We start from the raw sequence: 71,562 nt of genomic DNA, 5'->3' as shown, positions 1-71,562 counted from the left end.
AAGATGCCAGGGCCAAAAGGCATCATCACCGTCAGCACGACCAGTCAGCACGCCTATCAGTGCAACGTCGAGTGCATTGAGCAGGCCGAGGCTCTGGCTGAGTCTCTGGCCATCCTCACCGGCCTCGGCGACTGCAACCAGGACGTCCCCGACCTAAAGCGTCACGCCGGGAGCTTCAAGCCGGCAGAGGAGACCAAGCTAGTTTTCCTCGACCCCAGAACCTCTGAGGGTAGGGCGTTGAGGATCAGCTCCAGCCTCGACCCCAAATAGGAAGTGGTGCTCGTCGACTTTCTCCGCGCAAATGCCGATATATTTGCGTGGAGTCCCTCGGACATGCCTGGTATTCCGAGGGAAGTCGCCGAGCACTCCTTGGACATCCGAGCCGGCTCCAAACCCGTGAAGCAACGCCTGCGCCGATTCGACGAGGAAAAGCGTCGGGCCATCGGGGAGGAGATCCACAAGCTGCTGGCGGCCGGATTCATCAAGGAGGTATTTCATCCCGAGTGGTTAGCTAACCCTGTGCTGGTCAAAAAGAAAAATGGGAAGTGGAGGATGCGTGTAGACTATACTAGTTTAAATAAAGCATGTCCAAAGAACCCCATTCCATTACCTCGTATTGATCAGATAGTTGACTCTACTGCGGGATGTGAGATTTTATCTTTTCTTGATGCTTATTCCGGTTACCACCAAATCAAGATGAAAGAGTCTGACCAGCTCGCGACTTCTTTCATCACCCCTTTTGGAATGTATTGCTACGTAACCATGCCTTTTGGCCTCAAGAACACGGGGGCTACATATCAACGATGTATGCTCCAGGTCTTTGGGAACCTTATAGGTAAAACAGTGGAGGCTTACGTAGACGACATTGTCGTCAAGTCCAGGAAAGCAAGCGGCCTGGTTGCCGACCTGGAAGAAACGTTCCAACGCCTTAGGGCAAAGGGGATCAGACTCAACCCCAAAAAATACGTTTTTGGGGTCCCCCGAGGCATGCTCCTCGGGTTTATTATGTCTGAGCGAGGGATTGAGGCCAATCCAGAAAAGGTCTCGGCCATCGCAAACATGGGCCCGATTCGTAACCTAAAGGCAGTACAGAGGGTCATGGGATGCCTAGCCTCCCTAAGCTGTTTCATCTCTCGTCTCGGGGAAAATGGGCTACCTCTGTATAGGTTACTGAGGAAATCCGAGCATTTTTCCTGGACCCCCGAGGCCAAGGGAAGCCCTCGACAAGTTCAAGGCTCTGCTCACCAACCCTCCCATTCTGGTGCCCCCCGCTGAGAGGGAGCCACTTCTTCTCTATGTCGCAGCCACCGATCAGGTGGCCAGTGCAGCTATCGTGGTCAAAAGGAAGGAAGAGGGGCACCCCCTGCCGGTCCAAAGACCGGTATACTTCATCAACGAAGTACTGTCCGACACAAAGACCCGATACCCCCAAATCCAAAAATTACTCTACGCTGTAATTTTGGCCTGACGCAAGCTCCGCCATTACTTTGAGTCTCATCAGGTCTTGGTGGTGTCATCTTTCCCTCTGGGGGAAGTGATTCAGAACCGAGAGGCCAATGGCAGAATTGCTAAGTGGGCTATAGAGCTCATGGGTGATGGGATCACCTATGAGCCTCGGAAAGCCATAAAATCCCAAGTCCTGGTAGATTTTGTGGCAGAGTGGATAGGGGCTCAGCTCCCCCCACCACAGATCCAGCACGAGTGCTGGATCTTGTACTTTGACGGGTCTTTGATGAAAACCGGGGCCGGCGCGGGCCTCGTTTTCATCTCACCCCTCGGGGTAAGGATGCGGTATGCAATCCGACTCCATTTCCCCGCCTCAAACAATGCAGCCGAGTACGAGGCCCTTGTCAATGGTCTCCACATCGCAATCGAGCTCGGGATCAAATGGCTAGAAGTCCGAGGCGATTCTAGACTCATCATCGACCAAGTCATGAAAGAGTCTAGCTGCCGCAATCCCAAGATGGACACGTACTGCAAAGCGGTCCGACGTCTGGAAGAAAAGTTCGACAGCCTCGAACTTAACCACGTGTTAAGGAAATACAATGAGGCCGCCGACGCACTCGCCAAGATGGCATCCGAGCGGGCCCCGATCCCCCCGGATGTTTTCGTCAGCGATCTCTACAAACCTTCTATCGACTACAAGAACGACGGGGGTCGGACGAACCCCCAAGCGAACCGAGCTCCGACCCCAAAGACTCCGCCGCTCAAGAACTAGAGGCCATGGACATCGAGCCAGAGCTGCCTGCGTCCGACGACTCACCTGATTGGCGCTACCCCTTGCTTCAACGCCTCGTCGATGGCACTCTGCCCCCGGACCAGGCTGAGGCAAGGCGTGTGGCTCGTCGCGCCAAGACTTTTGTCCTCCTTGGCGGAGAAATGTATAAGCGCAGCACCTCGGGCATCCTTCTGCACTGCATCCCACGTCAGGAGGGAATCAAGCTCTTGCAGAACATACACTCGGGGGCTTGTGGCCACCACGCCGCGCCTCGGACGCTGGTAGGAAATGCCTTCCGGCAAGGCTTCTACTGGTCCACCGCCGTGGCTGACGCCACGGAGATCGTGCGAACCTGTGAGGGATGCTAGTTCTACGCTCGACAGATTCATCTCCCCGCTCAGGCTCTGCAGACGATCCCCATCACCTGGCCTTTTGCTGTCTGGAGCCTCGACCTGGTCGGGCCTTTGCAGAAAGCGCCTGGGGGCTTCACCCACTTGCTTGTCGCAATCGACAAGTTCTCCAAGTGGATCGAAGTCCGACCCATCACAAGGATCAAGGCTGAACAAGCAGTGCTGTTCTTCACAGATATCGTCCATCAATTTGGAGTGCCGAACTCCATAACCACCGATAACGGCACACAATTCACCGGACGAAAGTTCCTGCAATTCTGCGACAGACACCACATACGCGTGGACTGGGCAGCAGTGGCTCACCCTAAGACCAACAGTCAGGTGGAGCGTGCCAATGGCATGATCCTTCAGGGTCTGAAGCCCAGGATTTTCAACTGGCTGAACAAGTTTGGCAAAAGGTGGCTCAAAGAGCTACCGGCCGTGGTCTGGAGTCTGAGAACCTCCCGAAGCCGAGCCACAAGCTTCACCCCGTTCTTCATGGTCCATGGGTTGGAAGCCGTCCTCCCCACTGATCTGGAGTACGGGTCCCCAAGGGTGTAAGCCTATGATGAAAATAACTACAAAACGTTCCAAGAAGACGCGCTGGACCAGCTGGACGAAGCCAGAGACGTAGCCCTCCTACACTCCGCCAAGTACCAGCAGGCCCTCCGCCGATACCATGCGCGACGAATTCGAGGCTGAGCCTTTCAAGTCGGCGACTTAGTGCTGAGGCTCAGACAGAGCAACAAGGGTCGACACAAGTTCACACCCCCCTGGGAAGGACCCTTCGTCATCGCCGAAGTCCTCCGACCCGGCACCTACAAGCTCGCCAATGAAGCAGGGGAGGTCTTCAAAAACGCATGGAACATAGAACAGCTACGTCGCTTTTACCCTTAGAATTCTGTAAAAAAAATTTCTGTTTGCCCATCACCTTGAAAGAATAAATCAAAGTTTAAGTTATATGGCCTTTTTTCTAATCAGAGAGCCTCGGACCTACTTAGCAGAATCCGAGCCTCCCTCGGGGGCTACATGGGGGGAACCCCCTGTGGCGACTCCAAATCTTTTTTCCTTTTTTTGCACGAGTTAAAGGAACCCCGACCCAAGGTCTTGCTCCTATTTCCTAAAAAGATTTAAGAAACCGAAAATTCATCCCCTGAATCTTAAGGCATGAGCCCGAGGAGAGACCCGCGCTCACGAGCAAAGACGACCTCTACTCACCTTAGGGTCGGGGGCGGATCCGGACTTCAAAAAGCTACTAAGGGAAAAGGAAAAAGACTTAGGCTCAGGGACTCTGACCGGCGTAAAACTCTAAGTAAGCTCGCCCGACCTCACGCTGCCAAGGTCGGGTCGGCATAAGAAAAAAGAAAACAAGACACTTAGAAAAAAGCCTAAAAGGAACAGTCATATAAGTATCCATACTTGGCATTAACATTGTATATATAATACAAGGCCCACTAGCCTTAATACCTACAAAAAGAAAAAAGAAATCTAAGGGTCTTGCTGCCCTGCCTGCGCAGGTCCTCGAACCCCGAGGGGCAAAAGCTCCACCTCGTCATCGAAGAAGGCAGCCAAGGCATCTCCGGGGCCAGCCGCGGCATCCTCGAGCTTCTGCACTTCCTCCTGGGCCTCCGTCTCATCATCGGGGAGGACGTAGCCCTCACAAACCGTCGGCAAGTTAATACCGGCGTAGTGAGAGCTCACCACCGCCAGGGCTTTTTTCACCCCGGCATGGAGCGCCTCCCTCATCCTCTCCCCGGCCCGGGAGTAAAAGGCTTCGACCCGGCTCCGCAGCGACGATCCCGATGCCGGCACCCCGAGCCCCTCACACGCCGAGGTGACCACGGCTTCAAAAGCCGAGCGGTCCGAAACCTCGGCGTCAAGGGACCTCTGCAGGGCCTCGGCACTAGAGGTCACCTCGACCACCTTCCTCTCTAACTCTGTTGAAAAGCAGAACAAAAAATAAGAAGTCAGGAAAATTAACCCAAAGAACAAAAGGGGCCGAGGTAAAAAACACAAGTCTTACCCTCGGCTCGCTTCTCGTGCTCCGCCGAGCTCCGGTGCCAGTGGGCCACCTGGCTCTAAGCAGCAGCAAGGTCAGCCTGAGTTTGGTTTAGGGCAAGGTCCTTTTCGGTGAGCAAAGCCTCAAGCCGAGCAACCTCACCCTTATACCTCTCAGCCGCCACCTTCTGCTCCTTGGATTCCTGGGTAAGGTCCCCGACCCTCTTCTCTAGGGGGGCGACCTTTTCCCGGCCCTCCTAAGCCTCGGATGCAAGGGCCGAGCACTTCTGCCGAAGCTCAGCAAAGATCTCGCACTCCTTCGTGAGCTCCCCCTCAGCTGCCTCCCTAGCAGCCCTTTCGTTTTCACAGGTTGCCCAGGCATCTCTTTCCCTGCGGAGAAAAACGGACTTCTCCAGGGATGTAGACTTGAGCGCCTACAGAATCGGAAGTCGCGCAGGGAGTCAGCATTACAAAATAGAGCAAAAATACTTCAGAACCTGGGAGGAAGCCTTACCTGGGCCAAGTTGTACATGTCTCGGCTCACGAGCTGAGAAGCTCGGTTGATGGCCTCGACGCTGGCACGCCCACATGCGTCTAGACCCTGCCAGAGGTAATCCTCCGACGGGTCGTCCAGAACGAATCTGGCTCCTCCCTCTGCATCATCGAGGTTGGGCCAGAAGACGGGGCTTTTGCCCCATCAGGCATCACCCTCCCCTCCCGCCGTGGGAGCCTCGGGCGCCGTCTTGGACGCCACGATGGCTCGGCCTTCCTCAGCCTGCGCAGGTCGGACCGCGCCTCCCAAATCGGCATCCTCCGGAGGAGGCACAGCCTCGAGGGCAAGGGTCGTCTCCTCCGGACCTTGGGGCCACGACGCCCCCATGTCTTGCCCCTGACGGCGCTCCCCCTCCTCGCGGCTCAGAGGGGGTGGCGACATGGGCCTAGCCGATCCAGGAGTCGACTGCGCCCCTCTCTTTACGGCCTTCAGGGGGGCCAGCGCCGCCGGTGCCGCCTTTTGCTTACAACTGAAGGAGCAATGCCAAATTAGAAGAAAGAGAAAAATAAAAAATCAACGGAAAGGTCAGAAATCCTATATGTACCTCGCCCGAGGAGCAGCCTTCTTCTGGGAGCTTAGAGCTCCTTGGGGGTCTCCCGAGGCGCCAGAGACCACGTTGGTGGTCTCAGCCTGCGCCACCCCCACCAAGGCGCCGGCTCCCGCCCCTGGCGCTGGGCAGGGCTCGGCTACACCCTCTGGCGCTACCGCCTGGGGGGGCACCTCGGATTCGCCCCCCGACGCCTTCTCCCCCTCTTGGGGACCCACGGGGGCTGAACCCTCCCGAGGCGTGCTATCCTCGTCATCCACAATGATGTGGGGGATGGTCTGTCCGGCCCCCGGCGCCTGGGTCCCCTCGAGGGCCTCCGACCCCCCTCGGGCCTTCGACCCCTCTCGGATCTCAATCTCCCCGCCAGCGGGGGGGACTATGTCATCCTCCTCCATCAGCTCGTCAAGCCAGTCGGCGTTGCCGCCCCCGCCCTTTATCTCCGAGACCGAGGTCTCGAGAGAGGGGGGCGGGGCGACCCCCGCCTTCTCGGCTTCACGGTGATTCTTGGCGGAGATCTCCCGCCGTTGCGCTTTCCACGCTGCTTTGGCCTTCTTGTCCTCCTTGGCCTTCTTTTGTTCCTCATTCCGGGCCCGATTCTTGGCCCGGATCTCCTTGTCCTCTGGGACAGGGGGTAGGGAATCCCTGACGACCCCCATCCTCTGCAAAGAACCTGGGGTCAAGAAAAAGGCAGGAAGAAAAAAGGAGGAAGGCGCAAAAATCCGCACTTTACCAGAGAAATGTAGCCCTTTTCAGGGCACATCGGCACCACCCGGGAGTTCTTCAACTCTGAGTGCGTGGTCTTCTCAACCCGGGCGACGATATCCGACGCCGATACCGGCTCGGCTAACATCCTCGTCCCAGCCCAGGGGACGTCCCGAGTCATCTCAAACATAAATACCCGACGCTGTGCCAGCGGAAGCAGGCTCCTCTTGTGGAACGCTATTGCCACCGTGGCCGCAGTGACTCGGGCATCCCGCAGCTTCTGAAGCCCCGCAAGAAGCGGGGCGAGCTTCTTCTGCTCCTCGGACGGAGCACCCCACGCCCACTTCTGGGGGGCCTCCGTCACCATCTTCTCGGTGTACGGCGGCAGCAGACCGCCGTCATTCCGGAGGTAGAACCACCCGTTCTGCCACCCCCGGTTCGACGTGGGCATCGAGCTCCAGATATATAGCCCGACCCGTTGCTGATGAAGCTGCAGCGTGCAGCTGCCGACTCGTAGAGGGATCTTCTCTCCTCCTACGTAGCGAGCCGACATCTCTGCCTTGAAGAGGTGGAGCCAGAGGTTCCAATGGGCGGGAACCCCCAGGAACCCCTCACAGACTGTGGCGAAGACGGCGGCCTGCATCACCGAGTTGGGGTTCAAGTTGTGCAGCTCCACCTCGTAGTAGTGGAGGATCACCCTGATCAGTCGACCGGCCGGAATCCCGAACCCCCGGTCTAAGAACGACAGGAAACAAACCACATAGCCTAGGGGCGGGTTTGGCTCCCTGTCGTTTGCCGAAGGGACGATCCACTCCGGGAACTCGACGTCTTTCAGCGGACGGAGAACCCCGGCCTTCACGCGAGCCTCCAGCGCGGACTTAGTCACGTTGCAGGGGGGCCATGGCTGTGGAAGGAGAAGAGCGTCTACGCGGCAGAAACGGAGAAGACGGGGTAGGAGAAAAGGCAGGAGGCAAGAGCTTTTTTGCAGGAGCAAGAGGAAAGGAACCAAGTCCCCAGCGGCCGCTTTTATAGAAGGGGCGCACCACCGCCACAACGCCCACGACCGCGCGGAAGGCTGAGCGGGAAGGAGAACAACAGTCGCCCACTCCCCACCAGGTGAAAGACTCGAAGCGCCAACTCCCTCCGATTCCCGCGCCCGCCGCACGCGCGCATTTATTTCGCAGGCGAAACGTCCCATCTGGCCAGGGCGCAAGGGCACGACTGTTCCGAGTCCCCACGCGCCGCGCCTCAAAAGGAGCGCCCTGAAAAGTTATGTCAGGGCGGTTCCTTCCGAGGGACGCGGCGCCCGACCCCCCGCTGACCAAGCGTCGCAGGGCGGTCTCCGTCGGGCGCAGTTTTTCGTCTCGCCCGACCCCATGAAAGCCCCAAGCGAAGTTGCAAGGCGGTTTTTTGTCGGGCACAGATTCTATCTCGCTCGATCCCAATGTTATAATCAAGTTGAGACCTTTCGAGGTAAGAATCCCCAGGCCATGGCCACCTACGTTCCAGAGGTTGCGAGACTGAGCCACAAATTGGGTTCGAACAGTCGCCTCAGGATGACCGAGCGAGGGATGACTGAGGATGAGCTCAATAGAGGCCATGGTCCGACCCCACTAGAGGATCGGCGCATCTTTGCCAGTCGTGTCCGAGACCCATGTGGGTGTCGTGTGAGTGGGATCCCATCGAGGGAGGCATCGAGCCCTCGGAACCTAGCGAACGGTTCCGACATCCACCGCGACTGCCCTCGGGTATTTTGAGATGTGCCCATAGGGCCACTAGCCGACCCTTATCGAATGGGACTCGGACATCCACTTGGATCTACCTGCCTGCAGCTCCCGGGAAGCGTCGCTACTCGCCCATCAAGGGTAGTGCGGCGCGACCCACCCCTCCTCCGAGCGAAAGGAAGAATGAGGGACGTAATCACAAGATGAGAAAGAACCTGATCGACCCTTGTGGGGAAAGGGCTCGAGGGCTTCCTCGCACCATGGGAACGAGCACTACGTGTAAAGAACACGCAACCTATCCCTCAAATACTCCAAACTATAACACTTAGAGGTAAAAGCCTTTGAAGGAATAACACCATTCCTCCAAAAGGCTCGGGGGCTACACCCGGCGGGTGCGCTCGCGCGCACCCTCTGGACAAAAGTAAAAAAATTCCCGGTCAACAACAGTCCCTTAGGAAAGAACCTCTGAAGAGGTGACCTCACCCCTTCAGAGGCTCAGGGGCTACTGTTGGGTACCATAAAAAGGGATACCCAAATTAGAGCTATAAAAAATGCAAAGAACAAAGCAAATTAACCACGATCATAGGGGCGCGGGCTCAGCTCATCTGACTCCTAGCCCTCAGGTCCAACCCACAACTCGCCCGACCCCTCAGGGCCTCGGACGCAAGTTCTGACTTGCCCGACCTCTCAGGGCCTCGGACGCAAGTTCCGTCTCGCCCGACCCCTTAGGGCCTCGGACGCAGATTCTGCCTCGCCCGACCCCTCAGGGCCTCAGACGCAGACACTACCTCGCCCGATCCCCTCGGCCTCGGGCGTAAAACCCCGCCTCGCCCGACCACTTCGGGGCTCGGGCGCCAGACGACGCTCCACCGGGTCAGCAAGACTTCCAACACACGGCGCCCATACCCACGACGTGACAGGCGCGGTGACTCCCATACCGCAGCAAGGCAGGGTGACGACTGTTCCAACAACCCTAGGCACTGTGCGGCCTTACCTCTTTCACTGTGCGACCTTACCACTTTCACTGTGGTGTACCGCCTCACAGTAAAAAGGGGATGGGGGAAGTTAATCAACAACACTATTTGTTGTCTTCTTCCACTATTGACAGGATGATCGGCAGTACCACCGATCCGACCCCCATGACTCCTACAGGGCTCGGTAACCCTCCACAGAAGCAGCCATGCTGCCAGCCATCCCGCAAGGACAACATGGACAGGCTTCAACAGGGTCAGGAATATAACTCTTCCACTCGGCAGGATGAAATTTCCTCATGTAAATCCCTATCTCCCCTTGAGGCTATAAAAGGAGAGCCAGGGCTCACCACTAGACACACACACACGACCACCGCGCTCATTTACAGAGCAGCAACCAGCACTCTGTCCACCACGAAGTCGAGACCTGGGACTTAGCCCTCTCTCGCAACCAACTTGTACCCCCCTACTACAAGCACTTTTGGGTGCAAGGCTATACAGACCTCCGATCTCACTGGACGTAGGGCATTCCAGGCCCGAACCAGTATAAACCCTCTGTGTCTCACTTGCATCACCATCCAGGCTTGGGTAGTCACGCAAACGTAAACTCGTTTGTGTCTAGACCGCGAATCCAGACGCCGACACTATTAATAATACATAAATATTAGATTAATTTTAGTATTTTTCTATTTTAATTTAAACCTAATATATTTGTTTTGTAAATTATTTAACATAGAATTAGCGTGTCATACCAGCTTATAGAGTGGGTTAGACCACAGGTGGACCGGGATGACACTGTCGGTCAAATTTAGGGACCTGGATGACACCTTCTACCGAGTTTAGGGACCTGCGTTGATCCACTTAAAAGTTTAGGGACGTGAATGACACCCTTTGTCAAAATATCACTTTAAAAGTTTAGAGACCTAGATGATACTTGGAGCCAAGTCAAGGAACCATGTGTGAATTTTTCTCCACACAAAACTTGTGATACAGTACCGAACCGCTCTTTTCTCTATCTATATTTGTTTCATCTTCTCTCTCGGTCGAAAACCATAAGCACATCAAAGAGGTCAAAGATCCATGAAAGGCCCGCTAAACAGTTACCATGGTGAATGCATACGACTTGGACATAGTCTGTGCATAGTACTCAAAGCAGCCATGCATGTCACCACGTGGCAACGCGTGACCGTCACCACAGGAAAATCCTACTTTGTCGAGAGCCAGAATCTTTGCCTAGAGCCGTGGAAAAGGCGCTCGGCAAAGACGGACCTTTGCCGAGGGCCAGGTACGACGTTCGCCAAAGGCCTCTTTGCCGAGGGCCAAAAGCTGGCTGTCGGCAAAGGCCTCCTTTGCCGAGAGTAGTGCGCTCGGCAAAGGAGAGTTCTCGGCAAAGTCTCTGGACGTCTAACGGCAGCACCTGCCGTCCCCTTTGCCGAGTGCCAAATGTTAGGCTCTCGGCAAAGGATGGTTCTTTGCCGAGCGCCAGCTTGAAGGGCCCTCGGCAAATCCTTCTTTGCCGAGTGTCCTATCTAGCTCTCGGCAAAGCTTTTTATTTTTTTTGTTTTTTCGATCTGAATTTTTTTGTAAGGCTTCTTGACACTGTTTCAAACCCTATTTTAAAGTTTGGGAGAAGTTTGAGTTTTTTTTGCTATATTTGACTGATTTAATTTGTTTCTTTGTGTTTTTCCGGATAATTCAAATTTGAACTACACGTACATGAAATATCGCAACGCAGTGTTTCAAAAAATGATATTCATGGTATTATGTATATTCTGAGTCTGTATCTAGGACCTCACACGAAATCTCGACCAGCTCGCTGAGGTAACACATCGAGTTACATGCACGAAAAGTGTATTAAAATTATATAAAATCCAAACGATGTCCGAAAATCGTGAAACTTGACGGCGCGTCGTGCTATCGTATGTGGAAGCTATGGTTAAAATTTGAGAAGATTTGGAGCAAGTTGCAGCGTCGAATGTCTAAAATCCAGACATCTCCACATTGTGATCACAGTGTCAAAAATAGCAAAAAAACTCAAACTTCTCCCAAACTTTAAAATAGAGTTTGAAACAGTGTCAAGAAGCCTCACAAAAAAACTCAGATCGAAAAACAAAAAAAAATATTCTTTGCCGAGTGCCCTGCTACCTAGCACTCGGCAAAGACCATTTAAAAAATAAAAAAATATATTCTTTGCCGAGTGCCCTGCCACCTGACACTCGGCAAAGACCATTCTAAAAAAATCTAACCTAACCTTTAACCTAACTTGCCCCAGCCCACACCCCTCCCCAAATCCCAGACCCGCTCGCGCGCCCCAGCCCCTAGCACGTTGCCCCCGTCGCCCCTCCCTCGCCGCCGCCGTCGCCCGCCGCCGACGAAGCCGAGGCGCCGCCCCGCCCCGTCCTCACCTCGCCCCCACGCGCCCGCCGCCGCGCCGCCCCGCCCCCAACCGCCCACCGCCGCGGCGCCCGGCAAGATGCCGATGCTTATCGGGCCGATAAGATTGCTGAAGTGATGAGAGACCAATTTGGGATAAAACCCAAAGTCAACACTTACTCTTATCGGACACCGTATCCTCCCGCATATGATTTGATCCCGCTTCCGCATCGGTACAAGGTACCGGATTTTACTAAATTTTCTGGGCAGGATGACACGTCAACCATGGAGCACGTCAACAGGTTCATTATTCAATGCGGTGAAGCTGGTAACAGGGATGAGTTAAGGGTTCGTCTATTCTCGTCATCATTGTCTGGATCGGCTTTTACCTGGTTTATATCGCTACCTCCCAACTCGGTGATTACTTGGGCCGATCTGGAGAAGCAATTCCACAAGTACTTCTTTTCTAGGGTCCATGAGAAGAAGATCACCGATTTGGTCAAATTGAGGCAACGCAATGATGAATCGGTTGAAAGTTTTGTGCAGAGGATACGGGAGGTCAAGAATAAATGCTATAGTCTGGTTCTGGATGATCGGCAGCTAGCGGATTTGGCTTTCCAGGGTTTGTTGCCACACATCAAGGACAAGTACGCTTCTCAGGAGTTTGAAAGCTTAAGTCATTTGGTGCAGAGAATTTCTGATCAAGATATCAAGCCTTTTGAGCCCAAGAGAGCATGGAACAAAAATGTATCGTTCGTTGATGAAGCAACAAGCTCAGATTCTGATGAGGAACCAGTCATCGGCTTGGCAGAGTGGGTGAAGAATAAGAAACCGATGTCTTGTCCTTTTGGACATAAAGAACCAGAGAAGTTCGCATTTGACACTGCTAAGGCCGATAGGATATTTGACTTTCTACTTCAGGAAGGTCAGATCAAGCTGTCCCCTAATCATGTGATCCCATCGGCTGAAGAATTAAAAAAGATGAAATATTGCAAGTGGCATAATGCAACTTCTCATAACACCAATGAGTGCAAGGTCTTCAGACAGCAGCTGCAATCGGCTATAGAGTCTGGTAGAATCAAGTTTGACAGTTCCAAGACCCAGAAGCCGATGAAGATTGATCAACATCCTTTCCCAACGAACATGTTGGATGCTAAGGGAAAGGCCAAGGTCCTGACATCGGAAGCAGCTGAAAGAAGTGCATCGGTTGATCCTCAGCACCAGGTCACTACTGCCGATGCTAAAGGAAGAGGCTTGGTCCAGGAAGGAACTAGCTCAGGAAGACCTCCCCAATCTGGTATTGTGATAACTCACAGAAGGCCTCGGGAGACTTGGCAGCAGCGAGAAGATCGATACCGGCGCCAGCAAGAGGATTATCGTCGGGAAGAAGAAAGACGCCGACAAGAGTGGAATCGGCATAGGGATCACTGGAATTGCCCATTCTTCATCCATTGTTGGGAGGAGAATATCAAGCTTCCCACTGTCAGAGATTGTCCTGAATGTAATGGTTATGACCGGTATGACAGGTCCGATCGGCACTATCGTGATAATAATCGGCGATTCAATGGGCCGATTAGAGGGAGAGCATCTGTACATGATCGGCTGGGGGGCAGACTCAGTGTGCACGACAGGCTTGGGAATCGTGTTGAGTATTTTCCCAGGAACCAAGAAGAACTTGAAGAAATGGCTAATGCACGGGTTCCCGATGAGTTCATATTTTGCAGGGATGCTAATACGTATCGGGTAGAGTCCAGGGAAAATCGTCGTCCAGCCGCAAGGCAGCAGCAACTTCCTCCCTGGTGTCCGGAGGGATTGACCAGAACACAGAAAAGGAGGCTGCAGCATGAAAGGCAAGAAGAATTAAGCAAGGGTGAGAACTCTGGCCCGTCTGGAAGCCAGTAGCAATCAGATCCCAAGGGAGAAGGTCCATCGGCAGATGTCAACATGGTCTTTATGTTGCCGATGGAGTTCCTTGCGCCATCCAGTGATTATGAGGTGGAGTTTTCCGACCAAATAGCTCAGTTGGCTCTAGATCCAATGACGGCTATCTTCGAGAAGCCCGCCGATGATGAAAGGCAGCACCTCAAGGCCTTGTTTGTTAAAGGGAAAGTGGATGGTCAGCCAATGACCAAGATTTTAGTTGACGGTGGAGCTGCTATTAACATCATGCCATATGCAGTATATCGAAAGCTTGGGAAAGGGGATCATGATTTGACCAAGACCGATATGATGCTTAAAGACTTTGAAGGGAATGTGTCTCCGGTCAAGGGGGCAATATGTGTAGAGTTGACCATCGGCAGCAAAACCTTACCGACAACCTTCTTCGTGATCAATGGAAAGGGTGCTTACAACTTACTGTTGGGAAGAGATTGGATTCATGCCAACTGTTGCATCCCATCTACAATGCACCAATGCTTGGTCCAGTGGGTAGGTGACAAGATTGAAATTGTCGCAGGAGATTCTTCTTATGTCATTGCATCGGCAGAAGCAGACACCTATGAAAGGACCAGGTGTATTTCAGGAGAAGTTTGGGAAAAAGATTTTCTCAAGGTTGCCGATTACGAAATTCCACCGATCCAAGCAGTCGGTTCTGACGAAGGTTTTTAATGGATAGGTTTGCCGATGATGGAAAGTTAGGCCAGGGATTCACATCGGCCGATGATTTAGTAGAAGTAGATATAGGTAGTGGTGATAAGCCTAGACCTACTTTTATTAGTGCTAAGTTAGATTCTGAGTGTAAGCAATAGTTAACTGATTTGTTAAAGGAATATAAAGATTGCTTTGCTTGGGACTATACTGAGATGCCTAGTTTGGACCGATCAATTGTTGAACATCGGTTGCCTATCAAGTCTGGATTTCGGCCACATCAGCAACCAGCTCCCCGATGTAATCCTAACATCCTACCTGATATTAAGGCCGAAATCACCAAACTTATTGAAGCTAAGTTTATTCGGCAGTGTCGGTATGCCGAATGGATTTCCAATGTTGTTCCGGTCTACAAGAAGAACGGGAAGCTTCGGGTATGCATTGATTTCAGGAATCTCCATAAAGCTACGCCGATGGATGGATACCCAATGCCTGTTGCCAATCTGCTGGTTGACGCCGCGGCTAGGCACCGGATCGTTAGCTTTATGGATGGCAATGCAGGATACAATCAAATATTCATGGCAGAAGAGGATATTCCAAAGACTGCGTTCAGGTGCCCTGGTCATGTTGGATTGTTTGAATGGATAGTTATGACCTTTGGCTTAAAGAATGCTGGTGCTACTTATCAAAGGGCCATGAATTTTATATTTCACGAGTTTATCAGCAAGATAGTGGAAATTTATATTGATGATGTGGTGGTTAAGTCTGGAGACTTCGCAAAACATCTTGCTGATCTGCGAAAGGTGTTGGAATGCACAAGGAAGCATGGTTTGAAAATGAATCCCAATAAGTGTGCATTTGGTGTATCGTAGGACAATTTCTTGGTTTCATGGTGCATCAAAGGGGGATTGAGATAAGTCGAAGATCTATTGATGCCATCAATAAGATAGTGGCCCCTACCAACAAGACCGAGCTCCAGTCCTTGATTGGCAAGGTAAATTTTATCAGAAGATTTATATCTAATTTGTCTGGTAAAATTCATGCTTTCAGTCCTCTTCTTAAGTTAAAGGTCGATCAAGAGTTTGTTTGGAGAAAAGAACAGCAGTTGGCTCTGGATGAAATCAAGAATTATTTAGTAAATCCTCCAGTTCTAATTCCACCTCAGCAAGGAAAGCCCTTCAGGTTGTATTTGTCTACCGATGGGACGGTCATCGGTTCGGCTTTAATTCAGGAGTTTGAAGGGAAGGAGCGTGTAATTTACTATTTAAGCAGAAGACTGATTGATGCTGAGAGCAGGTATTCGGCCATCGAGAAATTGTGCTTGTGCTTATATTTCTCTTGTATCAAGTTAAGGCACTACTTGTTGTCGGCCGAGTGCACTGTTATTTGCAAGGATGATGTAGTCCGGTATATGTTGTCCATGCCGATTATGAGTGGCAGGATCGGTAAGTGGATTTTGGCGCTATCGGAGTTTGATCTGCGTTATGAATCGGCTAAGGCGGTTAAGGGACATATTATAGCTGATTTTGTAACCCAGCATTGCGGTACAGTGGAGGCTTTGGAAATTGTGCCTTGGACGCTTTTCTTTGATGGGTCTACATGTGACCGGGGGACAGGAATCGGCATAGTACTAGTTTCCCCTCGGGGAAGGAAGTATGAGTTTTCCTTGCCGATTGTTGCCACATCAACAAATAATCAGGCTGAGTATCAAGCTTTAATAAAGGGATTAGAGTTGTTGAGAGAGGTTCATGCTGATGCTGTTGAGGTCTTCGGGGATTCTATGCTAGTTATAAATCAATTGGCTGGGAGCTATGAATGCCGAAGTGAAGTTCTCATAACTTATTACGAGAGGAGTATGCAACTGTTAAAGGAATTCAAGGATTTCCGATTAGAGTATGTTCCTCGATTGCATAATGAAGAGGTGAATCGGTTGGCTCAGCATGCTTCGGGATATCAGCCTATAATTAATGCAATATCGGCAATTGGTGCCGATGATTGGAGAAAAGAAATCGTTGATTATTTGAAAGATCCATCCAAGAAAGTTGAGAGGCGAGTTCGCTTTCAAGCCACCAAGTATGTGCTCCTCGAAGATGAATTGTACTACCAAACTATTGATGGGATTCTCCTCCGATGCTTGGGTGATGATGAAGCTAGAAGTTTGATGGGAGAAATCCATGAGGGGGTATGTGGAGCACATCAGTCGGCTTTCAAGATGAAGTGGATGATTAGAAGGAATGGATATTACTGGTCGACCATACTTGAAGATTGCTTTAAATATTTCAAAGGATGTCAAGGATGTTAAAAGTTTGGCAATATTCAAAGAACACCCGCATCGGCTATGAATCCTATTATCAAACCTTGACCGTTCTGGGAATGGGCTATTGATTTGATCGGCCAAATTTATCCACCATCTAGCAAAGGGCATAAGTTTATTCTAGTTGCCACCGACTATTTCACCAAATGGGTTGAAGCTATTCCCTTGAAGAAAGTCACATCGGCCAATATGATTGATTTTGTTAAGGAGCACATTATTTACCGATTTGGGATTCCTCAGACAATTACTACCGATCAGGGTACTACGTTTACATCAGGGGAGTTCGATGAATTCGCAATCGGTATGGGGATTAAAGTATTGAATTCTTCTCCTTACTATGCTCAAGCCAATGGGCAGGCCGAGGCGTCCAACAAAGGAATTATTAAGCTTATTAAACGGAAGATTGAAGAAAATCCTAGAAGGTGGCACACGTTGTTAAATGAAGCTTTATGGTCCTATCGAATGGCTTGTCATGGGTCGACCAAGGTTTCACCTTATCAGTTGGTGTATGGACATGATGCGGTATTGCCTTGGGAAGTTAAGGCTGGATCTAGGCGACTATCTTTTCAAGATCAATTGGCTGCCGATGACTATGCTACTTTGATGACAGACGAGTTGGATGATCTAGCAGGGCATCGGTTGAGGGCTTTGATGAGTATAGAAGAGAATAAGAAAAGAGTTGCCAGATGGTATGATAAGAAGGTAAAGGCTAAGAAATTTGCCGATGGAGACTTGGTATGGAAGTTAATCTTACCGATCGGGACTAAAAGTTCAAAGTTTGGCAAGTCGTCTCCTAATTGGGAAGGTCCCTATCAGATAAATCGATCGGCTCCTGGTAATGCCTACATTTTAGAGACTCTCGAAGGAGTTCAATTTCCTAGAGCATTAAATGGCAAGTATTTAAAGAAGTACTACCCCAGCATATGGGTCGATGCATAAAAGTTTAAATGCCGATAACACTCCTATCGGCTGGATTAAAATGTTTGGGGCAGGACTTAATGTTTCAAAAGATGCCGATAACAGTCCTATCGGCTAGACTGAACATCAAGAAAGCTGAAGAGCAGGAAGAGGCAGGTGTGTTGCCGATGAAGAGCTCACATACTTAGCAGCAATTGGATGGCCGATATAGCGCGTAGGCGGATCTGGTCGGCTGCTTCTATCTCCTTGACATCTTCATCAGCAGAACCTTCTATCGGCTTCAATTTCTTCTTCAGCTGCAGTGCTTTATGACCATGGGTGTTTTGCTCTTGTTCAAGAAGCTTGATGGTCTCTAGCAGTTGACTCTCTTCCTGTTGGGCTTGAGATAGAGCATCCTCTACTTGCTTGAGTTCTGCCAACAGGGCTTCCCGTTTTGCCGATAGGTCGGAGATCTTCTGTTTCAGTGTGCTTCCTGAAGACTTCAAGGTACCGATGGTCTTGTGCTTCTCATCGGTCAGGAGCTTCTCTTTCATCATCTCCTCAGAAAGCTGGGTTTGAGCAGCTCTGTCGGCAAGGCGCCGGGCGGCCCTCTGGTACTGCAGCTGACGACTCTCCAGATGTGCGGTCTGGAAGAGGATCTCTTCGGTATCGGCAGGAATCTGGCCTCTGAGGGCTTTGAACAGAACCTTGGCCGGGTCAAAGTCATCGACCAGTTGAGCCATGTCTTGATGAAGAAGAGCCGATAATTCTTCTAGCTTGGCCCTGATCTCTGCTGATGCGATCCCAACTGCTCGAGAAGAACTTGCTTCTTCACCTTCGTCTTCAGAAATATCAATGGCGAAGGAGAATAGGCTGTCGGGGGAATCCTGTTCCTGAAAAGGAGGACAAAGTGAGCCATTCTATGGTCGGAGCATTAGCAAATAATATTGATGGAGATTGGATAGCTTACCTGCTTCAAGGCAATCTCTCGCCTTTGACTGGAAGATGTCGATGGGGCCACGGGTTGATCAGCCAAAGTTGCCGATGAAGCTACGTCGGCTGAAAATTAATAGAAGGGGTTATAAGACCGAAAAGGAATAGGTTCATCGGCAGTAATAAAATGGGTTACCTTGAGGAAGGGCAGTTCTTGTCTAGATGGAAGAAACCACTGATGCTACGATGGAACCTGCTGGATCGGCAGTTGACTCATGCACATCGGCTGATGTGTCTTCTGGCTGGGGTGCTTCTAACTGAGGTTCTTCTTGATGGGGTTCTTCCACCTGTGGCGCTTCTTGCATTGGTGGGGAAGATGGTACTTGTTGCGTCTGAACTTCTGGAGGAGAAGGGGAAGACTCCACTGGAATTGGAGATGCCGGAGGAGGAGGGGGAGTTGCTACTCTCTGGCGCTTTGCTTGTGCTCTGGTACCTTTGGCACCCTTTTTCTTTTGCTGGCTGGACTGGGGGGCATCGGCACCTTTGCTTTTAGTCCTTGCCGATGCACTAGTTTGCTGATACAAAAAAAACTTGTGAATATCAATATAGTAAATGCAAGAGGAAGATCGGTATAAATGAAAAAGTTTGGCCATTACCTTGAAAGCCTGTGCCAGAGCGGAAGCAGCTACCGATGGTGACGTCTGAGTTCTCTTGGTGGTGACCTTCTTGAGGCATATGCCTCGATGTACGATGGCGGCCAAGGTGGGAGCATTGTGACCGATTGAAGAGATTGGACCTGATGCAAACAGGTCAATCGGCTTGCCACTTCTACTGACCGACGGGGGAGTATCATCAACCTGAGAAGTCACAACAAAGAGTCAGTTACCGATGGAAATAAAAGTGAAAAAATTGGAACATCGGTTTAAAGATACTTACGGTGTCAGTGGGAACTTCGTACTCAGGATCGATCATGCCGCGATACGAAAGAGCCGATTTGCAGAATAGGTGCTCCTTCCATTCTGCCCACCATTGCTTGTACGCCTGAGTGATGAAGGCGGCTGGTACCCATTCTGACAGGTTTACATCTGTATCGGCACTTGATGGCAGCTGGGCTACTCGAATCCATTCAAGGAGGCTGGTGATGGTTTCCCTGGACTTTATCACATCGGCATAACAGAGTGCAATCGGCAGCTGGCCGAAAGCTAACTGACGAGCTAATGCCAATGGATTGTAGAATTCATAAGTCTGGGGAGAGGTTTTTCCACTGTCAAAGAAGTTCACTGGTATAGCTCGAGGAGTCACCAGTGCCATCATTACTTCATTATCCCTTTCAAGAGCCTCATCGAATGGGATGAAAACCAGAGGAAACATAGTATCTGGGTCATCATAGGCCAACCATGCTCGCTCATCTCTGGCCAAACCTTCGTACAAGGTTTGAAAGAATCGGCTAAACTGGTCTGGATTACCCCCTGTACCAGGCAGAACTATAACAGCTTCACCGAAGTTCAAGGGAGGGCGTGTTGCCGATTCTTCTTCACCCAACACATGGTTCTCGGCTATGTCCCTTGGAAAGCGCTGAGTGAAAAGATTGAACTCCAGACGCTTATGCATGTGGAGATTGAGCCACATGTTGATGAACCACCAAGGACCTCCTAGATTGCCGATGGACTGGCTAAGCAAGAGCTTCCTAGTTACTTGGTGGAGGAGGTGATAAGCTGCTCCAAGCAGGTATCGGCCAAGGGGAAATCGGCCACCATTGGCCAGATTTTCTGCTGCTGCTGCTAGATAGACAGAAGTTGGTCCTGCCGATCGGCCACAGAACACGAATTTATCTAGCCACATGTTTAGGAAGTAGGTCTGCTCTTTTATGTCAACAGGGCCTGTTTTGCGGTATTTTTGGATATACTCTGACCAACCGCCGATGGTGCTGGTTTCTACCTTAGCACTGGGTTTGGTGTCGAAGAAGTGGGTGCTATCGGCAGAAGATACATCCAGGCCAGTGAGCATAGCTACATCGGCAAGTGTAGGGGAAGCAGGAACATGGCCAAAGACAAAGGCATTGAGAGTGTCTGACTAGAAATAAGATGCAGTTATCAACAGTGATTCATTCTTATGCATATCGGCAATGGACAACCTAATGCATTGGTCTAGCTTTCTCTCGCTCCACTGGACTTCATTGGAGTTGCTGACCCTCAGGAACCAATCCTTCCACCCCACGGTAGGGCTGGGCCAGGAACGAAAAGTATCCTTCCACAGATCCAAAGAAAAATTCTCTGCTCTAAAAGGGATCCTGTTGGTTTCTGCATTTATGAGGTTGGTTGGATCTGGGTCCCCTAGCGGGCTAAGGCATTGGAGGTGTGGTTGATCGGTGGGGATGACAATTTTGTTAGCCAATTCCTAGTGGTTTTGAAGATGGAAAAGAAAAACAAAAAAAAGGGGGGAGAAAGTGTTCAGTAAGATGGATTGCAGATCAACAGAGGTGCGAGGAAAAGTACAGCAGATGGCGTGAAGGACTGACCTCAGGAACGATGAAGTTGACGGCCATTTTGCCGCAAGGAGGATGATTGAGAGCTTCGGGGAGAAGGGATTTCGTCGAAAATCTTAGAGCTCTTGGACAGCGCCGCCACCGGGAAAGTAAGGTTGGAGGTGTGGAATGATGTGATGGAGAAAGAGTACCTGAGAAGGAACTATTTATAGGATAAAATGGGCAAGGGTAAATCGGACTTATCTCTTTGCCGCATCCGTGAAATCCGAGGGTGCTCAGGTAGATATGGTAACTGTTCGCACGGTAATCAAGGGATTGTGCAGGTGATTTGACGGGAAGCGGTCGTTAGTCAGAGATATTTTACTGTGCGGGATCTCCTGGTCGGCTCATCGGCAGCGTCTTGTAACGGTCATATTGCCGATGGGCGAATAAAGTGGATATAGCCGTTTGGGAAGATGAGATACGAACGTCCTGGTCGGTCCATCGGCAAGTCTCTGTAACGGTAATATTGCCGATGCGCGGCTAAAATGGAAATGTCCGTGTGAGAAGTCGAAGATTTCGAGGGATCTGCGTGAGAATCGAATCAGAGTTGTTCAGATTAAGGCTGTCGGTTACCAGATTAAGAGCATTAATTGCAGAAAAAGGGCATCATTATTGCGGAGAACTTCGGAGCATTAATGGTTTCATACTCCGAAATAGGGGGGCATGTGTTGATGCCATTTTTGGACACGTGTCTATGTGTGGTAAAGTATAGGCCGGCAAGATAAGACGGCAGTGCTACAGGATGAGTTGCCGATGAGGATGGTTGCCGATGGAGGAGGGGTTGAACATGACTAAGTCTGTAGGTGGTGATGTGTCTGTGCCGATGGCCACGACAAGGAAGTCTGCCGATGATATGAAGGGAGAGTCTAGAAGCTGCCGATAGGCTTGTGGAGGTGTTCCAGTTTGTCACGGGGGGATAGTTCTATGCTTTCCTTAGTTATAAAAATCGTTTTGTATACGGATTCTGTGTAATTTGGAATTTGAGTTCTAGTCGTGTCTGGTTGTAGCTCTTTGAGCAGGGTATAAATATGGACCCTAGGGCCTTGTAATGAGACATCTATCAATCAATCAAACACACGTTTTTACTCATATTCCAAGCATCTACTTTTTCGACGACTTCGTCATACTTTTTCCTTTTTATTACGAGATCTTAGGAATTCGTCGACTTAAGCTCGGCGTGTTCTCAAGTTCCACGTGAATACCTCTTGGCCGTGACATCCGGGCGCATCGCTGTTGTCGGGACCAAAGTATTCGAGTTACCACCTTTGCCGATAGTAAGGTCAAATCGGCTGGCACGCCTTAACGTTTAAATCGGGTATTAGCCCTTTGTGTTTGCAGATCAGCTTTTGCACCAACAGCTCTCCTTGGCGATGATGTCGGTATAGTACCGACGTAGGACAGTGCACTCCTCAAGGGTGTGCTTGGTTGGTCCCCTGTGATAGGGGCACGGCTTCTTCAACATCTCGTCGAAAAGACCGGGGCCAGCAGGAGCCCGCTTGGGGTTCTTGCGATCGGCCGCGGCGACCAAGTTGTCATCCGACTGACCCTGCTTCCCCATGCGACCCTTCTTTTTCTTCTTGGGATTGCGCGAGCCTGAGGCTTCGGTGGCCTCGGCCTTCTGTTTCCCCTTGGCCTTGCCGTCGGAAAAAATGGCGCCAACTGCCTCTTCGCCCGAGGCAAAGTTGGTGGCGATGTCGAGCAGTTGGCTAGTGCTCATGGGGGTCTTGCGACCGAGCTCATGTACCAACTCCTTGCAGGTGGTACCGGAAATGAAGGCTCCGATGACGTCGGAGTCCGTGATGTTGGGGAGCTCGGTGCACTGTTTGGAGAATCGCCTGATGAAGTCTCGGAGGGACTCATCGGTCTTCTACCGGCAGCTCCTGAGGTCCCAGGAGTTCCCAGGGCGCAGATATGTACCTTGGAAGTTTCCGACGAAGATCCTGACCAGGTCAGCCCAGTCGTGGATCATGCACTCGGGGAGGTGCTCGAGCCATGCCCTGGCCGTATCGGCCAGATGTAGTGGGAGGTTGCGGATGATGAGCAGGTCGTCGTCCGCTCCACCTAGCTGGCATGCTAGGCGGTAATCTGCCAGCCAGAGCTCAGGGTTGGTTTCCCCTGAGTACTTAGTGAGGTTGGCGGGCTGTCGGAATCGCGCCGGGAACTTGGCCCTGCGTATGGCCTCGCTGAAGACATGCGGGCCTGGTGGCTCTCGCGACGTGCTACGGTTGTGGTCCGGGTCGTACCTTCCGCCTCGGCGCGGTCGGTAGCGTCGAGACTCGGCCTCGTCCCTGTCACGCTGTCTGGCCTCGAGAGTGGCTTGTACGTCCACGTCAGCCCCGACACGATCGTGGACTGATGGGACCCTGTTGCCCCCTTGCGGGTTAGGGGGCGGCGGACCCTGCACCGTTGGTGCCTTGTTAGGAGGCGGTCGGTCCTCTTGACGTCTCGTGCCGTGAGATTGAGATGCAGAACTTCCCGCGTTTTGCACCAGAGCCTGCTCCAGGAGACCACGTAGTCCCTGGCGCACTCTCCTTCCTTCAGGAGTCGACGGCTCGGGCATCGCCCTGAGGAGGAGTGCAGCGGCCATTACATTCTGACTGGCCGTGCTGAAGACAGGGGCGTCACCCCCTGCGTCCTCGACGATACGACGGTTGACGTCTCGGGCGCAGCGTCTAGCCTCACCCCCGTCTCCGTGGCCGGATGGGTCTCGGACCAGGGCCTCGTGGAGTTGGCGGAGGCGTGCGCGCTCTTCTTTGAGCCTGGCCTCCAGCTCATCGAGCTGCTCGAGGTCAGGGCGGTGTCCTCCTACGGGGGCTGATGCTACCCCACGGGCTCTAGGATCGGTCCCGGGAGTTGGGTTGGGCGGTGGGGTTGCATTCTCCTGCCTAGAGGGTCCTGCGCCCCCCTGGGCGTTATGCGGCGTCCCTCCGACCTCCAGGTTGAAGCATTCTCGTGACGGGTCATAGCTCCCGTCGTCGGAGTCGGAGTAGCCGAGACAGTAGTTACTGGCCTCCAAGAAGCGCATGAAGGTCTCCGGGTCGCCATACCCGGAAAAATCAGCGCCAGCCCACTCGTCATCGCCTGAGGTGGGATCCTCTGGGTACGACGAAACGGGCGGTGCGGAGATGAGGTCCAAGGTAGGCCTCAAGTGGTGCCCTGGAAGGTCCGCGTATGCACTTAACGAAGTGCTTACGGAAGACGCGTAGGTGGCGGCTGCGTTCCTGAGCCCGAAAGGGAACTCGGGAGGAGCCGCTACCTCTCCCCCATCCACGGGTGGAGGAGGACGGGATGCTGAGGCCCTTTTGTCCCCCATCTGTGGGACAGACGCAGGCCGTGCTTTCCCCTTCGACTGGAACGGGACAGGAGGTCGCGATGAACCTCTGTTGGTCCGGGGAGCGGAGCTTGAGGCCCCGCGAGCCCTTCCTCTAGCGCCTGTCGGGCCGGAGGAACGGGCGACCTGGTGAGGAATATGCGGGGGGAGGGTCGGACGGATCCTGGCCTCAGTGGTAGGGTCAGAGATGCGAGATCTCTGACGCCCCCGCCGTGTGCCCCCCGCATGGCGTCCCGAGCGGCTCCCACGTGCTGACCGTGGTGGGATCGGCTCGGGGCGAGGATCGACATCACCACGTGGCGGGAGGAGGACCATGTCATAGCAAGAGCCGAGGGACATGAACTCCAAAACTCCCAAACGTCATGATGGTGCCGCGGCGGAGTGGGTGAAATCCGTCTGCCATCCAAGCCTTCCCCGTAGGGACAGGTGAATGTCACGCAGAAGGCCCCTACCTGGCGCGCCAACTGTCGGCGTCTGGACTCGTGGTCTAGACACAAACGAGTTTACGTTTGCGTGACTACCCAAGCCTGGATGGTGATGCAAGTGAGACACAGAGGGTTTATACTGGTTCGGGCCTGGAATGCCCTACGTCCAGTGAGATCGGAGGTCTGTATAGCCTTGCACCCAAAAGTGCTTGTAGTAGGGGGGTACAAGCTGGTTGCGAGAGAGGGCTAAGTCCCAGGTCTCGGCTTCGTGGTGGACAGAGTGCTGGTTGCTGCTCTGTAAATGAGCGCGGTGGTCGTGTGTGTGTGTCTAGTTCTGAGCCCTGGCTTCCCTTTTATAGCCTCAAGGGGAGACAGGGATTTACATGAGGAAATTTCATCCTGCCGAGTGGAAGAGTTATATTCCCGACCCTATTGAAGCCTGTCCATGTTGTCCTTGCGGGATGGCTGGCAGCATGGCTGCTTCTGTGGAGGGTTACCGAGCCCTGTAGGAGTCATGGGGGTCGGATCGGTGGTACTGCTGATCATCCTGTCAATAGTGGGAGAAGACAGCAAATAGTGTTGTTGATTAACTTCCCCCATCCCCTTTTTACTGTGAGGCGGTACACCACAGTGAAAGTGGTAAGGTCGCACAGTAAAAGAGGTAAGGCCGCACAGTGCCCAGGGTTGTTGGAACAGTCGTCACCCTGCCCTGCTGCGGTATGGGAGTCACCGCGCCTGTCACGTCGTGGGTACGGGCGCCGTGCGTTGGAAGTCTTGCTGACCCGGTGGAGCGTCATCTGGTGCCCGAGCCCCGAAGTGGTCGGGCGAGGCGGGGTTTTACGCCCGAGGCCGAGGGGATCGGGCGAGGCAGTGTCTGTGTCCGAGGCCCTGAGGGGTCGGGCGAGGCAGAATCTGCGTCCGAGGCCCTGAGGGGTCGGGCGAGACGGAACTTGCGTCCGAGGCCCTGAGGGGTCGGGCGAGTTGTGGGTTGGACCTGAGGGCTAGGAGTCAGATGAGCTGAGCCCGCGCCCCCTGTGATCGTGGTTAATTTGCTTTGTTCTTTGCGTTTTTTATAGCTCTGATTTGGGTATCCCTTTTTATGGTACCCAACAAATAGTATTAAAATAATACTACATTTAGAAAATATAATAATATTTATAGTATTATTGTATAATATTACACTACTATTAATAATACTATTTTAAAAAGTTCTAATACTAGCATTATAGTATTAGAAATTTTAATGATAGTATTATATTATTAAAATTTTTAATGAAGGTATTATAGTATATTTGTTGTAAAACTTTTTGTTGATGTAAATTATTTGTTGCTGTGAATTTTTACTTTAATTTATTTTTGTTGATGGAAATTAGTTTACATAATTATAATTTCATCCTGATCCAAATATTTCTTGTTGATGTAAACTCACCTTATAAGTTGGTGTGACAATGCTAATAAATTAAAGTAATTGATGGAAATTAGTTTACATAATTATAATTTCATGATACACGTCTAACTTACGGTCATCATTGTCAAACCAACTTATAGAGTGAGTTAAACCATATTCGGACCAGGATGACACCACCAACCAAATTTATAGACATGCGGTGATCACCATAAAAGTTTAGGAACCTAGATGACACCCTTTGCCAAGTTTAATGATCTGCGATGATCATCTTAAAAGTTTAAGGACCTGAATGACACCCTCTACCAAGTTTAGGGACCCATAAATATCACTTTAAAAAATTGAGGGACCTAGATGATACCTTGAGCCAAGTCAAGGGATCGCTAGTGAATTTTACTCTTTCGTGTGGATAGAAACTACTAGCATTAGACCATCCTTAGTAGAAGTTTTGTGACCTAGTTTCCAATACACCGATATTTTAGAAACAGTGCACAAAAATTTTATCTCTATGAAACTCTCTCTATTCACATAAAACTATTATCATCTCTTTTTATTAATATGGTGCCACATCAATATATTTTATGTCTATAAAACTTTAATGAAACTCTGTTAAGAGTAGCCTTAGGACCACCTCTGCTCAGATTATTTTAATTTTATCGGATGTTTTCGAGGGGACGTTGGGACCGCTTTGTTCAAAACATTTTCAAGTGGCCACTTAACTTTCTTCAATTTTTTATTTAAAAAATGTGGCAATTGAAGATATTTTTATTACTCAACCCACAACCCCATCTAATAATCCCAACAAAGCCATCACAGGCCCCCATAAAATCCTCGCTATCCTATGCATTGGACGGAACATAGACCTTCAAATTTCATTCGAAAACAAGAAGGTTGAAAAGAGAAAAAAAACATAAATCCACACTAAACGTTCTATCCATTCTCAAACCACAACCAAAAAAAAAAAACAAAAGAAAAAAAGAGAGAGGAGAGAATATGCGCCACCGCGGCCAACCGTCGTGACCTCGCCGGCGGTCACAGGTCCATGGACTCCGCCGCCGCCGTCCTCGCCATACTTAGCAAGCTGCAGTCCCTGGGCTTCTGTGCTGATCTCCGGATCCCCGACGCCGCCGCGGCCTCCGACCCCTCGGAGGCGTTCGACGCCGTCCTCGCCACATTCCTCCGCGAGGCCTACACCGGCGGCCGCGAGGCGCGGCCTATCCCGGTGGCGCTTGGAGATGGCCGGTGCGTCGACCTCCTCCGCCTCTTCCTCGCCGTCCGCGCCGCGGGGGGCTACGCCGGCGTGCCCAACTCACCAGGCGGCTGGGCCGCCGCCGCCGAGTCTGCCGGCGTTGACTCCGCCCTCGCGGCGCCTGTCAAGCTGGTCTACGCCAAGTACCTTGGCGTCCTAGACCGCTGGATCCAGAGGCTTGTGGAAGCGCACGGGCCCTTCTTGGATGTCGACATGAGGAAGAGGCAAGAGCTGTTCTTTGGTGCCAATGGTGTGGAGGAAGAAGAAGAAGAAGGGCTCTTGAACTGCAACGGGAGGGAGCAGCGGCATGTGATGTTGAAGCGGAAGAGGGGGGACGTGGTTGGGATGCTGGGTTGGGTGAGGGAGATAGCTGAGAAGGCTGGCAATGGTGTTGCTGTGGCTGCTGGGACCTCGGATCTGTACTTCTCAATGGCATTGGCGGTCAGGGAGATGGTTACCGGGAAGAGGGCTCGCCGAGCAAGCATGTTGAATGGCTCACTTTTTCAGGTGATTTCAATACCATTGAGGAGTTTGTTGGCCAAACATTTTACAGTTTGATGATGTCTCATTGCATTCGAATAAGAAGTACTCAACTCAGCATCTGTTTTTTCTTACCATGAACCAGTAACATTGTTCAAGTACTTCATCAAATATGTATTACTAATGCTTGAAAGAACAATGGGGTAGTGCATGCATCTGATCATGTGGCAAGTTTAAATGGTTAAGGGTATGTTTTGAAATATTTAAGTTTTGATGCTTTGTGGCTAAAATACTTGTCAGTTCACGAGAAAGTCCTCTGGTGTCATGTTCAGATGTTCTTCTGTTTTTGGATATTTGGCCACAACTATCAACTTCTATTATTCAATGGTCGTCTTACACTCTTACTAGTATGAGTCATTGCTGTGTTCAGAAGATTTTTTCATTTCGCATTGTTGACCTTCGTTCCATGATAAAGCCTTTGTGATGTAGAGGTGTAGATCGACTCTCATGTCCACTCTTGATTTTGTTACTTCACAAATGTGAATAGGATTATCAAAAGACATGTGCACGGAGGAACTTCCTGGCAGACATTACAATGTAGAAACTGATTCTGAGGGCCTTAACTGTGTTTGACATTACAATTTAGTCAAGGAATCACTAAGGCAGCCAGGTGGCTTGTCGAGTGCCTGGGGCACTCGGCAAAGCCACATTTGCACTCAGCAAAGGCTTTGCCGAGTGCCACACTTGGCAAAGGGGTCTTGGCAGAGCCCTATTCGGCAAATGGCTCCTTGCCGAGTGTCGGATGTCGGCAAAGACTTCTGTGTTACCTGGTTATTGCCATTATTGGCTCCATTGATTATTCATAATCGGGTCAATTCATTCTCATAATGAATATGCAGTACTAGATAATTTCTACCTTGTTGGTAAGATTTATAATCTTTTGTAGTCTTGAAGAAACCAAGATAATAACCACACTTGGATTCTGGGACTATGCCTATAACTAGAGCTTGCTCGTTTCCCCTTTGCATATCCTTTTTGAGAAAAGAAAAAACAATAGAGTTTTCACTAAAGGTGCATGGGCTTCCGGTTTAGTCCTAGATTTGAGTGTGTAGGAATGATAATTGTTAAACAACCTCCCTGATAACATGTCATTGACATGATTCCAGCTTTTCTCTTCTATAACAATTCCTTTCTAGACTACACTGTGTGGATACATGTACAATCTTCAGAATTATGAACCCTACACTATTTAGCATGTGACAGACCCCCAATTCAAGACCTGTTATGTCATGTGGGGCCGCTTGTACACTAGATGTCGGCAGGCCCAGGATGTGCGTCGCGCGAGAGAACGTGCAGAGCATGCGGCAGCAGATCACGCCGAGCCATCAAGTGGCTAGGTTAGGAAATAGATGATTGCGTTCCTTAGATTGAGGAGCAATTAGCTCCAGTGGGGGTGGGCCTTTGGCTATATATTTCCCTGTAATCGGCACATTGTGGTTTTATATTATCTCCAAACTCTTCTTCCCCATCTGACCAAGCTAGGCGCAGAGGGGTAAAACCTTGCCCTAAGCCACGGATCGCGACTATGAACTACGTAGTTGAGGTCCAGCTACCCGAGGGTTTGAGGCCCTTGACATGTTATTTATGCTGTCTAATATGTAGTTTCACATACCTTTTTCCTTAAATTGTGTATTTCCTTAGTTTTACTCCCTTTAGGCCACTTTGTTTTCCAGGAACAAAACTGTTGGTTCCAAATATCTCAACACCACCAGTACCTAATTGCTATTCATTTAGCGATCTTGCTCTTCTTAGCAATTTCTATACTTGTTTCTAGAGCTGTGAAAAGTGAAAAGGTAACACCATGTAGCAGAGGGCAAAACCTGTTGTAGGCCTTGTGTTGTAGTACTCAACATTAATTATTCATTAGATCCCAATATCTTTAAGAAAGTAAGAATTAACATTCACTCCCTAATGTCTAATAGCCATTATGTAAGACATAATAGAAAAATCTGAAATAAAGAGGAACTTAATTTACATCTGTTGGTTGAAATCAGGTATTCTTTTGCCGTCCTTGTATTTGTGAAATTTAATGATCTGATTAGTGATTTAGTTCTTGGTAGATAAACATGAAAATAAATGTGGATTATGGAAGCTTATAATCCCACCCGATCGAGTCATAAAGCTTTTATGGTTCAATTGGCAAAAGGTACTGTAGTGGTTTCTTAGGCTGTCAACAGATTTACCAAATTAGCTGTTAAACAGATGATGGAAACCACTGCTTTTTCTTAATCCTGGCCCACATAAACCTCCATAAAATGGTTGCTTATCAGATATCTTCAAAATGCTATTCATGGGAAATCATAGTTATGAAATGCATGCACAAAAATCTCTGTTTTTTATTTTATTGTCACATGCCGAAATTCCTTTGCTTTCAGGGTGGTTCTAGCTTTACAAAGAAAACCCGCTTGCTACAGGCAGTTCTGGTTTTTAGTTTTCGACCAATTTCTGCATTTCAGTAGAAAGGTTTACCATGAATTTTTTTTTATCTATGATCATCATTTTCGCAACTTCCAGGCATTGGGGGTCTCAGACTTGACATGTATACTCTGTTGTAACCCATCTTAATTTTTATTATTCTTTTAGTACCATCTGTGGTTTTAGATCCACCTTCATCATTTTTTTATGATACTGTTCACTGTACATTGTTTTTATTAACATACCTTCTTCTCTTTGTAATTCTTTAGAAACTTTTATATTGCTTACTGAGTGAAACTGACTCTTCTTTCTCTTTCAACTCAGGAAATATTCCCAATGGCTTGCAATTGCTGTACAAGTCCTACCAGTGTTGGAATTTGTTCAAAAGCAAAGTTACTGAATGGTTCTTTAGTGTTCACAGAACAGGAGAACAACTTGGCTGGAGAAGGGAAACATGGGACTAGGACTCATAATTCTTCTAATGGTTGGCTTTTTACAAGCCACCAGAAGAATGAAATACCAGTTGGTCCAGACTATCAAGTACACGTGCCACAATGGACTGGAGAGGTGCCTGTAAATTATGATGATCCAGAAACACTGAAATGGTTGGGAACAAAGGTCTGGCCTCCAGAAAATGAAAGCTGTAAAACATTGTTTTGTGGTGATCCTATTGGCAAAGGTAGAGAAGTTGTTTGTGGTTGCCACTATCCTGGATCAGTGGAATGTGTTCGGTTTCATGTAGCAGAACGGAGACTTAAGTTAAAACGTGAACTTGGTGTGGCTTTCTATGCATGGGGATTCAATCGCATGGGTGAGGAGATTGCACTTTCTTGGACAGATGAAGAGGAGGCAAGTTTCAAGGCTGCAGCACAACATAGTGCTGCATCTTCTGGCAGGAATTTCTGGAACCGCCTCCACTTATTTTTTCAATTCAAGGGGAGGAAAGAACTGGTGAGCTATTATTTTAATTGTTTTCTGCTTAGGAGGAGGTGCTACCAAAACAGGATCACTCCAAAGAACATAGACAGTGATGATGATGAAGAAACAGAATTTAGATTCCTAGGGAATCGACTTGGTCACTTTGCAGCTAAGTATCACAGTACCAAGCACACCATCTGCATTGAAAATACACACACTATGGATCTAGACGAGTAGTAGTTGATTGTATCTTATGAAGCTGATTGAGGTCTGCAAATAGTTCAATTGGGAGATTGAGCTGATGATATTCCTCTCAGTGATTAGTTACGTTGCTGACAGTGCACACGAGTTTCGAGAAGCCAAGCATGCAAACAATTACTTACTGCTGCATAGATGGATTGTAGGCTAATCCACGTTCAAATTTGATACTCAAGTTCTGCGAGGTGATACTGGTCATTGAGCACTTACATGGATGCACATCCAGAATGTGAGAAATGCAATGATTTGACAGTGTCATGGTTCCTTGAAGATATTATGTGTATCAGCACTTTTCGAGTTTTTGTAGCTTCCTTTTTCCCTCTGTGAATCATTAACAGGATCCTTATCCAGTAAGTATACTTGTTGGTTTCACGCTCTAGGCTCCTGTTGTTGTAGTTCTCCGAAGTGGGATGGAGCAGATGTAGATGTTAGTGTTCTGAAAGTAGTGCTGTTCATTGTAGACTCTGCTTGTCTTTCAGAAACTTATGTGAAGCTTTCTTTTGTAACCAGTCGAATATCAGGCCAGCAATCTGATCTTTGTAATTTTTCATATGAATGTTGTGGTACACGTGTTGACTCAGTGACATAGCCTATGTTAGACTGTTAGTCTAGAAGAGAAGACAAGGAAACAGACATGTTTTTTTATGTGACCAGAAGGGATACTTCTGATGGATAAGTCTTTGTGTTGGCTGGTGGTTGTACCCAGCACATGGTCCTTGTGTCCTTTGTAAACTGCATCCTTGACTGCTTTTAGAACAACAGTTAGTATTTGTAGGACAACATCATTTACTGCTTTTAGGACAACAGTTAGCATTTGTAGGACAGCATCTTAGACTAGCATCTTGGCATATGCGCATCTTGGCATATGCTGTCTGGTTAGTAGTCTGATAAATATGTATCCCCAACCCCTTAGGTTGGCGTAGCATTGTGTGAGAAATAAACCCAGAAAATTGCTTTAACTCTGTGTGCTATCCTCTCGATTAGAGTAAGGATCTTGCTCACACCTAGAGCAAGGATCCAACGACTGATAAGTGAAGTGGTATTAAAGCTGTACTATTCTGTAGCATAAGCATTTCCTACTCAATCCCTTCTCCAGTCAAGCTCCTTGCCTCGCAGCAACTCTTCCGGCTGCCTCTGCTCTCCGCGTAGCAGCGCGCCATGGCTACAGAAGGGCAGTCTCAGCACTCGGGCACCTCGAGCGCGCGGCGTCGGCAGAAGACCGACCTCGCTGCAGCAAAGGAGCGCAGGCGAGCAGCGGCAGCGACCGTAGCAGCAGCAGCGAGGGCGTCAAGGCTGGCCCAAGCGGAGCTGGTAGCAGCCAGAGCGGAGGTGGAGGCAGCTGTAGATGCAGCGCGTGCAGCGACAGCGGAGGTTGAGGACCTGCGCAGCAGTCACAGCAGCTCCATCACTGCTGATGACAGTGCTGACCTAGACCTAGAGCTGCTGGAGAGAGATGTAGCGTGCCGGCGAGCGGCGCAGTGGGCAGCTGCGCACGCCCACGAGCGTGGCCGCAGTCTAGACAGGCACGGAGGCGCTGGCAGCGCTCGTGAAGGAGGCGCGCATGGCAACAGCGGTGGACAGGTCGAGGAAGAGCATGGCCTTCGCAGGCCGCATGGCTCTCTCCCCGGACCGGTACCGTGGCTACCACGGGTACCAGGCTGTTGTCAGGGATGTTGGCCCTGGTGGTGGGTAGCCTATCCTCACCAAGACCAACTATGTTGAGTGGGCTGCGGCGATGAAGGTGAGACTTCAGGTGCTGCACATGTGGGAGGTAGTCCGGTACGACGACGTCAACTTCGACCAGGATCGACAGGCACCGAATACCCTCATCGCTGCAGTCCCGACCGAGATGCAGTTCTCGCTTACCAGCAAGCGGACTACCAAGGAAGCTTGGAACGCCATTGCTACAACACGCATCGGCAGCGATCGCGCCCGCAAGTCCATATTGCAGCAACTCTGCAAGGAGTAGGAGAACCTGGCCTTCAAGCCAGGTGAGGACGTTGATGATTTTGCTCTCTGTCTCAACACTTTGTTGTAGAAAATGGTGTAGTTTGGCGATGACACCTATAGCAAGGAGAGAGCTGTCGAGAAGCTCTACCGCTACGTCCCTGAGAAGTACAGGCAGATGGCTCACTTAATCGAGTCTCTGCTAGACCTCTCCATGATGTCGATCGAGGAGGCAAGAGGTCACCTCAAGGTCATCGACAGTGACGAGCCGCAACCCTCCTCGGGGACCAAGCTCCTTCTCACCCAGGAGTAGTTGGGCTGCCACGCAAGGTGACAAGAAGAGGGAGACTTCTTCTTCTGCAGCAGCTGGCCGCAAGCGTGGCAAGCGCGGCAAGTCACGCAAAGGCGCCCAGGCCGGGGCGCACCAAGGGAGGCGCCCGTGGAGGTGTCTAGGGCGGCGCCGCCAAAAAACCTAAGCCGGCACAAGATGACGGCTGCCACAACTATGGTCGTGCTAGCCATTGGGCTAAGGACAACAGGAAGCCACGACACGCCCAGGCCTACGTCGCGCAGGCGGAGGAGGAGGAACATCCAGCTCTGTTCATGGCACATGCTATCACCGAGCCACCCCCAACAGCACCGGTTGCAGCGGCTCTTCTCTACCTCGACGAGCCCAAGGCACACACCCTCCTCGCAGTAGGTCCGGCGGCGGCAACAAGATCGATGGGTGGTGCCTCGACACCGACACCACCCACCACATGACAGGCCGGCGCGAGTTCTTCTCCGAGCCCGACTCCGACGTTTGAGGCTCTGTCAAGTTCGGGGACGCCTCCGCCATAGAGATCAAGGGCGCCGGCTCTGTCATCTTCGTCACCAAGAACGGCGAGCATCGACTGCTAACCGGCGTCTACTACATCCCTGCGTTGAGGAACTCCATCATCAGCTTGGGACAGCTGGATGAGAAAGGCTCGTGCGTAGAGATCAAGGACGGCGTGCTTTGCATTTGGGATCCTCGTCACCGACTTCTTGCCAAGGTGAATAGGAGGAGCAACTGCCTCTACGTTCTTCACGCATAGGTGCCGCAACCCTTTTGTCTTGCAACTCGGTGGGACGATGAAGCCTGGCGGTGGCACGAGCGCTTTGGGCACCTCAACTTCGAGGCCCTGAAGTAGCTCGGCAACAAGGAGATGGTGCAGGGCATGTCGTGCAACGACCACGTGGAGCAGTTCTGCGACACCTGTGTCCACACCAGGCAGCGACGGATGTCCTTTCCCTGCCAAGCAAGCTTCCGCACCAAGGAGAAGCTGGAGCTTGTGCACAGCGACCTTTGCGGCCCCGTGACACCGGCTACACTTGGAGGATGACGCTACTTCCTCCTCCTCATCAACGACACATCCCGCTACATGTGGGTTGTCCTTCTCGACACCAAGGGGGCAGCTACGGATGCCATCAAGCACCACCAAGCTGCCACGGAGGAGGAGTGCGGCCGCAAGCTTCAGGTGCTGCACACGGACAACGACGGCGAGTTCACAGCGGCTGAGTTCACGACGCACTGCGCCGACAAGGGGATCTAGCGCCACTTCACCACACCGTGCACCCCGCAGCAGAACAGTGTCGTCAAGCGCCGCAACCTAATGGTGGTCGCCACCACCCACGCTCTCCTCAAGTAGATAGGGATGCCGGTGATCTACTGGGGAGAGGCAGTGATGACCGCCGTCCATCTCCTCAACGGCTCGCCCACCAAGGCGCTTCATGGCATGACGCCGATGCTTGGCACGAGCGCAAGCCGATGGTGAGCCACCTCCACATCTTTGGCTGTCTAGCATTTGCCAAAGAGCTCACTCATGTCGGCAAGCTTGACGATCGGAGCACAACAAGAGTGTTCATCGGCTACGTAGAGGGCACTAAGGCCTACCACATCCTCGACCCTACGACACAGCGTGTCCGCATTTCCTAGGACGTCATGTTCGACGAAGGGCGAGACTGGACTTGGGACAAGGCGGTGGATGATGGCTCGGCTTCCACCCTCAGGGCCTTCATCATCGACTACGTCCACCTAGAGGGAGCCGGGGAGCTAGCAGCTCGTCTTCACCGAGCTCGCCCTCCTCGGCACCCGGCTCGCCATCAGCTTCGGCGAGCCCACCGCCGCCTTCACCACCAGTGAGTCCAACACCACCGGCTACACCACGCGCTCCTGCACTGGCTCCCCACTCTCTTGCACCAGCGCCGGCATCTCCAAGGTTAGCACCAGTAGCTTTAGCCTGTCAGCGTTCGGTGGAGTTCGCCACTCCGCTGTTCGGCGACGAGGACCGCGTCGATGTCTACCATGATGACGAGCCTCTACGTTACCGCACCATGGACAACATCGTAACTAACCTATCCTTGGGTTAGCGGTACACGACTTCGAGACAGAGCTGCACCTGGCACACGAGGACGGTGAGCATCGCTTCTTCGCTGAGGCAGAGGGAGACGCGACATGGCGTGTCGCGATGCAGCAGGAGATGGACGCGGTCGAGTAGAACCACACTTGGGAGCTCGCTGATCTCCCTTGCGGTCATCGCGCGATCACCCTTAAGTGGGTGTTCAAGCTAAAGAGGGATCAAGTCGGTGCCATCATCAAGCACAAGGCTCGTTTGGTGGCACGAGGCTTCGTGCAGCAAGAGGGGGTCGACTTCGACAACGCCTTCGCCCCCGTAGCACGGATGGAGTCCGTGTGACATCTCCTTGCGCTAGCTGCCCAAGAGGGCTAGCGTGTCCATCATATGGATGTCAAGTAAGCGTTCCTTAACGACGACTTGAAGGAGGAGGTCTACGTGCACCAGCCGTTGGGATTTGTGATTCCCGGCAAGGAAGGCAAGGTGCTTCATCTGTGCAAGGCCCTCTATGGCTTGCGGCAGGCACCGAGGGCGTGGAATGCCAAACTGGATTCCACGCTGAAGGGGATGGGCTTCGAGCAAAGCCCGCACGAGGCAGCCATCTACCAACAGGGCATTGGAAGAAAGGCCCTACTAGTGGGTGTCTACGTCGACGATCTTGTGATCACCAGCACCGAGGAGGTGGAGATCGAATAGTTCAAGGAGAAGATGAGGGCGACCTTCCAGATGAGCGACTTGGGCCCTCTATCCTTCTACCTGGGGATCGAGGTCCACCAGGACAGCTCCGGCACCTCTCTCCGTCAGACAGCCTACACCAAGTGCATTGTGGAGGTGGGCGGTCTCACTGGCTGCAACCCAGCCCACACTACTATGGAGGAGAGGCTAAGTCGGGAGAGTACAGAGGAAGAGGTGGATGTGACGCAGTACCAGCGCATTGTGGGCAGCCTTCGCTACCTTGTCCACACGCGACCTTACTTGGCGTTCGCCGTCGGCTACGTCAGCCGGTTCATGCAGCGACCAACGATGGAGCACCAGCAGGCCGTGAAGAGGATCTTCCGCTACGTCGTAGGCACCGTTCGACTATGGTTTGCACTATCTGAGGTGTCCTGGTGTGGCACATTTCATCAGGTATAGTGACAGCGACCACACCAGCAACATCGACACGAGCAAGAGCACCAGCGGGCACTCTTCTTCCTCGGCAAGTGTCCGATCAGCTGACAGTCGGTCAAGCAGTAGGTGGTGGCTCTGTCCAGCTGCGAGGCAGAGTACATCGCAGCCACTACCGCTTCTACTCAGGCTCTATGGCTGGCTCGACTGCTCGGCGATCTCCTTGGCAGAGACGCAGAGGCAGTGGAGCTCAGGGTGGACAGCAAGTCTGCCTTGGCCTTGGCAAAGAATCCAGTCTTCCATGAGCGCAGCAAGCACATCCGGATGAGGCACCACTTCATCATGAGCTGCTTGGAGGAAGGGAGCGTTCGGGCCAACTACATTAACACCCAAGACCAGCTCGCCGACTTCCTGACCAAGTCCCTTGGGCGAATCAAGTTCCAGGAACTTCGCGCCAGGATCGGGATGGCTCATATACCTCACAAGGAGCCACACAAGACTTAGGGGTAGAGTGATGGATAAGTCTTTGTGTTGGCTAGTGGTTGTGGGCTGCAATACGCAGCACATGGTCTTTGTGTCCTTTGTAAACAACATCCTTAACTGCTTTTAGGACATCTGTAGGACAATATAATTGACTGCTTTTAGGACAACAGTTAGCATCTGTACGACAACATTTTAGACTAGCATCTTGGCATATGTTGGCTGGTTAGCAGCCCTATAAATATGTATCTCCAACCCCTCAGGTTGGCATAGCATTGTGTGGGAATATAAACCTAGAAAATTGCCTCAACTCTGTGTGCTATCCTCTCGATAAAAGTAAAGATCCTCACAGGATCCAGCGACATGATGACTGATGAGCTCGTTGATTTCACACCATTTCGGTATCGACTCATCATCGACTGGGTCCAAATTTTCGATACAGTTTTTGACTAGTTGGCTGACTGCACGTCAGACGGTCCAACATGCATATTACAGTACTCGCATAAATAAATACGTCTATGCTACATGACTTTAATTACCGTACCTAATGAAAACCATCAATACCATAAGCACGGATGGAATGATCTGAGTTCCGTAATTTCAGTGCGTTTGCTAGATTTGTTTTCTTCTTTCAGATCTTATTAATTAGTTGCCATGCTGATTCGGATATTGTTCTTTTTAGATTGTGCACAAGAAATTGCACTTTGTACTGATGTATGCATATTACTTGGTTGTACATATTTGTGATGTATACATTTCTTATTTTTCTTGGTTGTGCATATCAATCTAAATGCCCATGTCTCGGATTATTACATCATTGATGAAACAATGATCAATAACTCTTTCAATCAGCAAAGAAAATGATGGGCACGGATGAATTATTATTCAATTAGTACAGATTTAAATACAATAGTACTTCCTCAGTATAGACTTTAGAAGTCGTTTTGTACAAGGTTTAGGTCAAACATTGAGAATATAAATAATTAATAACTTTTTAAATTATTGAGTTTGTAAATATAAAAATTATATGAATAGATTTGTCTTTAAAAATACTTTCATAAAAGTATACGTACATCATTTTTAAAAAATATTTTTATAAAAATAAGATGTCAAAATTATATTTTGGAGACCATGTCGCTGTCCTAAACGACTTCTAGCTAAATTCTATACGGAGAGAGTAGACACTAGCATGCCAAAAGCAACACACACACACACACAACTCTAGCTACAGACATATAACTACAATCTTAATGGTGAACTATTGATGAACTGATGATTCTTCTCCTAGGACGGTGGCAAATTAATTAACGGCAAAAGCGGCAGTAACAATAGCCCTTGATCCCGCCTTTCACACACTTGTCTTCCATAACTTTGGCTGCGATTAATTTTGCCTCCATCCAGCACTCGGTCGTGCACATCCATCCCTTACAGAATGGCATTATAGGATATGTATGGCCACACTCTGCAAAAAAAAAAAGAGTTAAACACATGTATGCATACCCATAATGTATGTAATCAGCTACCATATCTTGGCGTGAAAATGCCAAAAAAAAAGTTCTTGTCTGGAGGAAATGATTAGAAGAGCTTTTTTTTGTTCAGTCTTAATTAAAAAGTCTGAAGACTAAACACAAATGAAGATAAAAAGGTAAAGAAACAAAAAAAATACAAATTGATCTTTGTTAGATTACAACTGAACTAAAAAAACTAGAACATAAAAGAAAAGATAGATGTAAAGGAACACAAACCGGCTAGAGCATGATTTGTGTGCACAACGAGCATGAAAAGAATACAGCAGATAATGCAATTCTTAGTATTCATTGTCTGCGATATATGAAAAATTATCACACAGAGGAGGTACAAATGAGCGCATATATATATTTATAGATGGCCATTGTCTGTTGATCATGAGAGAAAATGGGATCAACGATGACCGTTTCTTTTTACCAGGATAATGACGAGTGAGAGAATAAATTCCCATAGGTGGTTAATTAGTTACTACCGTTTTGTTCTCCCAGCAAAGCACCACGAAATCCCCTCACATCATGGGCATGTCTGCTCGTTGAGATCCGGTGGCATTGACTAGATGCATGCAAGCAGTCAAACATGCCAATTTTTGCTCTCCCTATATGCATGCATACTTTGACTGAGTACCTCAAATTTAGCCTCTTCTATTACTTACTAACTATTATTTATTTCAGTATAATATAATCTGTTGTTGTGCACAACATGGATATACATTTATTTTGGTTAGATTGAATGACAAACTGTCAAAAATTTCAGTTTATAAGAGCACTCTCAATGCTAGAAACTACATGTAGTTTCTATATGTATTAATTTTTATAAACACTATATATAGAAATTATGGTCCCAATGCATAGTTTCTATAGAATATTTTTTTATCCAATCACATTCATTCTCTCTCCATTCTTAGCCAATCATATCACTTTATGTCTTGAATTTTGTGTAGACATGGTTTCTAACTTTAGACCCAGTTTATATGTTTTTTGCTCTCGCTCTCTTCAATAACTCTCTTGCCACATTAGCCAAATGCTTAGGTGGCACTACAATTAATGTGTATAGAAACTATGATGGTTTCTGCATTGAGAGTGCCCTAACGGCTGATCTCTAGGTCCTAATAATAATAAATTTTATTTATAATTAAAACTACATCAACAACTTAGTGGAGGAAATATTTATTTATTATGGAAGGACCAAGGTTTTAAGAACCTATATTACTATATTTATTCTTTATTATTTTTATATTTATAAGAAAAAACGAGAGGTACTTATAAAAGAAAATAAGTCACGAAATAGACAACACCGGATGGAAATAAAAAAGGAATAAGGTAGTGTTTGGTGAAGTGTATATAGATGAATGGGATGGATCATCCTGGATAGATGGATTATGCATCGGTTGGTCTTTTTTGGCGCATAAGGTTATGCAACATCGAGAAGGTAGGCATATGGATGCTTTGGGCTTGTATGGAATCGTTGAGTCCGGCAACCAAACAGTGGGACATGTGGCTATCCAAGATGCACATATACACGGACGGTTTGATTCGAGAAACCAAGCGTTGCCCAAATTTCACTAGCGGACCTTAAATTTATTCTAATTTCTCGTCTAGATTCAGGTACTTGTAAATTGCACGTTCAACTCTCTAAACCTATATAGAGTTCTCATTCTAGTCGTGATACTTATAAATTGCATGTTTAGATCCCTGAACTTATCGCAAGTTCTCATCCTAGACTCGGTACTTGCTAATTATACACTCAGCTACCTAAAGTTACATTATTGTACCATTCTGGTCCATTCAACCCCAAACCTTACCGTCCTTGTCCTCGCCACGCTACACACATGCTTGCCTCACCCGTTCAGGCACAGGGTACAACCCCGTGCTCACCCTACCACCCCACATCTGCCTATGTTGCATCATCAGAGTGATCAATTACACACCCATGTTGCCACACTAGGACCTAGCATGCGTGCCCGTGTTGCCACGCCGTACGCAATACATGTTACCCTATCGTGTCATAGTGACAGACTTGTCCTTGCCAAGAAAGGCAAGGAAGTCTTGAAGGGTGCCAAAATGGTACGAGGAGATGTTGAGAATGAGAACAAGCATGAGATCTTGCATGACAGGGGTCAAGAATTAAAGGAAGGTGGAGTGTGATAGTGACAGTGGTGATCTCGATTCGAACTACCACAAGGCAGGGACATGGGCACAAAGAGGTGGGGGATCGAGTCAAGTGGAACTGAGGAGGGCCACATGGTGAAGGCTTGAGCGGGAGGTGCGATCGTGTAAGTACGACATAGGCAAGCAAGTGGCATGGTAGGATTTAGAAAGCTATCTCTACACATCTCACCTTTCGAAGCCCCCACAGGTCCTACAAATCCAGTTATGCATGGTGTGGGGTGGGAGGGGAGGAATTAGATTAGGAATGTACAATAATATAAGTTTAGGTAGACAAGTATATACTTTGTAAGTACCTTGACCGGAATGAGAACTTGAGACAAGTTCAGGGAGCGAGCTAAATGTGTAAGTTTAGGGAACAGTTGGTGAAATTTGGAAGTACTGCAACCAAGATTGGAACTCGGGACAAGTTTGAGTCCAATGTGCAATTTATAAGTATTGAGATCTAGATGGAACTCAGAAAAACTTCAAGGACCGCCAATGAAATTTACTAAAGAAAAGAAGTCACGAAAAATACGAAACACTAAGAGCTTGAGAGGTATGGAATAGACTACAGGGAACACCTCAAGCGAGATAGGAAATAGAAACCGAAACGAAAAAGAAAAGGAACACAGAGGATACTAACTAATATGTTGTTTGATTTGAGGAATAAGTTAGACTGGACGAAAATTTGAAGGCAAAAAATTTGGATTCTTAATTAATATATTATTTTTTGCGAAAACTTTAATTAATATATTAAGTATATACAAATATGTCATGTTTTAGAAAAAAAAAAATTTTAAATCTGATAGAGTTGTTTCAATAAGAAATTGTATTAGAGCATGTACATGTTTAACGGGGCTTATCTCAACCATTAAATAATATCTTCGAGATTTGTGCCCTCCTTTCCCTTGTATTCTGTTTGTGTTCTTTTTTTTCTTTCTCAATGTATTTCAGTGAAGGACAGCAGCACCCACCTCGGACCCCACACATGTGCTGCCTCTCTTCTCTCACGCTCTCACACGACATGCACAGTACAACAGTTTTCAGTTTTTTCCAAGCACGTTGAGTTTTCAAGGTGTTTGGTTAGAGGTGTTAGAGTTTAATGGATACTATACTATTTTTATTTTATTTGGTAATTAATGTTTAAATATAAATTAATTAAGTTTAAAAAATTCGTCTTGTAAAATTATTCTTTAGCTATGTTTTTAGTTTTATAAATAATTAATATTTAGTATTGTATATATATGTTCAAATATTTGATGCGATATGTGTTAAAAAACAGGAGCAGAGCAACCAAATAGAACCGGACGCAGAGGCCCTGTACATCACGAACGTGAGGACATGCCCTCATCGGGCACTATTCCGATTTCTTTTAATGGTTAGGCCTTGTTTAGTTAACTCTAAAATTCAAAAAAAATTTAAAATTTATTTGTCACATCAAATATTGCGGCACATATAAAAAACATAGTTCATAAAAAAAATTAGTTTTGATTAATGTTGCACTTTTGTTTGTATTAGCAAATATACCCGTGCGTTGCAACGAAGAAAAAAAATATTCAATACATCAAAATGCAAATGATGATAAAGAGTGCTACATCTCTATTTATGTTTTTTCTTTGTATAAAAATTAAGACCTCTAACTTTTTTTAGATAATCATGACATCTATAATATAAATTAAATTTGGTAATAATATGATGGTTATAGCAGACCCTCAGGAGGAGGCGGCGCATCCCAATGGCGACGAACTCCTCCATCTACATCACAGATGAAGATGAAAACAAGACTTCTTGGGGGTAACGCTTTTGATACTTACCCCTAGTTTATTCTCTTCCTCCGTTCCAACAATAGTTGAAGATTCAGTGACAATGGGTATGCAAGGCGAAATAGTAAGCCTAGGCAAATTACCCGATACCCATTACCTGTACCCGAATTACCCGGATCTAGATCAGAATTACCCGAACCCGAGGTACCCGATCCTAGATTCGGATAGCGATTTTTTATTACCTGAAATTAGTTTGGGTAATTCGGGTAATATCCCCCGGTACCCGAATTACCCAAATATTTGTCTATATCTTTGCATTTATCATGTGTTGTTAGTTAAATATTAGAACTTATCAATTTATTAGAACATAATTCTCTTTGTTTGAATAAGTGACAGTAATATATTATTCTCTACAAAATGCTATTGAAATTCTATACAAATTGCTGCTGAAATTATATATAAATTGCTATTGAAATTTTATATAGTGCGTTGTTTTTTGAAAATTCGGGTAAATCGGGAATACCCGAACCCGAATTATCGGGTACCCGAAATTGCGAGTAGTGTTTTTTCGGGACTAATATCGGGTAACAATTTTTATTACCCAAATTTTAAATTATCCGAATTACCCAACCCAAAAAATTCGGGTAACCCGAATGCCCAGGCTTACGAAATAGTTGAGCTCGTTGGGAACCCTGATGTCTGGAGATGTGCGCCAAGGATCCAAATATAATCTCTCGGGGCAGAGTTTAGCATTTTACTGGAGAGCAGAAAGAAAAGGCAATGATGGATGCGTAAGGGCTGTAGTAGAGTTGTAATATGATTCAGTGAAAAAAAATTGCAAGCAAGAGATACGCTTGAGATATGTATTTTTCATTGTTTTTGAACGTAACAGATTTGTAACGTATGCTCGTATCGCAGGTAGGCGGGGACTCAGCCTTGATTGCCTGGGCGCGGTGTGGCGACGTTGAGGGGCATCGTGACGCGGCACGGAGAGATCACCTGCCTGCAAGTCTAAGGCCCCAAAAACCAAAAACTTTACAAGATTCTCCATCACATCGAATCTTACGACACATGTATAGAGTATTAAATATAGATAAAAATAAAAACTAATTACATAGTTTGTCTGTAAATCGCGAGACGAATCTTTTAAGCCTAGTTACTCCATAATTAAACAATGTTTGTCAAATAAAAACAAAAGTGCTATAGTGTCAAAATCCAAAAAGTTTTTGCATCTAAACAAGCCCTAAATGGGCTGTTCCATTTCGTGGGCTTCCACCTGCCCGCCCGCAGAGAGATCACCAAGTGGGCCATTTGGTTCAGTTGCCGCCGCTGGCTGCAACGCTCGGTGTTTTTTTTTTATCTAGGACGATATATATTTGTCTCGCAAAAAGAGAATATAGACATATTTTAAATATAATTAGGAAGGCCAGACGAAAAACCCACCAGACCAAAAAAGAGGCTGAAATTTTGCCTCTTTATTATTAGATATAGATTAATTATGGACTAACTAGACTCAAAAGATCCGTCTTGTAAATTACAAATAAACTATGTAATTAGTTATTTTTAATCTATATTTAATGTTCCATGTATAGGTCACAAGATTTCTGTAATGAAAATCTTAAAAATCTTTGGAAACCAAGCTAGAGAGTAGAATGGAGAAGGAAGAGAGATGTTGACGAAGGTAGGGTACATTGAGAACTGCAGACAGAGGAAAGAAAAAAGCGGAGGGAAAGACAGAGAACGTGAGACGTATACATATACGTAGCTACAATGTACTACAAGATTAAGGTCTTGTTTACTTCGATCTAAAAACTTAAATTTTTTTAAGATTCTTTGTCACATCAAATCTTTAGACGCATGCATGAAGTATTAAATATAGACGAAAATAAAAACTATTACACAGTTTGGTCGAAATTTACGAGACAAATCTTTTGAGTATAATTAGTCCATGATTGGACAATAATTACCATAAACAAACGAAAGTGCTACAATGTCATAAAATTTTTTCCTTCACCAACTAAACATGCCCTAAAAAAGAATTATAGGAAAAAAACTGTCACAGTCAGTTACATATCTCGAGGTTGAGATGGATGGCTCGATAGAACCTGCTGAGCAGGTAGGCAGTTCAGTTCCAAAATTTTAGGTTTTTAGGTACTGTGATAATTTTCGTTTTTATTTGACAAATATTATTTAATCACATAGACTAAGTTCAAAAGATTCATATTACGATTTACAGACAAAGTATGTAATTAGTTTTTTTTATTATATTTAACCAGCAAACATGCCCGTGCGTTGCACGGGAGAAAAAATCATCAAATGTTTATGAAGACAGTGATCGAAATTATACATATCTATTTATGTTGCACAAAATTTTAGAGCTATAGTTTGTTTTAAAATAAGTATTACATCTACAATATATGTTAATGTTGGCAATAATATGATATTGTCCTCTGAATCCAATATCAAATTTAAAATATTTTTGATATATTTTCTCCAATTATAAATATTTACATGTAAACATATCAGAATTTTAATTAATTTCTTAATATTAATATATTGGTACAATAATCAGAAAAGCATATGTAGAGAAAACTTTCATGGAACAACGAACGGTTCCATAATAGATAAAATTGAACGTGAAAATTTTTCGGAATTATAGGCATGAACTATTAGTTTGTTGCTAAAATTAGACACACCACACGTAATGACACCACATAGAAAAAAATAAGAAATAGTTGCTTCTAAGCTTAGGAGAGAATACGTACGTGGCACCTCCTGCTCCACATCTTTCCTCTGCATATATCCAACGGTCCGTCATCCATTCACCCGCAGCCTTGCTCCACCACAAACGGCTCACTCCGCTTCCTCCCCAACTCCACTCGATTCGATTCAGAGGCCGGCTTCTGCTTCGCTTCCTCCCCCACTCCACACGCGTGGATTCAGAGGCAAGTGACCTCGGCGCCCCTTTTGCTAGCCCAACTGATTTCGTCCCCTGCTGGATCCGTCCCCTGATTCCTTCGTATATCCATCCCCACCCAAAGCAAGCAGCTCGAGTGAAGAAGAAACAAGCCATCCACCACGAAATCAGACTGCCATCGACGAGCGAACCAAGGGAGGGAGGGAGGCGGATGGCGCAGTGCCCGTGTTTCGGCTGGTCGGCGCAGGCGGCGGAGGCGGAGCGGTGTGAGTCACAGGACGCCCGCGCCAAGGCCGCGAAGCGGAGGTAACCTGCGTCTCATCAAAGTCACCAACCATCCTATCCTATCCTCCCGGCCCGCCGCGCATGATTAGATAGATCGGCGTTCCTTCTCTTCTAAACGGTGGTTGTTGACTTGGTTCTGGATTGATCCGCAGGACGTGCTCGGGTCGAGGGTTTATCGGATTGGGCCCCCACACTTTGTATCTCGAACCGAAAGCGGACAGATTGGGGGCGGGCAGACTGAAATTTTCACGATTAAGTATTAGGGAGGAGGATAGATTTTTTATGTATGTGTCGTAAAATTTGATGTGACGAGAAATCTTGAAATAAATTAGAAGTATACACACACGCTTGGAAAGAATGGAGAAAAAAATTGAGCCCTCAGGTCGGGCCCTACCAAAAGTGACCGAGTCGGAGAAACCCACGAAGAAAACAAAAGCAAGCCGCACCTGACACGGTGACACCTGTCACCGAGACCGACTTCCGACTTCCGTTTTTCAGTTCCCGTAGGCGGTGGCCGTCCTTTTTTTTTTTCCGTTCGTCGTCACCCCTTCCGCCTCCGCCTCCGCCTCGCCCCGACTCGATCGCTGCGCCGCTGCCGTAGGTGACTGACTCCCGACTCCGATTCCGCCGCCACCGCTGCCGCCGGGGACGAGCGCCGCCACTGCTTGCGCCAATCCAGGTACGCCTCCTCCTCCTCCTCATCCCGTTTTCCCTGTAAATCCAAAGGTGTGTCTCGTCTCGTCATTGCGTCCCCATCTCCTCCTCCGCCTCCTGTCCCCTTCTTTGCTAGGGTTTTGAGTTTTCTGATTAGGGCCGATTCCGTTGGAGGCTTCACCAGTTAGCATTGCATCCCTCCACCCTCGTCCGCTTCCCCTCCACCGACGGCTACCTAGCATACTGAACCAACCATTAGAGATAGGTGGTTTTCCTGAGTTCTTGATATCTTCTTGGATGCGCTGTGCACCAACGTGAACAAAATTCACTTCGGAGTCTCATGCCTCCATGGTGGAGAAAACTCAATTACGAGCAATAGATCTCTCTCTGTATTCTAGTGCTCTTTTTTATTCATATATATATATACTTGCTTGATCCTTCCTCTGGTATTTAGTACTTTTGTTTTTATTTGTTCCTTGGACACTCTGTTTCAATTGTGTATATCTTATCCTTGGATACTTTTATTGGGTTTCCAAGTCTTAACAAACCACCCAACATTGATGATTTGCTCATTTGACAAACAAAGGAAAGTACTCTGTTTCGATTGTGCACATCTTATCCTTTATATTTCAGTGCATAGGATCACCGTATAATGGTGCAGTTTTCACTTGGCAGTAAGGGGTGACAATAGGAGGTTTAGCTTTGTTCTGTTTCCTTCACCTATCTGGTCCAACATGTGTATCTGTTTATTTGGTCAGTTTCAGTACATCTTTGATATCCTATTTCTGAATGCGAGCTTCATTGATGCAGAGCCTGATCTCCTTTTTTATGCCTGATGTAAATATCAGTCTTAACTTCTTAATGATAGATGGGAACTGGGTGTGGATGGTCATCGTTGTGGCGTTATTGAGTAGAGATCTCGGGAAAAAACATCTGAGCAGCTTCAGAAATTTACCACTTGGTTTTTTTTTTATGCTCAGTGACGTTCTTATTTTACTGTTTAAAGTTTACTTTCCTGAGACTAGTCATTGACTTACCACTTGGATATGTTGAGCATGGTGTAGCATGAACTAGCTTACCATGTCATATATTTTAATTTAATGATAGTATATGTGAGTTTGCCCAACTTTTTGTTTCCCTCTCTGTTTTCTGTTTTTCAATGAACCTATCAGCCTCTGCAAATGCAATTTATATTCTATTGCATTCAATCAGAGTTGCTAGCTCTTAGAAGAGTAGATTGAATTGGCCTCTTAGATAGACTTAGCTATCCCTGCGCTTTATTATTTTTTGACTTTGCATTTCTAAATACCCTTCAGATAATAGTTGTGAAGGCAATCTTGTCTTCATTTTATATTCAGGTTCGGTGAGATTAAATTGCAATTGCAGTTGGAAACAAGTAGTTATATAAGAAGTGTTGAGCATTGAATTTTTCTAATTAAATCTTTTGACAAGTTTCAATCGTATCAACATGATGTATATGCACTTACACTGTTCAAAATAAATCATGACATACTAACTATATGTAGTTTGATCCAGGCAGCATGTACGAGCATTTTGTCGTATAAGCTATTTGAATTATTGACGCAGCTCTTAGCTATTCGTTCTTTGAGAAGAAAATAAATACAGTAACAAAACATAGATAGCAACATTGCAGTGTTTCTTGCCACACAACCATCCATGTAAATCCAAGTCATCCCAAATAATTAACTTCAGCAGTGGTTTAAACCCCCACGGTGGAAGGGGATTGGGTGGGAGGGAGGGATCAACTGAATCCTCCCTTCAGTCATTTCTTCTCTAGAATGTAATCCCCACGTGCCAAACTTTTCTCTAGCTGATTGTAATGTTGCTGCAAGGGGGTCAGGACAATCCTTTTTTTTTTCCTTATAAAAAACAGTAGATGTGCAACATTGCTTAATGCTAGCATTATCCGCTTGGTACTGATGGGTGCTTGGTAACCAGCAACCTGAAGTCTGCAATCAGTTCCTGCTGGGTTATCGAGACATTGGATGTTGAGCATAAATGTACAAATCAGAACTTTAGCAGGTCGTATGAAAAAACTTTTCCCCTGTTGATGCCATTAGGTTAATAAATGTCTCTGTATCTTTCAGATACCACAGCTAAGGAAAATTCACAAACTTACCATTTCGTTTCTCGGTTGTAGGTAGAGCTTATATTTTTCTAACTAATGCTCAAATCTCCTAGTTTCACTTTGAAACTACAATGCAATTTGTAATTTACTGTATCAAGAATAAGATACAGGATAAATTTAGCTGTTCTGTTTCTACAATTGGACAATCTGAAATCTTCTCTGGATTCTATTCAGGGCTTGGGGAAGACACTACTGCTGCAACCATGAGCACCATGAAGTTTTGCCGTGAGTGGTATGCACCCCTGTACATCGATCCATCTTCCTCTCTTGCATTAGATCAATCCTACAGTTACTTGATGATGGATGGACGTGCAGCAACAACATCCTGTACCCCAAGGAGGACAGGGACAGGCGCACCCTATACTTCGCATGTCGCAACTGCGAGCACCAGGTACAACTCATCAACCTCTATCCTTGTTCCACCAACAAATCCAATCCAATCTTCTTGCTATACCCCATTCATCAGTGCATCACTACAAGAATGGGGTTTGGGCACAGCACTTGGATGTTGGGGTTCGAATGAGCACTAAAATGCTTATGGGATGGGGTTCTCTTTTTCCCCATATTCTAAGATTTCTGTAGGGTCATGCCAGTGCTCTGTGACCTTCATTTCCATCTTTGGCTACCTGATTCCCTCATTTATTGTATGTATGCAGTTAAACACGCATCTGTACACACTGAAAAATACTACACTTGTCCTACAGTTTAAGTTATGTCTGTGTTTAATGAATGGTGAATCGAATAATTTTCCATCTCTCAAACATCCTTTCTTCTGCTTACAAGTTAACAGTACTATTTCTGGTCCCATTCAGGAGGTCTCTGACAATAACTGTGTCTATCGGAACGAAGTGCACCACACGGCCGGCGAGCGTACACAGGTCTTGCAGGATGTAGCTTCTGACCCAACTCTTCCCAGAACCAAGACTGTCCGCTGCAATGCCTGTGGGCATGGAGAGGCTGTTTTCTTCCAGGTCTTTTTCTTGTTTTGTGACATGAACATGTCCTAATTGACAAGTCAGGAGTCAGATCCCAAGATAATGTGGCCTCATATTATTGTTTTGTGCCAGAATAGGGTCCTCTTTTGTGCAGTAATAATACTACTAAATGCCATTAGAGGTGTAGAGCATATCACTCATGTCTCTTTATGTACTCTTAAAAAAAACACCGCGTCTGCAGTTAAGCGTTATGCTATATTTCTATAGTTGCAATTGATGGCACTGATCCTACTTAAATGTTTTGAGACAATCTTAAGCCCAGTGCTGTTTTTATCATTTGCAGGCCACGGCAAGAGGGGAGGAGGGGATGACCCTGTTCTTTGTGTGCTGCAGCCCTGATTGTGGTAATCGGTGGAGGGAATGATGCGATGGAATTTTGGCTCTAATAGTTGTCCCATCAGAGCTTCAAACTGAACTTGTTTTGTGATTTTCTTGGAAATGTATTTGGAAGTCCTGGCGTATCTTAAGAATGACGAGAGAATGTTTTTCCAATATTTTACTTTTTCTATATGTAACTAGTTAAGTGCCCGTGCGTTGCTACGGGTATATATAGAATCTTATGATGAATAGCTACACGTGTAGAACATACGTAAAATCTCATCTATTCATTAACAATTTATTTGTTATAAAGCTAAATATTAATCATAGAAGAAAAGAAAAATGTTAGAAATAATAATCATCACGTTATGAATTAAACATAAACATAAATTCACATATAGTTATTGAAAACATATTATAATATAACGAGTACATCTAATCAGTAACATGTCCAAAAGATCATCATACACTACTTGTCTCCTATTATTCACAAACTTCTACTACCTGAAATGCAAAAGAATATGATAAATGTTAGTAACAAAGGACACAAATGTAAGAAAATATAATAGCTATACAAAACAGATAATACCTTTTTATAGAGTGAGGACCTCCTTGTAGACAATATTTTTCGTGTATATACCATTTATTTTTGTCTTGTTTTTCTTATCATTCCTATCACTGGGCGGGACAACAAGGATCCTAATATTCGATCTGGCAGTGGCTCTAGATAGTGCAACATACAGCTGACCATGAGAGAACACTGGTTCAGGCAAATACACACCAACATTGGGGAGAGTCTGCCCCTGTGCTTTGTTAATCGTCATGGCAAAACTGAGTCTAATAGGAAACTGCTTCCTCTTAAACTGGAACGGGAACATCTCATCATCTGAGGGACATAATGGAATCCGTGGTAGGAAGATTCGCTTTCCGGCATGGTCTCCAACCATAATTTCTGCATCGATAATATTTCTTTGGAACCCTCGAACCACCAACCGGGTTCCATTGCAAAGTCCACCCGCAGGATCGATGTTCCTTAGCAATATGACCGGACACCCAATCTTGAGCTTTAACACATGTGGAGGGAGACCGTTGGGGGTCAAAGTGTTGAGGAACTCAGATGGGTAATAGTTATGAGGATCATCCACTGCACTATCAAAGCTATGGTACACCATCTCATCTCCTTGGAAACGACTTATCATCTTCATGTTAATCATATCAACCCAGTCATTCCGTGCAGATAATATTGCTCGTGAGGTGATGTAGCTCTTGTTTGACATAGTAGCATTGAGGGCAGGGAATATGTAGTCAATTAATGTATCAAGATCATTGTCTTTCCCAGTCTGTGGAATGCATATATCATCAGGAAGGTGGATTTCATCATCACAATTAGCCTCCTCTGAGCCTCCCCCGATGCGTAGCAAGTATTCTGCAAACCATGGATCGCTCTTTGCCCTCATGTTTTGCACCAATTTGAGATGTCGCATGGAATTCCAAAGGTACGACATCCGTAGTGAGGCACCAACTATTTGAGCCCTAGACCCTCTTCGAACAACTGGGAGAACTTGCCTAAAATCTCCACCAAACACCACAGTCTTGCCCCCAAATGGCAGGTTAGGACGATCCATGATATCACGGAGGCTGTTGTCTAGCGCCTCGACACCTTGCCTCTTCATCATCGTCACCTCATCCCAAATAATAAGGGATGCGGTCCGAAGCAGCTTAGCAGTACCGCTCTGTTTTGTGAAGGTGCAAAAGGCCCCATCATCGAGGGTGAGGGGAATCTTGAAGCGCGAGTGGGCGGTTCTACCACCCGGCATTATTGACGCAGCAACACCAGATGTTGCTGTTGCCACGACAATCTTGTTCTGACTACGTATAGTAGCAAGTAGGGCCCTATATAGATAAGTCTTTCCTGTGCCACCAGGTCCATCCACAAAGAACAAACCCCCATTATCGCTATCAACAGAAGACATAATCTCGTTATAGGCTGCCTGCTGCTCCTCGTTAAGAGTCTTTGATAGTGCCATGTCATCAATGCTTGCCTCAACGCTAGCCTCCTCAAAAATCTCCCTAGGAATATCACCGGATGGATCATATGTGTCATCGATATCAGGAAGTGGGTACATCTTTATGTCCTTCTGCATTGATTCTAACAACTTTCGAATATCTATGAGGACCATCTGCTCCACTGTAAAGCTGGATTGGTTATTGCGCCTGTAGTCCTCTGACATTGCCTCCTTATGCTTTTCCCAGAGTTCTATTACATCACTCGGCTCACAGAAAACCAAAATTGTTGCAAAGAGCCTTCGTAGTGCATATGGCATCATCCACAGAGTAGCTTCAACAAGGCCCTCGTGCAGCGTGTTGTCCGCTTCAATGAGGCCCCTTCTTTCTGCAGCTTCACGGTAAGTTGGTAGTAGTTCGCCAGACACTGTCCTTAGATCAGTGAACGAGGTAGCACCAGCCACGTGGTTTAGAAGCACCCTAAGATAGTAACGCTCCCCTTCAGCCGGATTGGCACATACAACTCTTCCAATCTGTCTTAAATGATTCTTTTGTGCCCTCCTAATCCATTGTTTTCCTTGTGAGTCCCACTTATAGTACTCAGGAAAGTCTCGATACAATATACCAAGAGCATGTTCAGATGTGTTGTTCTTCTCAAAGTAGGCTGTGAGCATCGACCTTTCAACACCTGGACGATTAAGCACACGTCGAACACCCTCGCGCTGGTAAAATGACACCATGTGCATATTAGGAAGATGGAGCTGCAAGGACAACACCGAAGGGGACCTATCACTTATATCAAAACCATATATCCTCCATAAGGCTTCTGATGGAGTTACCCATCTAGCATCCATGTACTGTTTGATCTCATCGATGTTTCCTTCATTGTCCTCCTTGTCAGCCTCTCTCATAGCCACAGATGTGCGGTCATGACCCTTGTAAATGTACTTAAACAAATACTTCACGGCCTTGATGCTCCCACATGCCTCAACATTGATGTGGCAGTTGAACAAACGTAGGAGGTATGGGTTATAAGGCACGACCCATCTATTGTCAAGCTCGTGTCCGCGAACTTTTTCTTTTCTACCATTGTCTCGTCGTCTATAAACTGGGTATGAATCCTTGCCCTGTAATGTGGCATCACAGAAAGGTCGTGGGTAACGGTTCTTGCATGATTCACGGCCCTTTGTGCACGGACAATTGCGATTAAGTACTCCACAAGGTCCATGCATCATATGCTTTGTAACCATTTTATACAAGTCTGGATACTTCTTCTTGTTTGGGAGTTCGGCAGAGATGAGAAGGTCGTACTGCTCTGGGCACGTGATCTTGTAGCGTCTGTCCATGATTAGCAAAAAATGTGCATGCGGTAGACCCCTCTTCTGGAACTCCACAACATACACGTGTGCACGAACCTTTCCAAGGATATCCTTTTTTAACAACATGTGCTTAAGCTCTTCTAGTTTTGCCCTAAAGACCCGATCAATAAGGTCTGGACGATCCTGTGGTGTTTGTCCAGGGTACAACTCACGTGTGATCTCATCCCACTTTGGATTACATGTCATAGTCAGGAATATATCTGGTTTTCCAAACCTTCGCACCAGTGCCATGGCATCCATGTATCTACGTCTCATGTCCCTCGGGCCTCCGATAAACGATGAAGGCATCACTGTCCGCTTTCCAACAGCTTCTGATCTACCCTCACCAGCATGTAGGCTATCAACCAATCCTTGGTAGAGATCAGCCCTAATCTCAGTTTGATGATTGCGTATGTAATCCAATCGAGAACTCTCGATTTTGATGTATGTGTCCACTGCAAATTGTTGAAAAAGACGCTTGCCATAAAGTATGGGATTAAATATTGCTGGTCGTATCTGGAACTTGTAGCAGTAGTAGTCACGCACAGAAACACATAAATTTCCCGGAGAGTCTGAAAAAACTATGCTATTAGAGGTGTTCATGTGATAATGGTTTGATATGCATGAAAAGTACAAGAAGATATACAAACCTATTTCTTCTTCTTCAATACCACTACGAGCCTTACGCAGGGCACGAGCCGTGTTGACATCCTCCATAGTAACACCTTTCTTTGGGATATCCATATGCCATCCAAGCTCACCTCTAGGGAAAAAGAGTGGGTATGAAAGAGCATCATAGCATCCATGGTATGATCGGATGCCATGCCTACTCCTATCTTTCCCATGTAGGACAACACTATTCTGAAATTGACCAAGGAGTTCACTACCCTCGATCCAAATAGCAGCCACCTCTGAAGCCATCGGCACGTTGTATGTCCTTTGGTCCAATCGCTGATCGAGGTTAAGTGTCACACGATAGTCCTCGAGGTGTTCAGTGTTCCCCAGACTCCTCAAATGTTGTGAGTACGGGTTTTCACGAAGGATGGCCACCAGTCTATTTATAACTTCTTTATCTTTTTGATACTGCTCTTCACGACACCTTCGGTACCGGTACTCAAGGCTCAGATCGTCATCATAGAAGTAAAGCTCAAGATGCCTGGGCTCCTTACCATCTTCTCTCCCAAATGACCTTATGTTGTGATAGATCATGCCATGTGCACGAAAAGTATATATGCCGCTGTTTCTAATGTTAGCAGTAGCACTGTCGAGGCGACAATACAGGGAAGTGAAAGAGAAGTGGCCATTGAAAAATCTGATATTGTTACGAAAGTGCCTAGCATCCGCGTCAGAGCTTGTCCAAAGCCTCATAAGCTGGTTTGGTATGACGGGCGCATTCAGCTCAACCTTCCCGCTGCGACAACAAAACCCAGGAGGTTCTTTTGGAAACCTCTTTGCTCCACAATGTTTGCAATCTGGGACAGGTTTTAGCATGTGTGTCTCCCTAGGCATGTTACTATACACCACTTCATACGGGTCAGGTCCTTCAAGGTTAGAAGTCGTGTCTTCCTCGGTAGTATCACTTTGGACATCGTCATCTGATTCCTCTGTTGAAAATGATTTGAGCATAAAAATAAAAGTTATATAAATGAGTGGATGTTTAGAAAGGTAATCGGTATTTGGTACAAATACCTTGACCAGCAAACAAGTATCCCTCATCCTCTTCCTCATCATCTTCAAATATATCGCCCTCATCATCATCTGTGATCGCCATAGTGCCATGATATATTACAACTTAGGTAACATTAAAGGAAAGCAAATATTGTACACAATGTTAAAAGTAGTACAAATTACCTGTATCATCAAATAATGGTTGTTCAGGTGTAGCTGAAGCAAGTTGATTGCTTGGTCTAGCGCTTTCTGTCAATCACATAATGGACATGGTTAAGATAGGAATAATGTTTTTTCATGTCAAGGAATGGGGATAGGGATACCTCATTATTTACCGTTGTTCGTCATAGTTGACTGAGGTAAGGGCGTATTTTCATCCTTGTGGTCTTCACCATCATTATTAGATACTCCTGTGCTTTGACCGATGCGGCGCTCGAACATAGTGTTACGATGCGCTAACAATACATGTCTTTGCCCAGATGGTACATTTTGTCTATGTGTCGTGTGACCAGATGGTATATCACCGCATTCATCTTCATCATCATATGTCTCCTCTTTCGCTTGTGGGGGGAAGCAAATAGGTGTTGCACTAGATTCTGGGATAGTCCAATCACTGGGGCTTATTGTGGGACCCTGAGGCCCGGATGAGTTTGCAATGGGCCACTCCATCGTTGGATTAAAGTGTGGGTTCTCCATTGCGATGGACTCACTATTTAAGGTGTGTCTCCGTATCTCCCTAAAGCGGTTTGTAGTAACTTTCATTGCCTCTTTACGAGATGGAGCTTGATTGTAAAGCTTTTGTCGCTTTTTCCTTTGTTCCCATTGTGCATGTGTCATGTTTGCATGGCTCTTCATAGACGACGCACGATGAGCCATGATTTGCTCCTGGGTGCATTGTGATTGCCTTTGATAATTCATAACCATGTTGCGAGCAGTAATTACCTCACCACCTACATAGTTGTGTTTGAGTTTAAATAGTAGCAAAACAACAAGAATACACCAGATATCCGTCAACAAATCTCTTTTCATATATAAAGCTACTGATAGATTCACCAACGCAAAAATGTAGTCATGAGTCCCATATTAGCAACAATTTAATTACCTGGTAACTGATTGGATATAAGTTCATCATCAATGTTTTTTGCATGGAATGAATCATCCCTATGCAACCAATCATCTGTTTCAGTAGGATCAATATTTTCCTTGTTTGATGCATCCACACCATCTACCAATTGTGACACATCAAATATAAGAATCACCAATAATAATATGCGTATTATATTGTCATTCACAACATTTCTACTATACTACCATTGGTATTTTCGATACATAGGTGTTGCTCCTTTCTCTCCTTTCTTCTTTTATACGCTTCTCGACGTTTTCTATTTGTATCGTCCCTTTTCTCTTGAGACATTCCGTGCCATCGAGCGCTATCTGTCTCCCTTTTGCGAACTCTAGATCTTCCTGTTCACAGTCATGAATTGGACATTACATCCTGTAGTAAAATTATAATATAGTAAAATGATGTTTCACAGGAGTACCTCCATTGGTAGTGTTGGTATTGTCTCCGAGTGGTGTACGTGAACCGCTATTCTCCATTTAATGGAACCCTAAAAAACTTTAGATTTTTTCATATTAGTATTTATCTGATTGTTAGCAATGTCTTTTCCTCAAACTACTATTGAATGACAAGATATATTGAAAGATTTGTGCTCAGTTTTAAATTAACAATGTCAATTGGCAGTTTTAGTCATGGTACATGGAAGTTCAGAAAGTAAAGGCAGATTTGTAAACCTTGTTGAGCATTTTTGTAAATCTAGCTTAGCATATTTGAAGAAATAAGTTTACAAGTAATATTGACCCTAGATATATTTGGTGGCTGAGTGAGGGTGACTTTGAGAAAACTTTTGGTAAATGAAGCAACGTAACCAACGACATTGCCAAAAAAGATGATCACTTGCAAATAATCAAACAAGAATCAATTAAGCCAGCCAACCAGCCACCATGCCATGCTCCTAACCTTGTTTTCTATTTTTAATGCACTTGGTGTATGTTCAGGTTAAAGGATCTTTTTTTGTTTTCTATTTTCCAAATCAACAATCGACAATTACCAACTTGATTGAGCGGTTTATTTTTGGCAACTCGATTGGCCTACAGTTAACTGATACGCCTACAATAAATGAGCCATGCTTCGAAAGGGTGCAAACTACCATAACAAGTCAAGCAGGAAGGGTGATGCATTGGTACTGGTTCTATTTTTAATGCACTTGGTGTATGTTCAGGTTAAAGGATCTTTTTTTGTTTTCTATTTTCCAAATCAACAATCGACAATTACCAACTTGATTGAGCGGTTTATTTTTGGCAACTCGATTGGCCTACAGTTAACTGATACGCCTACAATAAATGAGCCCTGCTTCGAAAGGGTGCAAACTACCATAACAAGTCAAGCAGGAAGGGTGATGCATTGGTACTGGTTCTAAAGAACTTAGCAAATTAGGTTGCCGGCTTGGTAATTGCTTTTGTATCAAATTGGGAGCTCTCTCTTATCATATTGGCTCACATGTGGGTCTTATCAGAAATATGCATATGACTGCACGAGACTCATTCAATTCAAATCTTGAGAATATAGGGAGGAATAAAAGAGCAAAACAAGGTAACCTGGAAGTGGCAAGCAGTCGATGATGGCAGTGCAGGACCGTTGCCCTGTCCTCCGCGCTCCTGCTCTGGCAGAGGCTTAGCGAGGTCGTCCGGCGGCGAGATTGTCCCACTGCACATTACAGATGTAAATTTTAGTAGAACAAATTACAAGTAACGTGTGAGCATCCAAATAGATATTTTTAAAGATGCTGCCATGCGTGTTCAAATCGTTCTGCTAGTTAGGCAGTTGGTCTCAGTGATATTTAAGAAAATAGGAGATATCAAGGAGTGGAGGAGCGCTTTGAAGGAAAAAAAAAACTTAGGTCCCAAATAGCAAGATCAGAACTGGTTGATATGTCACATGTGCAGATATTCTAAGATCAACTAAGTTTAATCAGCATAGAAAAAGTGAAATAGTTAATATTAGTTGCAAGTGGCACTTACGAGCTAGCAATTAGTAAAACAAAATTGGTTGCTGTACCTATAGTTCAACAATCATATGTCTATGTTGGACAGCTTTCCAATATTCTCGGCAGCAGCAATGGGCTAACTGAAAGTAAGGTAATGAGAAGAAAATGGCTCCTGGAACTATATACGGAATCCCATAATTAGACTTTTAATTCTAACAATTTTTCAACGCCATGCAATCAATCAGATCAGAGTATCAATGGGACTGCCATCTAAAATTACCACATTATTTTTACATTTTTTCTACAATTCATGAGAACAGCTGGCACAAATGTAATTGTGTCAGATCAGAATACAAACTCACAGTGAAGGGGTAGTCATACCTACCAGGTGCCCGATGAAGATTTGACAAAGGCTCAAAGTCAATTTTTTTAAATTATTCATCAATGCAACTAATTAAAATGGTTGGCTCTATAATACCTCTCTTTAATACCTGACCTCGCTTTAATGTCCTAATGGCATTGAAACTGCCCACAAAAGTAGGTTAATGCAAAATATAACTCTACTCTTCAATAACAACTCCTGGACTCAGTACTGAAGATCTCAAAGTGATCGTAAAAGAAGCAAGAGAAGTCTTGTTTGACTAAGGCAAACTTAAAACCGTATTGTAAAATATAGCATGCAGATAAATTAGTTTGTATATACGTACAGCTATAGGAGCATGTTTCTAATATGTGACTTCTAATAATACCACGATGGAACCATCCTGTCCTGGAGGCTCAACGATTGATCATGGGAAAAATAAATCTAACTAAAGTATGATGACCTTGCAGATGTGTGCTAAACAGAAGCTGCATGAGTACTGGTAATAGTCAAGCTGTAATATAATCACACAAGATTCATGTGTCGTCCTAGATGTACATACAAGTCTTTATGCTAATTTCCATGACCTGATCCATTACTTGAATGATCTGCTTCTATATTTTAGTTTTGTTTCATTGCAGATATTAGGCCAGGAATGCCAAATTGCAGGTTAGATTATTTCTTACTTCCAGAAACACAAGCTGCATGAGTACTGGTAATAGTCAAGCTGTAATATAATCACACAAGATTCATGTGTCGTCCTAGATGTACATACAAGTCTTTATGCTAATTTCCATGACCTGATCCATTACTTGAATGATCTGCTTCTATATTTTAGTTTTGTTTCATTGCAGATATTAGGCCAGGAATGCCAAATTGCAGGTTAGATTATTTCTTACTTCCAGAAACACAAGCTGCATGAGTACTGGTAATAGTCAAGCTGTAATATAATCACACAAGATTCATGTGTCGTCCTAGATGTACATACAAGTCTTTATGCTAATTTCCATGACCTGATCCATTACTTGAATGATCTGCTTCTATATTTTAGTTTTGTTTCATTGCAGATATTAGGCCAGGAATGCCAAATTGCAGGTTAGATTATTTCTTACTTCCAGATAAGGGATTTGTTGAATGTCAGCATACCCATGAAAACGTTGATGATGTTTCAAAGTTCAAGCAGTCTACTCTCAAAACATACACAACCAAGCAGTTAATACTAACTGCTACAAAAATCAGGCAAATTTGCTTCTATTTAGGGTCAGGGTCAGACATAGAGCAATCATGGTTTTGCACAGCACGAAGTGAAGAGGAGGGTGCTCGGAGCACCAAGGGAGGAGGAGGGGTTGGCACACCTGTTAGCAGCGAGCGTGTAGGAGTTGAAGAAGAAGCTGCAGCTGGGCGTGCCGCGGCCACTCGTCGGCGCTGGAGGTGCCGCGCGGCAGGTCGTCTCCGGCGCCGTTCTCAGTCGAACTGACCGATAGGTGCTGCGCTGCTGGGGGTACCGCGGCCGCTCCTCGACGGCCGTCGACCCTGGACTTGCCGCGGTCGTGGAGAACTGGAGAGGCGTGCGGCGTCCCGGAGATCTGCCGATGGGGCGGGCGGCAGGGAGACCCGCGGTCTCGCTGCGACGGCGGCGGTGTCAATGGGGACGGAGGGGAGGAGACTCGCGGAGTGGAGGGGAGCGGCGGCGTCGGCGTCGGCCGTGGGAGCGAGGGGCGGCGGCCGTGGGGGCGGTGGGAGGGGCCTCGCGGAGTGGAGGGGATCCGGCGTCGAGAGGGGGGCGGGGGGTCGATTAACCGGCTGGTGGCATTATGTGAAGGGATATGCGGTGGAGGCCTGGAAGGGTGGCATTTTTTGGAAGTTAACATCGTGCATGCGGTCAATCGTACGGGTGAAGGGATGAAGCCTATCAGACGATAACATCCGGCTCTTTTTAGTTGTAGAGATATGTAGCTGCAGTAGATGCCTCCGGCCTCCCATAAGTATATTGTGCTTGTACTTTACGCCACTGCATAGCCGCGATTGACCCTGGGTCTTTAGACAAGATAGCAGATAATCGTCTGGTTCTGGTATTGGAAGCCTCTCTAATGATTGGGCTAAGGTTGGTTTTTGGTCCGTGTGATTTTGACTGTTGTCCCTATTTTATTTATCTAATAACTCACTGTTGTCCCTATTTATTTGTCTAACTAATGATGATATGAATGGATCTTCCGGGTGATCTTGAGCATTCATAATTTGGAAAAGTTAGTGCGAGGATCATATAGTTGTTACATAATCATATGCCTTCACAAGTTTTCTTTGGTTTTAGCTAGCGATAATCATATGCCTTAACAAGTTTATAAAGAAAGATACTAAAGCTGAGACAAAGAAAAGGTTAAATTAGACTTATCTCATGACCTTATAGTTGGTCAAGTTGGAGAGATACCATGTTGTCGTAGGTAGAGCATCGTAATTGAGTCCCGAGCTAGAAGATACGGTTAAAATACCAAAACATCAATTAGTTACCAATTTATTGGGTGGAGATTATGTTGATCCAGTGCATAATTTTCTGATATTCTTGTAGAACACTTCACTAGCTTTCCAACAAGTACAAGTTCATTGAAAACAAACTTCGGAGCTAGGAGACTAGCCAAATTGCTAATAATTCTACGTGCTTAGATCATCTTCAAGAGCTTAGCTAAAATTAGTAGTTAAATTCTATTGTTTAGCCATTTTGTAAAACAGATAACTTCTTAAAAAAGAAAAGATCTACAACAGCCTTGCTATCACATAGCTGAGTGTTAGTAGTTGGCTACATATGGGCACCGAAGATCAAGGAATAACCAACTTTCTGTTTCTGTTTTATAAAACCAAATAACACATCTGTTGGAGCCTATTCTTCTACTATACAAATTCTAAAATATTCTCTACAACAGAATAACTAAGCTGTTGGAGTTGCTAAAAACACATGATAATCTAGTGGATGTTCCGGTACATTTTCTAATCATCCGGTGTGCCTTTTTGAGGGAACCTTTGGTAATATTGCAGATCACTCAATAGGCTTTCAAACAAATTTAAGTGGTTACATGGTTTTGAACTAGCGGATAATTCGGTGATGTCTAGTAACTTGGACTCGGAAATTGTACAGTAACAACGTATGATCCATTGATAATCTTCATGGATCAGTGGATAATCGTTTGATGTCTAGTGCCGATGCATATAGTTCAAAGAGTATCACAATGTTAGTGTTCCATGCTATAGTGGATCATTTAGTGCAAACGAAAAAAATGTGTCACAACTCACAATGGAGCAGCAACTAGTGGGCTTGCTTAGATGATTAATTTCAAGGTTGCTGGAGACCATAGAAGGTAGAGAGACTTGCTACACTTGAAGATACACTTCAATCTCATGTGAGAGTTTACAACTTAGTGATCATGTCAAAAACATAGTGAGAGAATTAGAACGAAATTAGTGATGTACTTCAACTTGATCACTATCAGGCATCAACCCTCATCACCATCGTTTTTGGTTGCTGATGGTGAAACTGGGTGGTGAAAGTGGAGTTCACCATCGTCAGTTTACAAACCAATGGTGAAAAGCGATCATGAAAGTGAGTTCAATGATACTAAAGTTGATGAGTTGTGTGATGAGCTAGGAATCAAGCATGATTTCTCCGCTAAGTATACACCTTAATCAAATGAATTTGTGGAGAGAAAGAATAGGACACTCATTGATATGTCAAGAAGCATGTTAAGTGAATAAAATATAAGTGATTCCTTTTAACCCGAAGCTATCAATACGAATTGTTATGCAAGTAATAGGCTCTATTGTCACCATCTAAGGCCTTGTTTAGATGATTTTGACACAGTAGCACTTTCATTTTTATTTGACAAATATTATCTAATCATGGAGTAACTAGGCATAAAAGATTCGCCTCGTGATTTACAGGTAAACCGTACAATTAGTTTTTGTTTTTATCTATATTTAATGCTTCATTCATGTACCCTAAAATTCGATGTGACGGGAAATCTTGAAAAGTTTTTGGTTTTTGGGTGAACTAACAAGGCCTAAGTCTTACCGAATTTAGGATCAAATGTAGCAACTAGAGTACTATTTCAGTATAATCTACTATTTTGCACAATCATCAACTGGACTTGAAACTGCTTCAGTGTTGTTGGGGTTGTCTTAAATTTTGGACCAAACTGCTTTTGTCAATCAATGATCGTATTCCAACATCAGCAAATGAACTAATAGGCCATCAGAAGCTTTGTTTTGCTAACAAGCATAAACTTTGCTTTCATCTCTTTCCTGTCTCCTTGCTGAGTGACCAACTGGGCCTTTTGGGCCACCTTCAGTTCTCCTCTTGCCTTTTGTTTAATTATTTAATATATATTTTCCTCCTACTGTTTCCCCTCAAGAACAAAAAACAACTTGCCTAAACATACTGACATGGGCAGTATGGACACATGTGTTGGCTACTCGGTTACATTCCGCAAATGTGATTTGTCTTCTTCAATGTACCCACACAACCATAATCTGCAACTTCTTCAGTTCCATCTAGTAGCATTAGGCTGGGGAGGCATGGATCAGAACTTATTTGAGATCTCATCCACATGCTACATAAGAGAACAGTTGGATTCAAATAAAAAGCTAAGATTCACTTTCCATGAGGGTTTCATATGCTGGGCTTTGGGAAAGCTGTTGGCTTCCCAGGGGAGGCGCTTGGGCCTCTTCCAGGCCACAAGCACAGTGCGGGTCTAAGGACCACTTCCACAACACCTTTTTTAAAGGCTGAATTTAATTTTTCTTTTACCTTTCAATTTTCCTTTTTTTTCTAGGTAGAATAAATAAATCTAAGATGCAAATTATAATAGTTGTGGTTTACATAATCTCTATGTGTCCCAACATAATTTTAACATGAAGTAGACTACCTAAATAGTTACGTGCATGATTTTCAAGAATTTTTGAAGCAATTTGCTATTTTCTAATGTTTAAGTATTTTTTTGCACTGTCATGGAAATAACTCTAACTTGAACTACTTTAATGCCAACCAATATCAAAAACTTGGACAAAAATATATATCAGAAGACGTGTTTGATTTGACCTCACAGTGAAAATTAATAAAAATGAAATATTTCGTTGGGGATTGCTCAAACTTGTATTTTGGAGGCTCCGATGAAAATAAAAATAATATTATAAAGTGGTCCAAAAATCCTAAAAATTGATATGTGTGCATACTATGGGTGTATAAGCTTGCCTAAAAAATTTTAAACTATTTTAATAAAGTAGGATTGTACGTTGTTCACAAATTCATTCATCTCTTATAGAGTTACTTATAACTGTGTGAGACATGTGTGTATTTGTGAATAATATATTTTTTTGAAAACCTATTTCTGAATAATGTACAACACTTGTTTGTTAATATCATTAAAATTTTTGTGAACCTCTCACCGTGACGGCAGGTGGACAAACAACATAATAGTTTATGTTTTATGACAATCTACAATATAATAGTTTATGTTTTAGAACATAATAGGTGATGTGTACTAAGAGAAAAGCTACAATATTTTTTTAAATATATAACAGTTTATGTTTTATGACAATCAAATATTGTCATCGACCCGTTGTCACAAAGTCTGTGCAGAGTTTACTCTGACAATGTTTATGACGAAGACACAACTTGGTCATAAACAATTGTCATCCTGTAAATAGTCATCATAAACAGTCTCTTTTTATGACAAATAGGTGCTCTGTCATCTGGCAGTCGTCATAGAAGCCTAGATTTCTTGTAGTGCCATAGTTCAAAGTTCCTTGCAAGTATCTCAGTATTTGCTTAACTGCATTCTGATGCATCACTGTAGGTCTCTCCATGAACCTGCTAGCCATACCAACAGAGAAAGCCAAATCTGGTCTTGTGTGCAGCAAATATCTCAAGCACCTAATCACCCACCTGTACTCAGTTGCATCAACAGCTACACCCTGCTTATCATCATGCAACACTGCACCTGGATTAAATGGCACTTTAGTTGGATTACAATAATCTTGATAGTACTTTCTTGGCATATCCTGTTTGCTTGATAGTAGTGTAGTCATTCTCCTGCTTCACCCCTATCCCAAGATAAAATGACAATAAACCCAAGTCACTCATCTCAAACTCAGAGGTCATCTACTTATTGAACACTACAATCTCTGTTGGATCACTTCTAGTTACTATCAAATCATCCACGTAAACCCCAAGTATCAATTTTGTTCTTCCATGTCCTCTTGTATACACTGCTGCTTCACTAGCACACTTCTTAAACCCCAATTTTTTCATACCGTTATCCAGCTTTACATTCCATGCTCTTGGAGCTTGTTTGAGTCTATACAAAGCTTTGCTCAACTTGTACACCATCTGCTCTTTTCCTTTTACATCATAACCATCTGGTTGTGCCACATACACATCCTCCTTTAGGTCTCCATTCAGAAATGCAGTCTTGACATCTAACTGATGCACTTCCCACCCCAATTAGTTGCCATTGCCAAAAACAATCTCACTATATCAAGTCTTGCAACCGGTGCAAACACTTCATCATAATCAATTCCATGTTTTTAAACATATCCCTTTGCTACTAATCTTGCTTTGTGCTTCACTATCTCACCCTCTGCATTTCTTTTAAGCTTGAACACCCACTTAAACCCAATGGATTTGTGACCTGCTAGTAACTTGACCAAACTCCAAGTCTTGTTTTTGTTGATTGATTGAATTTCACTAACGATAGCTGCCCTCCAGTCAACACTACCAGCTGCTTCATGATAATCATCATTCAGTGCCTAATCAGAACTCACTTCATGATTAACAGAGTTCTCTCCCTCTGTTGCCTGACTGTCAATAGGAATTGATAAAACACCATTACCATGTTGTACTAAATTACCTCCATTCTCCACAACATTACCAAACTGATGTTGTTCATGACTACCTCCATCACCAGTGTAAGTCATATTCTCATGTGCTCCCCCTGAAACCTCTTGTGGTTGGTCATGGTTACCACTAGGGATGAAAACGGATCGGATACGAACGGATATCACCGATATCATATTTGTTTTCATATTTCTGGTCGGATTCGGATTCGAATACGGATAATGTCAATCATGTCGGATAAGATATGATTGGATGTCGACATCATAAATATACGATTTAAGTATTCGGATACGGATACGGTATCAGATGTTAAACATTCGGACTCGGATACGGACAGATATAAACCTCTCTAAACGAATTCGGTTTCGAATACGATCGGAAAATATCCGTACCGTTTTCATCCCTGGTTACCACCATATCCACCATCATAATGTTGTTGTGTTTTTTCTTCAACACTCTCCTCAACAGTAAACTATGAATTCCGCAAATTTAGTGCTCCACTTCCAAGGGTCATTTTCTTCAAGCACCATAGCTTTGCTCGCAACTATTCTCCTAGTTTGTGGGTCATAGAGTCTATGTGCTTTGCTTCCTTCCTCTACACCTAAATATACCATGAGCACACTTCTATCTTCTAGCTTTTTCAGATGAAGTTTAGCTGTTTTGACATGTGCTTTACATCCAAACACTCTCATATATCCAAGTTGTGGTTTCTTACTATTCCAGGCTTCAAAAGGTGTCCTATTTCCCGTAGGCTTGATTGGAAGCCTATTCAACAAATGAACAGAATGTCTTACTGCCTCACCCTAGAACATCCCTGGTACATTCATGCTCTTCATTTTTGACCTTGCCATCTCCATGATAGTTCTATTTCTCCTTTCAACAACTCCATTTTGTTATGGTGAGTAGGGAGCTATCAACTGCCTCTTGATGCCTGCCTTCTCACAAATCTCCTTGAATGTCGTTGCCAAAAATTCACCTCCCCTATCAGATCTCACACACTTCGCCTTAGAACCCAAGCTATTTTCTGCCTCTGCCTTGAATCTTGCAAATGCATCACTAGTTTGGCCCTTTGTTTTTAGGACTGAGACTGACATCCATCTTGTACAATAATCAATAATTAGCATAAAATACTTATTGCCCCCTACAGTTTCTAGAGTAATTGGACCACACAACTCTATGTGCAATAGCTCTAGTGGTTCATGTGCCCTCCAACTAGAGTTCTATGGAAAAGAACATATTGTATGTTTTGCTGCTAAGCATGACTGACAGAATTGGTAAGGATGATCTATCAGAGGCACACCTCCTGCTATCTCCTTCTCATATAACAATTTCAAAGACTAAAATACATGCCAAGTCTACCATGCCAAAGCCATGACACATCACTCACATTAGCTAACAAACAAGTTGGTTCAATAGGTTTTAGTTCAATCTTGTAAAGTCTGTTCATAGTTCTCTGAACTCTCATAATCATTCTCTCAGTTTTCTGCTACTTCAATCAAGTCATCATCCATTACTACTCTATGCCCAATCTCTGCTAGTCGACCAAGGCTAACTAAATTACTCTTGAGCTTAGGAATGTAGTAAACATCATGTAAAACCCACTAATCACCTGACACCCCTTGAAACAAAATAGAACCCTTCCCTTGAATTTCATTAGTTGAACCATCACCAAAAGTCATGTTACTAGATATAGTGGAGTCCACATCTCTGAACTTTTGCATGTCCATAGTCATATGGTTGCTAGCTCCATTGTCTAGGTACCAAACATCACAAGATGACACACCATCATTGGTGTAATGAAGTTCATGATATACCTTACCTCATGCAGAGACAACTGATAGTCGTTTGACAATAGTCTTTCTATCGAGTATTGTTCCTGCTTCTCCAGCATTGCTATCTCAGCAAGTAACACCATCGGCTCATACTCCACCACCTTGGCATGATGAGCTTCCTCCTCCTTCTTCTCTCCTAGGCATCGATTTTCATAGTGCCATCTCTTGATATGGCTTTTGTCACATTTGATAGAGCCATCTCTTCCTCTATCGCCTTTCCCGCCTCAGCCACCTAGACCTCCACCGTAGCCACGCCCATGGCCTTCTCCACCACCACTGCTATCCTATGAGTGATTCTCTTCCCCGAACCCTCCTGATGACTTCCTTTTCCTTGTTTCCCATTCGGCTTGTGTCAACAACACTTGGGTAGTGTTTGACTTCACTGCACCACCTGCTCCCCACTTGGTGCGTTCTTCAAATGCATACAATCTCCCTACTGCCTCATCAAAGGCAAGCTTCTTGAGATCATAAAATTGTTCAATCCTTGCCACCACCTAGATGTATCTATCTAGCACTGTATCAATGTTGGTATTTCTTAGTGCGATCACCAAAGATAGACTAAAAGCCTAGTCCCCGGTAATGGCGCCAAAAATGCTTGTTGACATTCATGAGTGCAAAAAGAAACATGAAAGATTCCGCAAGCACACAGAACATAATCAAAGCATTTTATCGGGAGTATTCCATGTATCATTATTTATATTTTACCACAAGGAAGCTAGGGTTAAGAATATGATAATTCACTATCCTACATCTACTAACTCAGAGTATCAACTAAACTAAAGCAGAGGTAAATGATATATTATAAGAATAAGCAATTAAGCAAATGTAACAAAATTTAATGATAAATGTATAGATAGTCATAGCGGGAGGACAACAGAAAAGATCAAGGTTCCTTTGTACTTCTCTCTTACTTAGGATCTAAGGTAACAGAATATGAAAAGATATAGCAGTCACATAATGGCACTTTGGAGCAGCAGGTCCTTTCCAACTCTCGAATAAGACTAGAAAGAAAGTAGTCAGGGGAAGGCTGCCAAAAGCTCTACAAAACATCAATCCGAACATAGTGGAATACAAAGGCCTGATAGGGCTGTCACCCCTAGGGCTACCACAACTATCCGTGGGATTGAGCGCAACCTCAGGTAAACTATAGCCAAGACACCATGTCAAGGTATAACAACTACACTAATCATAAATAGGCATAAAGTAAATAGAGAAGATAATATATTAAAGCATAACTCTTAAAAAGAAGAGATATGAAGACATACCAAAACTATGAAGAAGACTCCTGCGCGCAGCTCCGCTCCCTAACTCCCAACTAGAACTAATCTAATACATTGGAATGTCTAGACCTAATTCTCTAGAGAAGAGAGATCATCCATTCAAGGGACACCTCTACAAATCATAGAGAAGATAGGTTATCCATTCGAGGGACGCCTCTACAACTCATAATGATTCTCCTCCCCCTGGGGGGAGATCAAGTTTGTATTTATAGCCCCCTAGGAAGCACCACAACCCTCGGATCAAAGCGACTTAAACGTACGCTCAGAACTACTCCTCAAAGGTGGTGGATCGGGAATCCACAAGGTTGAAACTGATTAGCTGCGGCAGTCGGGCGGCCGTCGAAAGGGGTGGGGCGGACGCCCATCCCCTGTGGTATTTTCTTGTGAAATTCATATTCCTTCATCTAAGACTCCAAATAGGACAAATGATATATGGATTTCAATTGTCTCGGTGAGCTTGTCAAAATGGTGCAGTCCAATTCATCATTTGAGATACTTTTATTCAATGATTAGTTGTAACACCCAAAAATTGTTTTTTCAATTAATAGGATTTAATTGAATTTATTTAAGCATTTTTAGTGGGCATTTAATTTAGCACTTAAATAATTTTTGTCGAAATTAAAATTTACTATAAGGTTAGAAACATGTTTTTCATTCATGCTGGAGCATAGTATTTTTGTGTTGTTGTTTTTTGATTTTATTTTATTTGTCTATGCTCAAAAGCTTAATTGGAAAAAGGTTTCGGAAAAGAAAAGAAGAAAAAAAAGGGGAAAGCCAGCGTTGCCGCAGTAGTCGGCCCAGCCAAGCCCTTCCCTCCCCCCGTGGCCCAACACCCCCCTTCCCCCTCGCTCGGCCCAACTGGCGGCCGAGAGCGTGGCCAGCCAGGCGCTCCCCTCCCCTCTCCTTGCTGTCACCGTTGGCCGGGACCCAGCACCCCTCTGGCTGACAGCACAGGCCCACGCGCCAGCAACTCGCCCAGCTTTCCTTCTTCTTCCTCCATGCCGTGTTCAAGCAGGACACCAAAGGCAATCCGAGCGGACCTTCTCCCCGATTTGGACGGGATTTGCTTTCCCTCCATCCCCTATAAAGCATCTAGCTTCGCCCCGCACCCCATTTTCCCACCACGCCGCGAAAATCGAGCCCTAACCGCCTAGGTTATCGCGTTTGGGATCTCACCAAGGCCAAGCATATTCTCCACCGCGAACCGAGCTCTCGGCTTGCTCTCGGTCCAAGAGAAACCCCTTGGTGAGCTCGCCTCTTCCTCCTCTTCACTCCAGTGCTCTTGGTTCAGTTTTTGGCGCACGAAATCGGAAGTTGGGAGAGCACCAGCGAGCTTCAAGGTGGCGCCCATGGCACGCCACCGCGTCGGACCTGGGCTCTGGCGGCCAGCCACCGCCTGTCTTTCCCCTTGAAGCGCCCGAGCCGTTGGATTGGAGATCAAGGGCGGAGATTAGAAGATACCCCTTCGGGAGGGGGGGGGGGGTATTTTGCTAAAGAACCCCTGCGTTCTTTTATTATAAAACCTGTGGTCCAACGCGTATTCTTGGGTTTACGCTTTCCAGATCTTGAAGACGTATTCTTGTCGGTTGAAGGAAAATACGCTTTCCAGAAATTATAGTTTTGCCATTGAATTTGTTTTTGCTCATAAAATACTCGTTTTAACTCCATTTTTGTCCATTCAAATTTTGTTAGATTCGTATTTACGAGCTCTACATGTTAGTAGTATTATTTCACTGTTTTGAAACTTTTAAATTTTGCAGTAGCATTTAATTATTTATTCTTCGATAGGAAATCTTAGAAAATTCATAACTTCTACGTTTTAATTCTGATTTTTGTGATTTTTACGTTTGTGTGATCGTAGCGCTGCGTAGAATATTTATAAACTTTTATATTTGTTTTACCACTATTGGTATAATGTTCTAATTATAGCTTGTTTGCTTTGTGTATGATTGTCTCCATTGGATTGCGTGTTGTTGATTGATGTTTGGGAATAGACGGTGAGCCGTACGTTGGTGAGCAAGACCAAGCTTTTGACGACCAGCATCAGGCTCAGGAGAGCTTTGATCAAGGCAAGTATAACTTGGGATCATCCTTGTTACCTATACACTTATAAATTCACATATATATCATATACATGTTTCCACCTTGTCGACCTTATCAAAATCATAGATGATTGTTACCTGGATTCCTTGTTACCTATTTGACATGCATTTTGGTGTAGTTATGCTAGTGCTTGATGTAATCCATGATCTTGTAAGATGATTAATAGCTATGCAATGAACTTCAAAAGATGACTAATAACCATATGAGTTCTTGTCTGTAAGTGATCACCGGGATAACAGTGCAACCATGAGGGCTATAATGGTTCTGACTTTAGCTCAGTATGAAGACCTTTTCTAGCTTGTTAGAGGTTGCCCGTAAGGGCACTAGAGGGGCTTGCCGACATGGGTATAGTGTGAGCCTCTGTCCTTATGTGTATAGGCTGCGCGTTATTATGCCATTTGGAAGGGGGGATCTATATCTGCTCGCCCATTAAATCTTGTGGCCCTAACTTGTTACACGAACTTTTGAAAGGCTTTATAGTGATCCCTGCCGACCTCCCTAGGAAGGGGGTTAAGAGACTAGCTACCTCAGGTGAAAGGGTAAATCATGACTCATGGGTAAAGATGTACAACCTCTGCAGAGCGTTTAAAACTGGTATACTAGCCGTGCTCACGGTTAAGAGCGGCCTTGGGGGTTCTTATAGTAAAGATGATGATGCTTATTAAGTTATTATGTTCATTTGATTATCATTTATGCTATGAGTTAATTATTCTTACATTTGATCATGTGATTATTCGATTATTTATGCTACCTTGACAATTGCTATTTAATTATGAACATGCTATCCACCATTAAAAGCTAAAATGCAGTTAAACCAGTGTCAGCTATTTGAGCCTCATGAACCCCTGGTTATACTTGTTGAGTATGATATGTGCTCACTCTTGCAATTTTCCAACATCCCAGGTTATGCAAATGATGACGATTGGAATGGGGATTATCGATATGAGTATTAGGTTTGAAGTCAACCAGTCAACATTTGTCCCTATGTGAAGCTTCCGTTGAAGTTATCTATTCTTATTATCATTATTGTATAAGACTATGTGCTTTATTATCGTTCCGCTATGTAATAAACACTACAATGGTACATTT

At 45.8% G+C, this 71,562-nt stretch overlaps 4 protein-coding genes across 4 annotated transcripts; 3 read left to right on the top strand and 1 right to left on the bottom strand.

Moving 5' to 3' along the window:
• LOC8083400 (AT-rich interactive domain-containing protein 2) lies at nucleotides 26,724-31,839 on the top strand. Its single transcript, XM_002447434.2, has 2 exons — nucleotides 26,724-27,649; nucleotides 30,422-31,839. The coding sequence occupies exons 1-2, from the start codon at nucleotides 26,936-26,938 to the stop codon at nucleotides 31,250-31,252; spliced, it is 1,545 nt and encodes a 514-aa protein (XP_002447479.1). The 5' UTR covers nucleotides 26,724-26,935; the 3' UTR covers nucleotides 31,253-31,839.
• Nucleotides 36,304-37,206, top strand: LOC110436303 (uncharacterized mitochondrial protein AtMg00810-like). The gene is made up of 2 exons (XM_021462996.1): nucleotides 36,304-36,723; nucleotides 36,892-37,206. Exons 1-2 carry the CDS (start codon nucleotides 36,304-36,306, stop codon nucleotides 37,204-37,206), a joined length of 735 nt encoding a protein of 244 aa, XP_021318671.1.
• On the top strand, nucleotides 46,332-50,188 carry LOC8066017 (DNA-directed RNA polymerases II, IV and V subunit 9A). The gene is made up of 5 exons (XM_002447433.2): nucleotides 46,332-46,500; nucleotides 48,799-48,856; nucleotides 48,940-49,015; nucleotides 49,437-49,595; nucleotides 49,903-50,188. Exons 2-5 carry the CDS (start codon nucleotides 48,828-48,830, stop codon nucleotides 49,981-49,983), a joined length of 345 nt encoding a protein of 114 aa, XP_002447478.1. The 5' UTR covers nucleotides 46,332-46,500; nucleotides 48,799-48,827; the 3' UTR covers nucleotides 49,984-50,188.
• LOC8066016 lies at nucleotides 50,530-60,700 on the bottom strand. Its single transcript, XM_002446050.2, has 8 exons — nucleotides 59,731-60,700; nucleotides 57,626-57,734; nucleotides 56,509-56,585; nucleotides 56,070-56,431; nucleotides 55,303-55,917; nucleotides 55,151-55,216; nucleotides 54,989-55,057; nucleotides 50,530-54,903 (listed from the first exon to the last, which is right to left on the bottom strand). The coding sequence occupies exons 5-8, from the start codon at nucleotides 55,889-55,891 to the stop codon at nucleotides 50,531-50,533; spliced, it is 5,097 nt and encodes a 1,698-aa protein (XP_002446095.2). The 5' UTR covers nucleotides 55,892-55,917; nucleotides 56,070-56,431; nucleotides 56,509-56,585; nucleotides 57,626-57,734; nucleotides 59,731-60,700; the 3' UTR covers nucleotide 50,530.

This window comes from Sorghum bicolor, chromosome 6, assembly GCF_000003195.3.
Source record: "Sorghum bicolor cultivar BTx623 chromosome 6, Sorghum_bicolor_NCBIv3, whole genome shotgun sequence".
NCBI lineage: Eukaryota > Viridiplantae > Streptophyta > Magnoliopsida > Poales > Poaceae > Sorghum > Sorghum bicolor.
The sequence above is the reverse complement of the archived record's forward strand: the minus strand, read 5'-3'. Positions and strand labels throughout refer to the sequence as shown.

Bases quoted from the DNA above. Each gene is read 5' to 3' on its own strand.
- LOC8066016 (XM_002446050.2), bottom strand. From the start codon at position 55,891: ATGGTTATGAATTATCAAAGGCAATCACAATGCACCCAGGAGCAAATC. The intron at 55,058-55,150 runs GTAATTTGTACT...TGGCGATCACAG, and splicing joins ACCATTATTTGATGATACAG to ATGATGATGAGGGCGATATA. The intron at 54,904-54,988 runs GTATTTGTACCA...CATTTTCAACAG, and splicing joins ATACTTGTTTGCTGGTCAAG to AGGAATCAGATGACGATGTC.
- LOC8066017 (XM_002447433.2), top strand. From the start codon at position 48,828: ATGAGCACCATGAAGTTTTGCCGTGAGTG. The intron at 49,016-49,436 runs GTACAACTCATC...GGTCCCATTCAG, and splicing joins GTCGCAACTGCGAGCACCAG to GAGGTCTCTGACAATAACTG. The intron at 49,596-49,902 runs GTCTTTTTCTTG...TATCATTTGCAG, and splicing joins GAGAGGCTGTTTTCTTCCAG to GCCACGGCAAGAGGGGAGGA.
- LOC110436303 (XM_021462996.1), top strand. From the start codon at position 36,304: ATGAGGGCGACCTTCCAGATGAGCGACTTGGGCCCTCTATCCTTCTAC. The intron at 36,724-36,891 runs GTATAGTGACAG...GCTTCTACTCAG, and splicing joins GGTGTGGCACATTTCATCAG to GCTCTATGGCTGGCTCGACT.
- LOC8083400 (XM_002447434.2), top strand. From the start codon at position 26,936: ATGGACTCCGCCGCCGCCGTCCTCGCCATACTTAGCAAGCTGCAGTCC. The intron at 27,650-30,421 runs GTGATTTCAATA...CTTTCAACTCAG, and splicing joins TGAATGGCTCACTTTTTCAG to GAAATATTCCCAATGGCTTG.